General features: G+C 40.4%; 1 protein-coding gene across 1 annotated transcript; it reads right to left on the reverse strand.

The window, feature by feature from the left end:
* Positions 1–11,028: 11,028 nt before the first annotated feature.
* On the reverse strand, positions 11,029–59,621 carry gfra3 (GDNF family receptor alpha 3). The gene is made up of 8 exons (XM_036575575.1): positions 59,045–59,621; positions 42,210–42,494; positions 36,761–36,853; positions 34,868–35,216; positions 32,230–32,339; positions 30,674–30,808; positions 27,881–28,011; positions 11,029–14,029 (listed from the first exon to the last, which is right to left on the reverse strand). Exons 1-8 carry the CDS (start codon positions 59,085–59,087, stop codon positions 13,805–13,807), a joined length of 1,371 nt encoding a protein of 456 aa, XP_036431468.1. The 5' UTR covers positions 59,088–59,621; the 3' UTR covers positions 11,029–13,804.
* Between the last annotated feature and the right edge of the window lie 12,468 nt (positions 59,622–72,089).

Genomic DNA, 72,089 nt, shown 5'->3' on the forward strand with positions numbered 1-72,089 from the left:
AAGACAATGAAAAGCGAAGGTTGGGTTGGACTACCTTGCTTATTTTTGACTGGCCACAATACTGAGGAAAACACAGAAAGCAAATCAAATGTCTATATCTTTAAATAATCAGTGTCTGCAGTTAAAATATTTTCACTTAAATGACCAACAAATTATGTTTAATTTGAGCAATTTATTATTTTCTGACATTGCTGACATCAGGCCTAAGCAAAAGGGGCCTGGAGTCATCTCAGGGCAGGCTAAGCTCGTCCATGCTGCCCTTTGACAGTACGTTGCATCTCCAGGTGTGAACACTTGGGAACTTGTACTACAAGTGGCCGGTGTACTATGGAAACACCCGATTTGAGACACAGCTTGTGGGAGACATCGCATGTACGGGACAGGGCGTGATGGAGAGAGACTGTGAGAGAGATGGAGAGAGAGTGCGACAGATGGATGAAACCTTGACGGAGAGGTGACCTCCCCACGGAGAAAGAAGGGAAGGAGAGCGTGAGAAAGACAGAGCGATAGATCTGATGTCATACCGAATTAATGCCAAAGGAAGCGGGAGCTGATAGAGGGAGGCAGCGCACAAACAAAGTGATGGATGGAAAGAAAGACAGATAAAAAAGGCTGATATGCACACGCTTCGGCAGATAGAGAGAGTGATAGAGGGCCAAGGAGGTGTGAGGAGCAGGAGAGAACAAGATGGTGAAGAGGGAGATGAAGAGAAACAAAGAGAAAAGAAATTAAATAGGGTGAAAAGAAGAACGAAACAGCAAGAAATGAATTTAGTGCCCCAGGCATTAGCGTGAGTAAGCGTCAGAGAGCGAGGGAGAGAGAGAAAGAAAGAAAGAGAGAGAGAGAGAGAGAGAGAGGGAGATGGAGGCTCTAAGGGAGGGGGAGAGCAGTGACCAGGCTAGCGTGACAGTACGGCAGGTGTATTAAACATGCTGATGCCTTTAAAACAGACAACAGACCATAAATTACTGCAGCTTCTGTTATTAGTGCGGCACAGGAGCACTGGAGTATAGAGACACTTCAGTTACCAGCCCACCCCCATACTAATGCAAGGAGAGAGAGAGAGAGAGAGGGGGAGGGAGGATGAGAAAGAAAGAGAGGGAGGGAGAGAGGAGAGTAAGTGAAAGGAGTGGTAAAACAAGAGTAATTAAAGTACAAAATGGAACATTTGGATGAGAGTAGCTTGTGAAAATGATACCCGAGAAGAAAGGATGTAATGGAAGAGACGTGATGAGAGGGAGGGAAGAAAAGTGAAAGAGAGGGATTAGGAGGAGTGATAAAGAGGTAATGAGGGGGACCGAATATGAGGGTGCGCAAACAGGAAGAGCTCACTGCTCATTAAAAACATAGGCCCCATTAGACAGGAAACTACCCGTTTGTGAGAGGGTACAGTCTGAATTATCTCTCTCTCACTCACACATACACATTTACTATCTCTATCTGTCTCTAACACACTTTATACATAGCCAGAATATGGTCAGAGCTACACACACTGGCCTCTTTATTAGGTCCACCTACCTTGTATCTGCTCTCATTGTGCACTCATTAGGTCAACTTTGTGCACTTAGCACTTTTATAACTACTGATTGCAGTACATCTGTTTCTCTGCATAATTTGTTAGCCTTGCTCCTCAGGACCAAGTCGGTTGTGCTTTGGACCACTTCCTTGAGCAGATGAATTTGATCGAGTGTGTTGAAAGAGTATTCAAAGAGAATTCAGTCAAAACGTGGTGAAGGGTGTATCTTCCACGATGTGAGTGAATTATCTACTATCTTCATCATAACAATGTTGATTTTGCATTTTAGACCTAAACACTGAGTTGGAGTGTATTTTTTAAGACTGCATGTGTAAAAACATGTGACATAGTCCAAAAAACTCACTGCAAAAATATTATGTCAGGCTTTACAGGGTGACCCACAGGGGTTCATGGACACCATATTTGAACGTGACTCAATAATGTTATTTTTTCAATTTTAACAAGAAAATTGAACATAATACAGCTTTAAGTTCTTTTTTCAGATGTACACAGATCAGGTGTAACATTTTGACCATCTCCTTGTTTCTACGCTCTTTGTCCATTTTATCAGCTCCACTTACTATATAGGAGCACTTTGTAGTTCTACAGTTACAGACTGTAGTTTGTCTATTTCTCTGCATACTTTGTTAGCCCCCTTTTACCCTGTTCTTCAGTGCTCAGGACCCCCATGGACCCTCACAGAGCAGGCACTATTTGGGTGGTGGATCATTCTCAGCACTGCAGTAACACTGACGTGGTGGTGGTGTGTTAGTGTGTGTTGCGCTGGTCTGAGTGGATCAGACACAGCAGTGCTGCTGGAGTTTTTAAACACTGTCCACTCACTGTCCACTCTATTAGACACTCCTACCTTGTCAGTCCACCTTGTAGATGTAAAGACAGAGATGATAGCTCATCTGCTGCTGCACAGTTAGTGTTGGTCATCCTCTAGTCCTTCATCAGTGGTCACAGGACGCTGTTGGCTGGATATTTTTGGTTGGTGGACGATTCTCAGTCCAGTAGTGACACTGAGGTGTTTAAAAACTCCAGAAGACCAGCACAACACACACTAACACACCACCACCACATCAGTGTTACTGCAGTGCTGAGAATGATCCACCACCCAAATAGTACCTGCTCTGTGAGGGTCCATGGGGGTCCTGACCACTGAAGAACAGGGTAAAAGGGGGCTAACAAAGTATGCAGAGAAACAGATGGACTACAGTCTGTAATTGTAGAACTACAAAGTGCTCCTATATAGTAAGTGGAGATGATAAAATGGACAATGAATGTAGAAACAAGGAGGTGGTCATAATGTTATGCCTGATCGGTGTATGTATTAATAAAGTATTTCAATTTTTTGCTTTTAGCTCACTACCTTTCTCAGTAACTATCCTACTTTTTACATCACTACTTTCTGCAAGATTCTGTGAAGTAAATACTAACTTTTGCATAATATATGAATATATTCACTAAATCCCTTCCCTAAATACCAAATATCCAATCATGGCTTAGAAACTGTAACTAGGCTTAGACAAATGTTGTGCAGAGGATTTTTAATTCACATAACCAATATTCAAGGAGTTTGGTTGGGAGATGAAATTCTATCCATGTCCTAAAATGAAGACACAAGAGCATGAATGTTGTATTATTAGAACATCTAAGTATATGACCACTTTTGATACTTAAGTCCATAAAATCAATTGGTTAGGACCCCCACAGGACCACCACTGAGCAGGTATTATTTGGGTGGTGGATCATCATGCACTGCAGTGACTGACACGTTGGTGGTATGTTAGTGACACTGAGACATTGTGTGTGACTCACTCTGTCCAGTACATACACACACTAACATGCCATGACTGTCAGTGTCACTGCAGGGCTGAGAATGATCCACCACCCAAATAATACCTGCTCTGTGTTGTGGTCTTGTGGGGGTCCTGACCATTGAAGAACAGGGTAAAAGGGCGTCTAACAAATAATGCAGAAAAACAGATGGACTACAGTCTGTAATTGTAGAACTACAACGTGCACCTATATGTCTAAAAGTGGACCTGGCAACCTAGACAGTGAGTGTAGATACAAGGTAGGTGTACCTGATACGGTAGCCAGTGACACTGGAAGTCTGCATGTGCATGAAATTGAAATCCGTATCCACGACTTTGAGACGCCATTGTGACTGGTACTGCTAAATTTGAAAGTCAAACCGAACCCAAATCCACCCGCAAGCACTAACAGAGATGGATTATTGTAGACACAGTTTTAGGGAGTGAAAGCAGCTATAGATTATACTGAAGAGAGAGGGCGAGCGCATAAGAGAGAAAGTTAAAAAATAAAAATAAAAATCAATCTACTGCTTGAAAAGTCACTCGTTAGAAAACAAACCAACCGAGTTCGATGTTGTACATGAAAAATCAGCCCAAAACCTCATAATTTTTTAAGTCTGTGTATGGTTGGGTTGGGTAGCAGACCTAAAACACCAGCACACACAGTCAGACAGAGAGGCTAAGAGAATGCCACTGGACTAAAAGTGCACACAGCTCACATTCACAGGCTCAGCGAGAGAAAGAGAAAAGAATAAAGTCTCCTGCACTGGGTCAGAGGCACACACACAGAAGAGTGAGAGAAAATAAAGCTGTTCCACTACACACACACACATACACACACAAATAAAGAGGATAAGAGAGATTGAGACAGACGACTGGACGGAAAGACAGATACAGAGAGAGAGAGAGAGAGAGAGAGAGAAAGAGAGAGAGAGAGAGAGAGAGAGAGAGAGAGGAAGACAGGCAGCCATGTCGTTCGCCCGGTAATTAGATGGTGGGAGAGCAGCAGAGACGGATGCAGGGACAGACGGAGAGATGCAAGGGTCTGATGTGGTCTGGCTGCCCAAAGCCCTAATGAAGTAATGATGTGCTGGAATGATGGCTGCTGCTCAGGTCACTGCATCCAGTAGGGTGGATGTTCAGCTAAGGTCAGTCCAACAAGACCGCATACCTGTTCAGATCCTGCAGAATCTTGTCAGTCCAACCACATCGCTGTCCAGATCCTGAGAATCTTTCCAATCCAGCCACATCCCTGTCCAGAACCTGAAAGTCTTTCCTATCCAGCCACATCCATGTCCAGATCCTGGGGATTGTTTCATTACAACCTCATACTTGTGCAGATCCTGGCAAAACTTGCAGTCCAACCACAGACCTGTCCAGATCCTGAGAGTCTAACTGTCCAAATTCTCAGGATCTTTCTGTACCAGGTGTGTTCCTGACATATGTTCCAAATTCAGGGAATCATTTAATTTAACCACTTCCCTGTGCAGATCCTGGGGATCTTTCTAATCCTACAACACTCTAGTCTAGATCCTGGGGATCTTTCTAATCCTACAACACTTGGTCTAGATCATGGGGATCTTCCCATGCTAACTTCAGTCTAGTCCAGATCCTCAGGATCTTTCTTACCCACTACATCCCAGTTAAGACTCTGGGGATGTTTTTCAATCAAGCTGCATCCTTGTCCTGCTCTTTCTGATCTTTCAAATTCAGTGACAACTGATACTGGCAGATCTTTCCAATCTAACCTCATCACTTCCTAGATCCTCATGTTCTTTCCAGTGCAGCTGCATCCATGGGTTTGGTCAAGTTCAGACATTTTCAAATATTTGTTGGGCTTGGGTTGGATTTAGATTTCACCTTTAGATTTCTCATAGTCTACTTTATACCTTTAACCAATTTTATCCTGAATTTACCTCTGCTTTAGTTTCCCCTCCTACTTTATTCTTCTCTCTAGTTTTATTACCTTTAACGATTCTTAATCTGGTATGTTGACTCCTGTTGTTGCCACCAAGGTCCGTGAGGAAAATGTGAAGATGAATGTGAGTGAAGTAAAACAGTCAGTCTGGATCAGGTTTGGACAGAATGTTCTCTGGCTACAGATGGGCTGGAATTCAAACCATGTTGCTATGGATCAGGTTGCGTTGGACTCAGAATGTTTTTGGGGTATATTCAGGTTCAGATCAATATTTCAGACCTGCTTAAAACTCCTTCTCAAATTCAACAGCAACAGATTCTTGGTCAACACTACATGCAATTGATAAAACACACGGTGGGAGTTAGGAGTTGTGGAATTGTAGTCTTGGAGTACAGCACAGTTTGGCAATTTTCCTGCTCTAACACATCTGCTAAACCAGGCAACTAACGGCTGAGTTGAATCAAATGTATCTGAGTAGGCAAATCATAACAGTGTGCTGGACACCAGCCTTCTAGTACTGGAATTAGACACCTCTGATCTACCAGAACGTTTGTGCTTTTCACAGGTGTCCTCCTTACTATTGAAAATCAAGACACACTTCTGCTGTTACAAAATCGAAGGTTGCAATCAACACAAACACACCTGCTCTCTTTCATTTGTCAGGACTCAACATTTCTTTAGTGGCCAATTGGAGTAAGTGCCTCTCAGCAAAGCTCTGGCCCTCTGCTGCCGCAAAACTCATTGCTTCTTGTCAAGTGACAGCAGAACTCTGATGAACACAACAACAGCGCACATCATGACCCAGCTCTTTTCCACTATATTGATAGGGTATTATAAAGAGATGTAATTACAAAGCGTCTCTCTCTCTTTCCCCTCCACTTCCTCTCTCTCCTTTGCGCTCTCTCTCTCTCTGCAGTGCAGCACTCAGTGACAGCCTTGCCTATCAGTGCACTCAGATCTATGAGGCATGGAAAGTGCTAGCGTGATGCTAGCTCTGCCATACTCACTTAAAACATTATGAGTGGCCCACACCCGTAGCTTCTTTCCAACCCCATCCCATCTTCTTCCTGCAGAGTAGCCACTTACTTAGCCCCCTGCCACCACACCACACCTCAATCTGACAAATAACCTGCTCATGGAAAACCAAAGGGTACACCGTACTGCTAAAAAAAACATATGGCGCTGCCAATTGCACTGTTCAGGCCAAATGGAATGGAAAGTTCTTATGACAAGCAATCAGCCATAAGTAAGCTTGCTCAAGGCTTACCTGAGCTCCCTGGAGGCTTCGTGGGTCCGTCTCCGACCCCCTGACCCCGACAGATTCGGCAGGATGCGGAACTAATTGAAGTCATTTTCTCATATCAGCCTTGTTCAGTCGGTCCATGACTCAGTCTATTTACGGCCTGACCGTTCTGGATTCAGCACATTCTAAATATAATGCTGCAATTCGCGGGGAGGGCCGTGAAGGTTGCGTCGCAGGGAAAACGGCACAAAATTGCATATTCAAGGCAAATAATGAGATCTTGGGCTATATTTGTTATAAGTGCCAGTGGGCATTTTTCAGAATAGGACAAGTTAATTATGACATGCATAGGTGATGAGTATCAGGCTTTGAGAAAATTGTTGATGCAGTCACACTCTGGGATGGATTAAATCCTTTAGCCTGGAAAAAAAGGAATAATACAAAAAGCATTGGCGAGTTGAGTAAGACAAGCAGCTATTGGTAGATTTGCCTGTTGTGCACCTACAATTGGGTATGTGATTGGTTATCCTTGTGAATATAATATTCTCTGAGAAAATACTGTATGGCTCTCAATTGATTAGTTACCGACAAACAAATTCAAGTTAGATTGATAAAGTAATTTGATTAGTCTGCAATATTGTCTTCTTTGACATCAGCAGCATAAATGTTTAATATGGATATGAACATTGCCTGTTCTTGAATGCTTAAACGAGCCTTACTATCCACCCCCATTAACAGATTAAAAGCTTTACAACGTCGCTCCTACTCTCCCTCTCCAGCCCCATCGCTCTCTCCCTCTCTTTCTCTCTCCCTCTCTCTCTCTCTCTCGTTAAGTGAGCAAGAACAGAGAGTAGTTCCTTCGGGGAACAGGCAGGAAGGAGCATCTTAAAACTAAACCTCTCCAGAGAGACGATGGAGATGGGGAGAGAGAGCGGGAGAGAGCGAGAGAGAAGGAAAGAGAAAGAGACAGATAGGATGAGGATGGGGGATGTACTTCTGTTTTATATGGCCTCTTTATTAAACGATAAAGCCAGCAGGCCTGCCTCCTGGTAAAAGGGAGACAGCTCACAATTATGGAGAGATTGAAGAACACAGAAGAGGGCGTAAGAAATGGAATTAAGAAACCAAAACTAGAGGGGAGAAGGAGACAGAGAGGGAGAGATAAATAGGGAGGGAGAGCGGAGGGCAGACAGTGAGTGGTGGATTTTTCAGGCTGTCACACAGTAGTGAATGCACATTAACACAAAACCCAAAATGTTTGGCCGGTGTGTAAAAGTCTCTCCCGAATGTAGTACCCATCCTAAGTGGCTGGTGGCTTCTCTGGGAGAGAAGCGCAGAAGGCAGGGGCGCCATCAGTTCGACTCCACTGACTCTGCATGGTCCTGCGGTGGAGGAGGTGGAGGGGAACTTGCTCAGTGAGAGAGGATAGGACCTGTAATCTCATCAGCAGTGTTGTGATTGAACACGGTGGGACAGAGAGCAATCTGATTAATAAATAAATGGGCTCTGTGTGGCTCCCATATGTCAGAGAGAGAGACTCCACTGGCATGACTGCTGCCCTTATCAGAGCTGATGCTTTGATTGGGTGCGATGCAATTAGAACGCTGACACACCCTGGGGAACGCACAAAGAGTGCACTCATGCCACACAAGCATGCACACACACACACACACACTATGTGTAACAGATACTCTACGGGCACAGCCTTGACATTAAGCTTGTTCAGGGTGTATATGCTTACGCATCAGAAAGCGGAGTGTATGTTTAGAATATAAAAGCCACATGCACACTCACGCGTTCACTTTCTCACAAAAAACACCGAGAAAGTCACGTCAGACTCATTGTTTCTTCTTTTATTTCAGATGGAACATTATTATGGTACACAGCAACAGTGATTTCACCCTTTTATTTATTTATTTATTTTTTTAATACACCTGATAGGAAACAGAACACGGACCAGAACCTGAATACCAAGAGGAATGTGAGGAGAGTGGAGGCTGAGAGGAGCGAAGGAGCTCCAGAGTCCATAAAGGTTCCCCAGGCCAGGTGGGCAGACAGTGTCCCGAGCAGATGTTACTCTTTCACACTGATTTAAGACCAGCACTTTCTACCCATATTCAACAATAAGGGAACATTCTGTCCAAACAGCGATAATGACTAATTGTGCTTTAGTGTCTATTTCTAGCCAACAATATTGCCTGGATTAAGAGTCATGTCTGTGGGATCAGCTCTCCCATTTGCAGCACTCACGACAACTGAGACTTGCCCAAAGTAATAGTGAATGAAAGCCAGTGTTGCCAGTTAACACTGGCAATGTGAGCTTACGTTTCTTTTAGAGGTTGGACTTTGAACTTTATGGAAGCAAAGTGGTCTCACCTGATCTCAGAGCAACATGAAAGAGTAACTTCGGCGGGGAACAGGTACACCTGGGGGTGTAGGATAGCGAGTATGTACAGAGAGTGTAGAGAGTGGTTACAGTAGTGGTGTGGTGTGGTATAGCAGGGGTACGGTATTGGTTTAGAGTGGATACAGTGGAGGTGCATGGAGGGTAGCACAGACAGTGGGTGCAGTGTTGAAGTGGCTTTTAAATTGGTACAGTACGGGTGTGGGTTTAGAGTTGGTACAGTACACTCTTAAAAAAGACGGTTCTTCAGGGGCTTTTTAGTAAAGAAAATGGTTCTACGTAGAACCATAAACCCTCAAAGAACCCTTTGCATAATTAAAGGGTTTTTGCATCATGAAAGGGTCCTTCAGATTGTGCTAGAGATGGTTCTACATCGAACCTTTTTGAAAAGGGTTCTATATGGCACCCAAAAGGGATTTGCTGTTGTTACAAGCTTAATATCGTATGAATAGAAGAACACTTTTGGGTGCAATATTGAACCATTTTCAAAAAGGTTCTATATAGAATCATCTATAACACATTCTCCATCAATCTGAAGAATGATGCAAAGAACCCTTTAATCATGCAAAGGGTTCTCTGAGTGTTCATGGTTCTATATGGAACCATGTTCTTTAATAAAGAACCCTTTAAGAACCATCTTATTCAGTGTTGGGATGATTTAGAGTACAGTAGGGATGTGGGTTTAGATAGGTACAGTAGAAATGATAATCTAGAGTGGGTACAGTTGGGATGTAAGTCTAGAGTGGGTACAATAGGGATGTGAGTATCGAGAGGAAACAGGGATATGGGTACAGTAAGAGCTTGGGTTAAGCAGAGAGCAGGTACAGTAGAAGATCGGACTTGACTGATAGTGGGTACAGTTGGAATGTCAAGTTGATTGAGAGAGGGTACAGTGGGATCGTGGGGCTGACTGAGGGGATACAGTAGGTGAGGTTGACAGAGCAGGAGTTTGAACTTGACTGATGGTATAGGGTACAGAGGGGTGTGAGAATGACTGAGAGTAGGGTATGGAATAAAACTGTGTAAGGTAGGGTTAAGAATAGAGAGTGGGTTACAAACGGGGTGTTGAGTGGGTGTAGAGTGGGTACAGTAAGGATTTGAAGTTGATGAAAGCAAGTACCATAGGAGTGTGGGATGAGATATAGGTATAATATGGGCAAGGATGTAGAGTGTAGAGGTGTGGGTAGAGAACATTTATAGTTGGGATATGGGTAGACAGTGGGTACAGTTGGATATCAGATAGAGAATTGGTTCAGTTGGGGTATGAGGATGGTCAATGGAGGGGAGTTTAGAGGCACATCCAACACAGTGTGGAGAGACATGCATGGGTCAAGGCAGCCTGACCTTTCCCACTTCCTCACTCACAGACATGGGAACCATCTCTAGGAAAATGAGCATCTTTTGTGTGCTATTGTTTTTTCTGCATTTTAATTCCGTACTTTTGGTCCATCCTGTAAATAGGAACATCCTCTGCGTCACATCACAAAATGACCACGGCAACTGACGATGCACTGGGAAATGGCCGTGCGCTGCACTTTACAGCTGTCCTTCGTCTGCAGATGTGTGCACAGTCAACAGTGGAGCATGAGTGGTAAGGTCCAGTGTCAACACACACACACAAACACACGCACACAGAAAGACAAACAAGAAAAGAGACATAAAAGAAACAAAGAGAAACAAAGGAACTAGATATACACTGTTCAAAGTTACGCAAAAGTTCACGTAGACTCCAGCGAACAAAGAAAATAAGACAGTCCAATGCCGCGAGGCCTCATGTAGTAAAAAATAAAGCTTTTGTCATTAATAAATAAAGAACGTAATCTAAGTGCACTCAACTAAAGGGAGCTTAAATATGGCCTCTGAGTTTTGGCTTCTTTTGGAGAGTTCTTCATTAGGAAAACATTAGCGGGTGCTAATTATGATAATGTAATTTGAGGGGGGGGGCGGTGTGGAGTGTGGGGTGGAACGGGGAGCCGCACAGTCCACTGAGCACACGGCACAGGACTAACTACCGCTGGAGGACAGAGAAGAGAGAGAGAGAGAGAGAAAAGAAAGGGAGAGGGAGCCTCAGTGTAAGGGTGATATGGAAGAGTTTATCTAAGCGAGACAAAACAAAAGAGATGAGAGTGAGCCAAACATCTAAAAGCTGTAGACAGTGCCTGAAAGAGGTACAGTGTATATGAGGGAGTGAGTGAGTGAGCATGTCGGAGAGAAGGGCAAACCTCGGGGCTCATAGTAGCATTAGTGATGTAGTCAGCCAGTCCTGATTTATTTTGCAGGCTGTAGGCTCCACTACTGAAGCTCATTTCAGTGCTGCTGATGCACAGTCTATCTCTCTCTCCCTCACTGACTTTTTTCCCCCCGAATCTTTCACATGCAATCTCTTCCTCTCTCTTAGAACTCCTAATCCTCTCCCAAGCTTTCTGCCTCTCTCTCTCTCCCTCTCTCTCTCTCTCTGATGCAAACTCATGCTCCTCACTCTCTCTTCTCCAAGTCCCTCCCTTTGCCTCGTTGTTTTTTTTATCTCTCCTCTGTTCTCTTGCTCCAGTCTGCATCTGTTTCCCTCTCTTCGTTGGCGCTGAACCCTCAGAGGCCCCATGCACGCACGTACCCATAGATGGATGCCCGATCTCAGGGACGAGGGGCTAATATTAAATAAAGCTCGGGATGGGTCCAGACACTGTTGTAATGCCATCCACGCAAATAAACATGCACTGGGAGACGGCAGAGAAGGCATTTAGTCTCTCTCTCTCTCTCTCTCTCTCTCTCTCTCTCTCTCTCTCATTCACCACACCTCTTTCTCCATCTCTATCCCTCTCTCGTTGGAGACGCCTTGCAATGTGTCTTTATTTAATGCATGGCTTATTTGTTTATTTATCCGAAACGTATTCATGTAAGCCACAGACCCTCTTGTCCTCCGACATCGGCCTTCTTTCACCGCCCCACGCTCGTTCCGATGACAAAGCGGGGCCGAGAAACAATTAAAAAATAACAACAGTCATCATAGAGGCTGACCAGCGTTTTCAGACGGACGTGTCAATCTCCGCTGCCCCAAACGCGCCTTTTCTTAATTAAGGGCCGTCGACGGGACAGGGCAACAAGCAGAACGGCCACTTCAATCAAAGCCCTGCCTGCGCTGTTCCCCCGGCCGCATAATAGATCCATTTGGGCGGCTCATTGTTGAGACGTGTATGCGGTGTAATGCCAGGCGCTTCTTCTCAATAGAAGATGGGCAGGAGCACAGAGAGAATAGTGTATGACCTCTTTACCTTGCATTAGATTCCTCTGAGCTTCTAGAATAGTGGCTGGTAGAGGATGGGGGGTGGGGTGGGGGGGTGAGTGGAGGGGGGCTTTAATAACCCTCCTACGTTAAACCCCCTCTGGAAGGAAGCAAAGATGCTTTCGCTTCCTCAGACATACAAGAAGAGAAGGAATGAAGAAGAGGAGGAGGGTGGTGGAGAGGGGAGTTTAGAGAGAGAAGGCAAAAAACATTAGTGTCAGCAATAGATTTATAAGACATAGGAAAACTGAAAGAGCATGAGATGTTCAACTGTATGTTTGTGCTGGAGGGGCTCTCCTCGCTTTTTTTCTCTCTTCTCGCTCTCTCTCTTCCTACACCTCCCTTGTTCCATTTCTCCTCCCCATCAGAAGCAATTCGCCCCCCCCCCTCCCCTTCACCAGAACGTGCAACAAGATAAACAGTTTGCGTTGTAAGCCATTATCTCGGCGAAAACGGAAAGCGAAGGCATGAAGCACGGAGCGACAGGCGGCTGGCAAATAACTTCCCTCTCGCTCTCCCACCCGCAGGTTCCAAAAAACCCAGACTGGACCCCCCCCTCCAAACACCTGCTGTGCACTCACTTCTTCGTTGACTTATTTATTTATTTATTTACTACGCACGTGTTTATTTATTTATTTCGACTTTATTACTCATATTGTTCGGGTGGTGGTGTGGTGTTTTTTTGTTGTTTTTTTTTTTCGTTATTTATGCCCCTGGTTAGAGTCCACAGCCTGTGCTGACTCTAAAAATTAAAGCACATCGCAGATAGAGCAATAAAGGAAAAGCGCTTGCATCTGCACCGAGGGAGGGTCATGGTGTTTGTGTGCGCGTGTGTGTGTGTGTGTGTGTGTGTGTGTGTGTGTGTATGCGTGTGGAAACCTGACTTGAGACAAAGAGGTACGAGAGATGAAAGACGCACAAATCTATACTCTACGAGTTTTCCTCTGATGTTGACAAAGCGCAAACATCCTGCACACGCACACGCGCACACATATACACACTCATATAAGCTTCAGCAACAAGGAAATGCAAAATAAGTCCGAAAAGGGGAAGAAAAAAGAGAAAGCTGTGCACTCATAGATATGTCATTTGAGGAAAGCAATGTAGCAAATCCTGCCGAATTGACTGACGCTTAGCCAACATCAGCAGTGCGTTTGAAGCAGAGATGAATGACACAATAGATACATTATACTACTGATTCACTGATTCACTCAATTACAGTCCAATTCTATTCAGTCCAATGAGTCATGAGTCGAGAGTCGCGAATCGCGACCCGCGGTTCAAACGAATCAGATTCACAGAGCGATTCCAGAGCAGCAACTATACACGGCTCTCTTCGCGAGGAGGAGCAACTAAGAGTGAAAGAAAGGACGGCGGATGGAGAGGGCTTTCTTGTCCTCCTCTTCTCTTCTCTTTCTTTTCTTCTCATCTCATCCCACTCTTTCTTCTTTCTTTCGTTCTCTCCATCCCTCGGTATAAAGTCTTATGTATATATATATATTTATAAGAGTCTGGGTGTGAGTGGTTATTTGAGGACAGTATATGTAAGAAGTGTATGTGTGTTTATGTATACGTATGAGTGTGTGCATGTGTGTGTGTATGTGTGTGTGTGTGTGGTTTCTACCCCCAGCTGAGGGTAGTTAGTAGCAGCAGTAGCAGCATTAGCATTAGCATTGGGCCAGGGGTGCTACAGGCCCGGCTTTGAACTCTGCCCGTCTCTGTGCCTCCCAGGTTAGTGACCGTTGCCTTGTCCAGAAACGGGGGGATGACATTGAACTCCTCCGCTGCTTCCATTTCTTCCTCTTCCTCCTCCTCTTCCTGCTTTTCCTCCTCACTCTCCTCCACCTGGCACAGAGAAAAAGGGTGTAAATCAGATGCATAGCTACAGTAGGGGGCCAGGGGGGTCTCAGCCTACCACTTGGCAGTTTTAAACCAACTCTACAATAAATCACAGAATTAATTTTTTCTCAATACCAACATGTAAACGAAGCCTGTTTGACTGTTTCTGCAGAGAACAGAATGGAATATTTTTATTGTCATTGCACAAGTGCAAGAAGATTGAGTTAGCAACTTCCCAACTAGATGCTACAAGAAGTAATAAATAAGAAATACAAAAGCAATTAAGTAAAATGGGGATTTAGCTGAGCTGTGCTACTTCCAAGCATAAGCTACAGTGTAGCATAAGGAGTAAAGTTAAGCAGTAAGCAGTAATCAAGTTGACAGTTGACAATATGGCCAAAAGTATGTGGACACCTGATCATCACACCTATATGAGCTTGTTGGACATCCTACTCCAAAATCATGTTCATTAATAAGGAGTTGCTCCCCCTTTGGGGTAGAACAGCCACAATATTTTGGAGTGTATCTCTGGGCATTTGTTCCCATTAGTCAAAAGAGCATTTTTGAAGTCAGGCGTTGATGTTGGGCAGGAAGACCTGGCTCACAACTGACCATTCCAGTTCATCAAAGATGTTCAGTAGGGCTGGGCTCAGTATAGGCCACTGCAGTTCCTCCACACCAAACTCATCAAACCATATCTTTATGGACCTTGCTTTGTGCACAGGGGCACAGTCATGCTGTGTCTTCCCTAAACTGCAGCCACAAACTTGAAAGCATACAATTGTCTTACATGTCTTTGTATGCTATCCCATTATCATTACCCTTCACCCCAACTTTACTATAGCACTACAGTTAACCAGGGGAGATCTAGCGGGGCAGAAATTGAACAACCTGACTAGTGGCAAAGGTGACATCTTATGACATCTAGTGCCATGTTTAAAGTTCCTGAGCGCTTCAGTATGATCCATTCTACTGCCAGTGTTTGTCTATGGCGATTGCATGGCTATGTGCTTGATTTTATACACCTGTTAGCAATGGGTGTTTCTGAAACAACTGAACTCAATAATTAGGAGGGATGTCATTTGGCCATATTTAATACTGTGAAGAGAAAATAATGAGATGAAGAGAAAATCAACCACACGCCCCAGACCTCTTTTCTAGCACCGGAAAAAGGACTCAGTGCTGTAAGTTGTTATAGCATCTGTAGCAGTTGAACTTGAGGCGAGCAATTGTGTGTTGTGTTTATTTTTTTTTCTCTGGTTATGGTGCATACAATGAAGTAGGTTAGTGGGCTAGTTGGTGGTTGTCAGCTTCACTACAACGAGGTCTCTGGTACATGTGGGTACATGTGGTAGTTTCCCGGTAGTTTCGTAGCCAGCTCCCTCAAACTGTAACCAGCCCCCACCTGAAATTAATTTATGGCTGTGCCTCCAGTGTGAATAAATAAATTAAATGACTAAATATCTACAGTAGAAAAGTTGAGAGAATGATAGACAGAGGTGAGAAAACAGTAAGCGGGGTGGCAAGGATGACATGAAGTGAGCAAAACCTGCGCAAAAAGAAAGAAAGATGGAGCGCAAAGTGAGGGAGGCTGAGAGACATTGAGAAGGAGAGAGAGAGAGAGAGAGAGAGAGAGAGTTCGCATTCGCGGAAGAGCGAGAAAGAGGCAGACAGAGCAAGCAAGACAGTGAGTGTGTGACAGAGACAAGGATTAGGAAATAGCGATAACAGGAGAGAGAGAGAGAGAGAGAGAGAGAGAGAGAGAGAGAAAGAGAGAGAGAGACAGATGGGCATGAATAAATTAATACTAATGAAGTCTGATTGATGCACTGCCTCCTGCAAACACCTTTGGCTAATCCTTTCACAGAGATAGAGAGAGAGAGGGAGAGTGAGAGAGAGTGAGAAAGAGAGAGACAGAGAGAGAGAGAGAGCACTAGAAAGAGGGAGAGGCCATAAAGAATGAGAAAGAAAGATAGATTGAGCGCAAGAGATCAAGAAAGACAGAGGGGCGTTTGGTGAAGAGAGAGATTTGGCTGAAAAAGAGCGAGAGTGTGAGGTAGAAGTGACAGCAGAAACAGAATTGAATCCTTTTTGTCTGGAGGCCCAGATTATCTCTAAGCTTCTGCGCTCTGTGTACACACACACACACACACACACACACTTGGACCCACACACGGTCCAGAGTGCACACGCACTCTCGCACGCCTGTACACACTCTCACACACTGATCAAAGCCGCATAAACCGCACACTGATAAACAGTGTCAGGATGCCTATGGATATATATGGATCATTTGATGTCCTTCTGTACTCACAGTGCAGGGACGTTAAACTTCCAAAGCTGACCATACTGAAAACATCATGAGCCACACAAGTATTCTCTAATAGCAATGAATATCTTAGCTGGATCGGATTTGGCCCTGTATATTCCAGCGTGTGTTCCTATGAAAATACGTTTGTTTTGATATGCTATTCAAATATATTTACATAATAGCATGTATAATCACATAGCATATTATGGAATTAATTACATTTATATTTATGTGGAATTATAATTTCTCAATGTAATTAAATGGTAGAGATGTAAACAGAGTCATTCAGTTAGTGGTTTGATTGTGAAATGGTTCATTGTAGAGACACTTATGGACTCAGATTGCTTTACAGTGGTGGTGATAGGAACCAGGAGTCACAATGTCTACAACACAAATGCATCTAATTTCTATACCATTTAAAACTACCAGTGGACTTCTGAGATTTATATGCAATGTTAATAGTGGTAAAAAAAGGGACTATTTTGTCTTAAAACAGCCTGCATGTACCTCTCAAACATAGCTTTTAGGCCAAAAATTTATTCCCAAAACTATCGTAACCCAATGTCTCAGGTATTATGCAGCGTATTCATAAGCATTTCATGTAATAACTTTCTGTGAGGGAGCTTTTGAGAGCATTAATTATTCCAGAAATCTGGTTCCTGTGAACTATTCTAAGTTTCTCTAGAATGGAGCATTTCACATCAAACCACTCTGAATGAATTTGTTTATATCTTAACAATTTCATTATACAGAAATTTTGAATAATTGGTGGAATTCCCGTTTACACTCTCTAATCTCAGGTTTGAGTGTGTTTTTATTTTTTCCATGTCAAGAAATGAGGAAAAATGTGGCATAAACGTGAAGTATTATTTCCGTTTGGAAAGTATAGAATCTGTGCTTTTGACAGAAACAAGTGAGCTACAAGTGAGAAACAATTCATAAAAAATTTCCAAACTAATGTAAAGTGGTGGTTGGAAGGTGTGAACATGAGTGTGACGTTCATTATAAAAAGAATGGAAAAACCTACCAAGTAAACAGACTTTCAATTCAATGTGCACTCACACTGGCCACTTTATCAGAAACTCCTACATTGTAGCTGTAAGACTGTGCTGTAAGATTGTGAGACTGTAGCATCTGTCAGCAGCCAGGTGTGTTGGATCTCTTCAGAGTGCTTGATCACCAGACACAGGACTGGGCAATACATAATTTTATATACTTGTATTTCATTTATAAAACGTAAAAAATGAACATGAAACAATTTGGTATTTTTTCCTCTGTATAATGGACATAAAGGTCGGTGGAGCTCATAAAGTGGTCAATGAGTGGAAGTACAAGGTGGGTGTTTCTAATAAAGTGTCCAATGACAAAGTACATAGTAAGTGTTTCTAATAAAGTGGCCAGAGAGAGGAAGTACAACGTAGGTGTTTCTAATAAAGTGGCCAGTTAGAAGAAGTACATAATAGCTGTTTCCAATAAAGTGGCCAATGAGAAGAAGTACATAGTATGTGCTTCTAATAAAGTGGCCAGAGAGTGGAAGTATAAGGTAGGTGTTTCTAATAAAGTGGCCAGTTGAAAGAAGTACATAGTTGCTGTTTCTAATAAAGCGGCCAGTGACAAGAAGTACATAGTGTTTCTAATAAAGTGGCCAGTGAGAGAAGGTGCAAGAGAGGTGTTTGTTATAAAGTGGCCAGTGAGTGGAAGTACACAGTAATTGTTTCTAATAAAGCGGGCGGTGAGTAGAAGAACAAGATAGGTGTTTCTAACCAAGTGGACAGGGGGAGTACATTTAATTCACGTCTCTAATCTTAACTCCCTGAAGCTGAGATACACCTTTGGCTCCCCATACATCTTAGCAGTGAAGACTGAAAGATTTAGAAGTACATTCATTCTGTTCTAGTCTGCCTCAAATATGACTGCAAACGTGTTATGGTGTGTATAACATGGAAAACATGAATAAATTCAGCGAAAAACAGCCCACTTTCATCCACCCATAAGGATCTAGCTGTAGATACTATTAAAATGCAAGTTCATGAGTTGTGACAAGCTCATGACTAGATGTTCTAGCCACTGTGTGCTGGCACATGAGTCAGGCTGTGGATTAATGTAGGAAGACAGCCACAAGTTAAACATAAGAAAAGAATGTAGTGAAATGGACACAGATTGGGAGTTTAATCTAATAACACCGCTGCCGAGCTTTCGTCACGTCGATGAAACTTTGGCACTTGGCCATTATTTTAAAAACAAACTAATCCCTTATTCTGAGCCACAGTATAATCTGGGAACACAGCAAAGAGCACACCGGATCAATACTGATTTAATTTCTTACAAGAGTCATTAGCTTGAGGGATGGAGCGTTTAGTAATTGTTTTTAACTGAGCTTGAGGTGGCAGAACAGGCCATTTGAATGCGGATGCGTCCTTGCAGTGAGCAAAGTTCAGACCACAAATTCAGGCAGTTCTGACTTCTATTGTAGGATTTTTTTACCATTTGCTACAAATTATAAACAATAAAGGGCTCCATACTACATTTTTTCCATTTTATTTTTTTCTCCCTGAGGTCCATTTTAACAATTTGAATTGTTTTCATGTATCAAAAACATTATCATAATTTTGACATGACCATTTTCCAACCTTTCTGCGCCTTTAAGGCTGATTGGGAAGAACTGGGTACATTGAGCCAGTGGGTAAAATGAGCCACCCTTTGTATTTGGGCAGCCATACCCAGAAATAACCATGTGATCACAGATTCAGGAAGAATAGTTCATTTCACATGAATTCTGATTGAGATGTGCATGTGAAGAGAGTGGTGAGCTAACCAGAGCCAAAAATGTGATTTTTCTCATGCCTAGAGAAATTATAAAGGTTATGATGTTACTACTCTTGTATGTTAAAAGAAACACATAGACTTGGGCTATTTTTACATATCAGTTCACAGCAGTATGAGCTTCAACATGAAGTCACACATTTAAAATAACTGTGAGTATTAGTTCATGTGTAGAGCAGCCTTCTCAAAATGGGGGCCACTAGTCACGATGGGGAAACTTAATTACCGTAATTAATATAAAATGTATATTCACTTAAATGTAATTAGGTAAGATGCATTCATGCATGTTGTATTGCAGTGTTATTGCAGCATTTCCATCATGCCAAGAAGCTACAAACATAACACAAATAGGGGCTCAGCTCCATTGGAAGGTCTGAGAAGAGCAGCCAATCGAGTGTCAGAAGGGAAGTCTACTCGGGCTGCTGCAAAGGAGCGAAAGATGGACAGATTGACTCTAATAAGATACATTGAGAAACTTGATCAAGGAGAAATTCCCAGTACAGGTTATTACTGACTCAGAAAGGCTCATCAGATTTTTGATGATTAGGTGAAGTGTGAATTTTCCAACCACATCGAGAGACTTCCCGCCGAAGAAAAATCACAGAAGCTATTAAAAGTTTCTGCTGGGTCCTAGTGGTGTCCAGTAGTCACTAATGGTATTCTGTGTTTTTTAATCATACGTATTAATTATATAACACAGCAATCCTTCCTTGAGTAATACTACTTTGATTAGTATGATCTAGAGTGGAGAATCACTGAAGTGAGTTTATTTTGTTCTCTATATAGGTAGGTTGCTTAAGTGTGGTACATTTTACCCCCACCAGGCTCAACTTTCCCCCTGCCTGTACGCAGTTTAAAGGATCAACGTTTTTGTTGAGTCATACTTACGTAATAAACTGAACGTAATGTTTTAATTTCTGTGGATGCACAACAGCCCTAAATATATAGAGTATCGCAACTAATGAGTGTGTTTACATGTGCGAAAACAGACAACAGTACCAGCAATAAGCCAGCAGCGTTGCCGACAGCAAAACACTTCTGGACGCTGAAACCAACTACATGCTCGTTTCAGGTAAAGTGGCGCGATGTTTTTTAAAAAAAACACAGCATAAAGTTTGAGTTTTACGTCATGTTTACGTCACGTCTTATTCTTTGAGTTTATTGTCTGGTTGTAAAGCGGAAATTACTGCCCGACTCATGTAGACCCAGAGTTTCCCCATTATCTCCTCACTCAAGTGCATGTGTGTTGATTGGGTTACTGACAAAATCTGATTTTCTTTAGTTATCTAATTAATAAGTGCATGTAAACGCAGTCACTGTCCGGAATAAATACACATTTGTTTTCATGTGAAATCATGAATTATTTAAAAAGTGGCTCATTATACCCTGTTCTTCCCTACATGTAAATGATGCTCTCTTATGATTGGCTTCCCTGCTTTGTGCTTCAGTCAAAAAGCATTCTGGGCTGAAACACTCCTTATAACTTCAGTGTGAATGGGTGAATTCCAGACTTAGTTTCCATATGAAGAACATGTGAACTGAGGAGTGAACTGATACTACGTCAAACTCTCATTCCAAAAAGTGAGGAAAATTGATCTAAAAGTGATCTATTGAATAAAGATGAGAGATCATCAAAGCTTAAGAATGCCCTCTGTGACCTTCAGTTTGTAAGCTCAAGAACTTAGAGCCTGCTGATTGGATGAAATGAATTTCATATTAGTCCATCTCATAAAAACACATCATACTACTCAATATGATGCAAACATTCACCAAGAAAGAGGCTAACATTTCTGAATTTCATGAAATTTGAGCTATAAGGGATTGATGACGATAATGCAGTTAAATAAGGGCAAGCTAATGCACCTGAGATAACGTTCACTAGTCCTCATTTGCCTTCATTATCAGCCATGTTAGCATTTAGTGAAGTATTCATTTAAATCAATCCAGTAAACTAATGAAGCTACTCTTGGGGCATCCTCCACTACACGGTACACTCAGTTAAACCCAGTTCAGTGTGCACATATCGCTCATCATCCTGCAGGGTTGGAGGGCAATGAGCTGTGACTTCATCTCAGCCGTGCTCCTGATCAGCAGTGTTTTCAGCACAGCGCTGTGTTCTAAAGTTAAATTGCTATGGTCAGAACAGCTGGCTTGCAGTGTGGTCTGTTAGGTAAGCCTATAGTGCAGCCAGTATGCTGAAGTGGTTGACAATGTGTGAAATTTCCTTTAGCTCTGCACTCTGAAACAGGTGAATGCTGGTGTCTTAGATAGTATCCTCAGTAATTTAGACGTATAGTGTGTTAATTAATGTGTTTGCTTGTTCAATTTTACAGCCAAGTTTGTAAAATGCCAATAAAACAGAGAGCAGTGATTAGCTGTTTGGACTGCATTAAACTAAAAACAGTACAAAAACATGATTTAATGTTTTACCTTTTGACCTGTATTGTTTTTTGTTTTGTAGATATACAGTGTTACATCACTTTTCCTTTTAATTGCACTTAAAAAACGATTTGATGTTTGATGACTGAAAGCACAAATGACAGGCAGGCCAGTCTAGCACTCTCTTATTGCACAGCCATGCTGTTGTAACACGTACTGAATGTTTTTTTTCCACTGTCATGTTGTAATGAAGTTCCCGAAAAAGACGGCGTCTAAAATGTATATATCTTTCAGCAATTGTACTTTCATAGATGTGGAAGTTACCAACTAATATGCCCCACACCATCACAGATCTGGGTTTTTAAACTTTACACTGGTAACAATCTACACTGGTAACAATCTACACTGGTAACAATCGGGATGGTCTTTTTCTTCTTTGGCCCAGAGAACATAACATCCATTATTTCCATAAGCAGTTTGAACGGTTGACTTGTCAGACCATAATGCACATCTCTGCTGTGCAACAGTCCATTTCATATGAGCTTGAGCCCAGAGAAGTCGGCAGTGTTTCTGAACACTGTTGTCACATGGCTTCCACTGTGAATAGTACAGTCTTAACTTGCATTTGTTGATGCAGCGATGAACAGTGTTTATTGACACTTGTTTGTCAAAGTATTCCTGAATCCATGTGGTTATAGGCATCATATCCAGTTTTTACTGCAGAGTCGTATCCTAAGGGTTGAAGGACATGGGGATTCATTTGTGGTTTTTCGCCTTGTCCTTCATGCACAGAAACTGTAGAGGGTGGAATATCTAAAATCTTTGAAAATGCTCACTGAGAAACATTACTTCTAAATTGTTGGATTATTTGCTGATGCATGTTTTTTTTTGGGGCAAAGTGCCAAGCCTCGACCCATCTGTACGTATTAGGGATCTGGCCTTTCCTGGGTGCTTAGTTTGTATTCAATTTTAGAATCAGTCCTCACTGTCCTGACCTTTTTGTATTGGATTTGTAATAATAATAAAAAAATCAACTAGTTTGCTCCAAGCAGAGCCAATAATGATTTTGTTCTAGTGTTCCAACCACTACATAACCTTCCTAAACATAAATTCACTGGATATTAAACTTTCTCTGTTCATATCTCTTACATTTTCTCACTCCTCAAAGACTTTAACCAGTGGAGGAAATGGAGAACCCTCATTCGTTATGTTGCCCCTTTTTTCCTGAGAGCAAATCCTAAAATACTTCTGCTGCATTTTCATATTGAAATACACCTCAAAAATGACATTTCCATTCAAAGATTTTAATAATCAACCAATAAATGCTTTAAGCTAGAGCATTTCCTGCATTAAAAATAACAGAATATTTCAAAAGTTGAAAGCTCCAAGAGCTGAAAGCTTGACTCTTTTTTCTTTTTCTTTCTCAGGGGAGCAGTTGATTTTTGTACGTTGCCAATAAAAATATTTTTGACTGATTGTTGCAAATTAATCTAGGCTAATCATTTTTTTATTAGCAACCTTATAATCATCAATGTTTTAACTGCATCATTAATAATCATTAATGCTTTGATTAAACACCAGGAATTCACTCATGCAAAACAGTTTAACTGCAACTTAAACCTCAGGCCTTAAACCTATTTCTCATAAACACAGATGATACAACTGCTATAAAGAACAGGACATTTTATTAAGAACAGTCAGGAAAAGGGAACAAAACCTGGATTTTTGAGTGTTTAAAAGCATCAATGGACTGGTCCGTAAACTAAGAGGTATAGACATGTTCTAAAAATTCAACTAACAGCATTATATTAAAACATAACGAACATAATGGTACAGAATTGGCAGTTTTGTAGCCAATCTCTTTACCCACAAGTGATTTAATGTGATGTTACCTTTTTTAGCTACATACATGGGAAATAAAACTTAGAAAGACAACCATGTTAGGCCCCTTAATGACTAAAGCATTGGGGACGTGTTTTTTCAAGCTATTACGTTCAGCAAAATTTAACAAAGAATAGAAAAATACTTGGTTGTAGTTTGTTTTCTGTCTTTAAAGAATGAAAAAATGTGGGTTTGATCATTTTTCGATGTTTATATTTCATGAGAAATCAATGAGAGAAAGCTGAATATTTAATAAGTGTTCAATACAAAACCAACTTTACTGCCTTGTCATGGATACAGCCATAAAACTGTTGTCATCTCAAGTCAGCTTTTTCAATACTTCAGTACTTGCAAGATTACCCTGACTGTTCCAGTCAGTCTGTAATGCATTTCACAGCCCATCTTGTTTACTGACTGGTATTCTGTTATTTTCTAGCTAATTCCAGTTTAGTCACTTATAGCTGATGACCACAAAACCTGTTTAGGAACAGGTTCAAAATTTGATGTAGACCTGCTTTATCCTTCTAAAAGAAGCCACTGCCATTGGGGAATATAACTGCCATGAAAGGGTGAACCTGTTCCACAACTACATTTAGATATCCACATTAATTCCCCTGACTCAGGATTTCCCAGCAGAACACAGAACACAGTCCCTCCACTGGCTTGTCTTCTTCCCACAGTACATCCTGGTGGCATCACTTCCCCAGGTGAATGCCACACATGTACCAAGCCGCCCATGTGGTGTAAAAGAAAACAGGACTCATCGGACCAGGCGGCCCTCTTCTATTGCTCCCATAACCATCATTAAAAATTTCTTGTGTCACAGTAGCTCTTCTGTTGGCTCTGACCAGACAGGATAGCCTTGGATGAGTCGATGAATCTTGGGCGCCCAGCCTATTGCCAGCTCGTGGGCAGTTCCTCCTCGGATCACTGTTGGTAAGTAGTCACCACTGCTGACCAGGAGAGCCCCACAAACCTTGCTGTTTTAGAGATGCCCCAAACCAGTCATCTGGCCATAATAATTCTTGTGAAAGGCGCTCAGGTCTTCAGGCTTGCCCATTTCTCACACATCCAACACCAACTACAAGGCCTGATTGATCGCTTACTGCCTAATATAACCCAGACTTTGACATGCACTGCTGTTATGAGATATCATAATGATTTGGCTCATCAGTGTAATTAAATAACAAGTTTGGAGAGCTATTAGACTCAGCAGTTTGTATTGATTAGGACATGTTCACGGGCTATGGAATTTTACTTTCAGGAACTTATTCCAACATACAGCTATAAAACAGCCCCTACTAAAGCACCTGAGGTCATTATGATCTAAGTCCAAATGCACAACAGACTTCCCAGTTTAAAAATGCATGTGAGAGTATGAAAAAGCACAGAGCACATTCAGAGCTATTGTTTGCTTATTGGTTCTGATTACCGTAATGATGAAAAATAACGTTATTAACCAGTAACAGAGACTCCAAATGACCGTTTCTGTTCCAGACCCTTCAAGGATAACTACTTTTCAATTGCTTTTTTCTTTCAGGTAAAACACTATTTGTTTCCACTTTCCATTTTTGTTCCTTGAACGATTTTAAAGGTGTGATATTAACCTGATCAAACTGATCCTCTTGCTGGTGATCCAGTCTGAGAATTTGGCGATTTCCACTTGTGTAAATCTGCTGCCAGATGAGTTAAGGCGTGCACATACATGCTGACCACAGTGAAACGTATCTGTGTGTAGAATCTGAGTTTTCGTGTTTCTATCACTGCCTTCATTGTTGAATGTAGTGTGATTTTTTCTGCATGACTGTGCACACATTTAGAGAGTAATTCAGATCTGTGAGCACTTGTTATTGACTGGACTTATCAGAGTAACATCACAACATGACTGATGCATGACTTGTATTCCTATTCATGTGCTTGCTTACTGAAAAATGCAGCTTGTGAGCAAAGCTAAACAAAAATCTATGATGTTCCAGCTTGATTAGACTTACATATCAAATAAATGCAAACAGCACTGAGAAATCGTGTTATTAACAGAGAAGAGTAGATTAAATGACAGAAATGCACTACAAAAGTACTATGCTCTGCCGTCCTGTGTGGCAGACTGTGGATGGAACTAGACTCCACAGGAAGGTAGATCTCCATGACCAGGGATGGTGACCACTGCTTCATTATATACTTTGGTGGTACAGTTATATGTAAAAGTTTGGGCACCCCTGATCAAATTACATGCTTTGTTATTTTTTAAGTGGAAATAAGTGAACATATCTTTTACAGAAAACAACTTTAAATACAAACATACATACATACATACATCATCTAAACCGCTTATCCTTCTGGGTCGCGGTGACTTTAAATAACGCTTTTTAAATTTTTGAGCAAATTATGGCACAATTTCTATTTAAAAATGAATTTTTTTGCCCAATATGTTAAATTCATAACACTAACTGTGTATTACAATGTGCAAAAGTGTGTTCACTGTAGTGGATGTGTTCACTTATTTTAACTTTAACTTTTGCATCCAACTGTATGTTAAAGGAATAGTCAGCCAAGTCTCTATCTGCTGCATCTGAAACCTATCACTGATTTCCACAGGCAATCATTTTGACAAGTGTTTCTGCACTTAATAAAAGAGCAGAAAGCCTGTTGGCTCTTATAATAGAAGCCAGTGGGCAGATGCTGAAACACACCTCCTTTGGCTTCTATTATAAGTGTGTCTGGAGCAAGGGTGGCTAGTATATATGGGCTAGTAGGGCTAAGCCCTCCCTCACTTTCAAAGAAAAAAGGCCTCAAAATAAGGTCTAATTTTTGGCATTCATATTGTTTTGACTTCTCTTAACAAAATTATGATTATTTTGGACTTCTGTGGGCCAAAGAACTATAGCACCACCAAAAGAAAAATACGAAGTTGCTAAGATGGGGCTGATTTACTTTTAGCCAAAACTGCAGAATAACAGCCTATCTGTGATTCTGTGTCAAATGTGTTGTAACATTAGATTTGTTATCCATTTGGGCAAAATTTTGAGCCCACAACATCCAACCTCGCCTTCCTTGCAGTCTGATTGGCTGTGACACAGTTAAAGCTATTGTAAACAATTTTGTTCACATGGATAGTCAGACACAGTCAAATTGTGAGCATGTCATTAGTTGGAAATGTTTAACGCGGAAATATTTAAATGTGCTTCATAAGGAGCTGACTTACACTTGTATTACTTACTGACTTACAGCTGACTGCATTTGTATTTGTGCCCTGATGGGATTCACAGTGTTATGTTAGTGCTTATCTAACATTGGTGCTGTAGCAGCTGTAAACAGATATTTAGAGCTTTTAACACAGACATTTGTAGCTTATAACTGCTTGTAACAGACATTCAGGTAAGATTTTTTTTCATATTGCTGTTTTACAGAGTCAGTAAAGATTTGAACTTAAACCTTTGAAGTTCTGTTTAAGTTGCAGCACAATCCTGCTGTGAAAATAGTGTGATTGTTCGATTAGCTTGTTATAGCCGTTAGGTAAAGGTAAACATCAGCATTTAAACATTTAAGGCAGCCCATTTCATTGTTTCATTGCTGCAGCTGGGAAGAAACTCTCAAATGTGATGTTACAGTGTGTGAGCTAATAGGTGATATTTTTTAGCCTTCTCATCCAATTATTGGCTATTGTTACGGCCAATTATTGTTATGGCCAGCTGTCAGTGGTCTGAAGTCAATGAGTTTTCTGTTCTTTTCAAAGTACTCAAACTTTTTGTCTGAGGCAGTCAATTGCATGCAGATGCAGCAGATAGAGATTAAGCTGAAAAATGCTGGTGTTTAGTAGCATCTTCAGTGGTACAGTGTTGTAGAATATGCAGTGCTGTTCTCAGCAGTTCACGTTTTACCTTTTTCAGAAGGTTTTAGTAGTTTTAGGCTGTTTTTACACCCAGTTTGTTTTTGAAAGTTCGAACCAGTGTTTGACTTTGTGATACTGCATCTTTTTCATTTGTTTCAGTTGGTTTCACACCACAAAGACTAAAGTGCACCAAATTATACACATGGGAGTTCGTTAACTGGTCAGAAATTTGGCTGGGATACAATCACTATGTTACTTTCACATTAGAGAAAAAAAACAGCGTTTTTAACTCTGACTGGCCTCTCTCTGTATAAAATCCAGATCATTCACATTTATTCTTGATACTAATGTATTATCCTAGCCCTGATTTGTATTAACCCCTTAACAAGCCATGGACCTGCCAGCAGGCCCAAAGATTTATTACACACTCCTTTAATCTGAGAATAGCTCAAGTAGTTTGCATCGAAGTCCCTGTAGGTACTGAATAATAAGCCTTTGTATGAAATAAACCTGGATTGTTAAGCACAGACACTTAACATCGTGAATCACAATCAAAGTAATAAAAATAATACTTAAAAGAAAAAGTTCAATTTCTCAGCACCAAACAAGGTATGAAAGTACTCTTAGCGCTCACCGAGTTGAGGTCCGACAGCAGGCTTACGTGGAGCTCGTCGTGTTGGAAGCGAGGGGAGGGGCGAGGAGGGGGGAGGGGTGTGCCCTCCACAGGCCGAGGGTTAGAGCTACCCATGTTATCAATAGCATTACCTGTGACAGAGAGGAGCACACAGAGTGAGAGTGAAATAGCTGTGGTGCTTCTTAATACTAGCTTTATTTAACAAGCTGAAATTCTAATCTTTAAGCCACGGATACAAATCACATTTAAATGCGCAAGTATTCTGGTGGCAGCAATGCTTATGAGTTATGTGAACACCTGACTCTGAAAACGATGTTCTGCATAAGCCCTCTTTCCAATCATGAGTAAGTGCGATAGGGCGCATTTGCCGATAACAGTCTGCAGGCGCGTAAACATCTTATTCAACATAAATGTTGAATGCATTGGGTATTAGCATGATTCTTCTTATTGCTAGCTTTCTCTCCAGTCAGCCTCAGTAATTCATCCATCACCACCACCTTTCCCACTAATCCTGCCCGTGTACTGTCTGCTGATGTTCAAGTACGGTAATAAGCAAGCCTATCTGATGCAATAACATGTTTTGTATTACCATTCTCAAAGTTGAGGTCTTGCCAAATATGCAAGAAAATCTTGAATGTTACCTGAAATCAGAGTCACGAAATAGAATATTTCTATGTATGCCCGTATACCATATACGGTACTGTGCAAAAGTCAAGACCACCCTTTCATATGTTTAATTTCTTAGTGTCAGAATTTAAATCAGTCTACAGTGTCCAATTTCTGCTTTTATTACAGCTTCCAGTTTCCCAAAGAAACCTGCAGGGATACGTATTTTTCCATGTCTACAAAGTTCAGTTTTAGAAGTTGGTCCTATTTTCTGCTTCTCACAATCCAAATAAACTCCAATCAGATTTGGTGTTCTAGTGTAAATGTGCAAATGTCCCTTTGTTTCCTTTTCTCAGTAAGGGCTTCTTGACAGCTACATATCCTTTCAGACCCATAGCATTGAATTGTCTTCTCACAGTGGAAGGATGGACAGATCTGAAGCAAGAGTGGAGGTTGATTTTCTCCTCTCTCTCAAAGATGAAAGCTTTAAGTGCTGTTTATCTGATGGTGACAGTTGTGGTGGTCTACCAGGTCCTGCACAGTTATTAGGGGTCCCATTTTCTCTGTAGATTTAAATCATTTTTGAGCTCCACTTTTAGAATCTCTATTTTTCATTTATTTTTCCACTGACATCTTCTGTATGCAAGTGAATTATCTTATATTTAATCTCTTTTAGTTACTTTAGATGCTTATAAGAAATACATCTGAAGGCTGTTAGGGTGAGTTTGAGTAGCTGCTTGTATGACTGTTAGTGTGGAACAGCTTTCGGAACAGCTTTTGTTGGGAGGGCTCAGCTGTAACTGGTTGGTTTTAATACTGAATGGATGGAATGGATGGATGGAATACTGAATGGACAGTAAAGAGTAGACACAGTAAAAAGTGAATATAGATAGATTTGATATTAACCTTAGTGTTGAAGGCTTTGTGTAAGGTTTGGTTAAATATATCTTTTCTGCCTCTTTCTGACACTGAAAAATGAATAACTTGCACCTAATGGCCATTTTGACTGGAAATTAATTTAAAAAAGGGTGGTCTCTGACTTTCGCACAGTACTGTATGTTAGGATGTGAATGGCTTAAACTGCATATTAGTAAAATGACCACACAAGAGTTAATATCAGATTTGCATGGTCACTGTCAGGCACTACAGCAACCAAAACAAGGTCCCAGTTTAAATTATATTTCCATTTACAGTGTCATTATTGCCCCTTTGTTCTAAATTATACTTACTTGCTAAAATATTCAATAAGATGTAGAAGGTAGAAGTTTTTCATTAACAACATTACACTAAATGACACTCAAACTAATAACACTAAAACTATGATATCAAAAATGGTAGCAATTTCATAATGTAATAAAAAATATATTAGGATTTTAATGAAACTGTAAAAACTGCAAAACTGTCACATTTTTAAATTTTTAATAGGTTTAAATCTTTTTATTTAAATTTTGCCCCAAATATACAGTGGCATTCAAAGTGTGAGACCACATTTAAAATCTGGGACATTTTCATTTGTAAATAAACAATAAAAAATGTTAAACTTTGACAATTTTTAAGCAAAGAAAATTTATGACAAGTAAAATGAAGAAGAAATATTCACAAATCTGTGATACCTCTAGATTACTGTTCAAATTAAACAAATTTGTGACATATAAAGATTTCTGTTGAAGCTTGTGGATTTGATTTACTCACCAGAGGCTTATGCACATATCAAATACTAACTGACTACAATACTAGAAAGCTAACTAACAAAAATAATAACTATCTAATACTAGCTAAATTCTGGGATTCACATTAATAGTTCAACATTCTACTTCAAATTGCTATGCTGAAAGTACAATGTGCAATGAAAACCATGTATTAAATAAAAAGAAATGACATTTTCACTGTTGATCTCAGACTTTTAAACCCCACTGTATGTTTGATGTGACTTTCACCCAGATATATCTGGGCATTTGTATATATTTGTATGTGAAATACATTTCTAATACATTGTGTTTCTGTGCTGCAGCATTTCTTAGCCTGCTACATCTGTATTATAGTGTTCATTAAGGTAGTGGACAGAAGTTGCAGATAGAGATTAAGGTGGAAAAATAAACAAAAGCATCATTTGATAATTTATTGATAAATTGACTATGCGCAATCTTTTTTGTCCAGTATGTGTGAGCAGTGTGTGGGTGCACTCACGCAGGCAGGCGTTGCTGGTGAACATGTGGAGGATACGCAGGCACTCCTGCCACTTGTTACCGCTGCCTTCACAGTTACACCACTGAGACACCTCCGTACTGCTGTTGCTCACGTAGTTCGGCGTCATGATCGTACCTACAGAGAGAGAGAGAAAGGGAGAGAGGGGGAGAGAGAGAGAGATAAAAGAATAAATGAAGGGAGATAAAGACAAAATAAAATTAAAAAGAGAAATAAGCAAAAAGCAAAAAAAAAGAAGAAAAAAAAAGGCTAGAAATTTCATGCTAATCAGCCTGGCCACCATCTGGGAGAGTCTCCAAGCTAGATCTATGCACTCCGCCCTCAGCTCTAATTATGTTAACACATGCAATCGCATCATCTCTCGTTTACATGACACATCTCTGGCTCCGTTTTGTCTGGCTAATTTCATAAGTGCCTGCTTGCCCCGCTAGCCGAGGTCGATGTCGCACCGGGGACTTAACCTACAGCCTTTTGGGACATTTTCCAAATTACTACAGTCGAACGGTCCCATGTATCCCCAGTGGAAAAGCACTGAGTAATCAGATATGACTCAACGTGTCAGAGAAAAACAAAACATGTCCATTTTGACGCAACAGAACACATGACATACAACGACTTACAACGACACGTGTGTCCAGTTAGTGACAAACTCTGCATCTATTTCATGTTCTAAGTCATATTGCACTGTGCTTTTGTTTTATACAGCTGCAAAAAATAATAAACAATGCAAAACACAGCTAGTGCAGAAGCATCTCATACACTGTTTTCTTTGAATACATGTATACATGTACTGCATGTACCTGACCTTAAAACTAGTATAAAACAATGTCTCAGATATCAGGCAGTGTATTCGTAACCATTTCATGTAATAACTTTCTGTGAGGGAGTTTTTAGAGACATTAACCTCAGACGCCTGGTTCCTATCACCACCACTGTGAACAATTCTGACTCAGTGAGCTTCTCTAGAACAGAGCATTTCACACCAAACCACTCTAAATGACTTTGTTCACATCTTAATCATTTAATTAAGCAGAAATTTTGAAAAGTCGATGAAATTCCACTGTAACCCAAAACATGTTGTTAATTGATGTGCTGCCATTTTTGAGAGTGCTCCATTTAAAACGCCAGCTGCTGCTTACAGTAAGGGAATATTTCATGATGAATGGACCAACAGAAATGGACCAAAATTACTGGGAGACAAAATCAATGTACATTCAATTTAAGAACATTTCGTTCCTCCTCATATAAAGTTACCACTTCGGAGAGACCAAGTTTTGTTAAAGCAGCAACAAAATGCAAACATTATCCAGTTATTCCCATCATTTCAAAGGTGACACGGTTATCATCAGGTGGAATACATTTACGTCACATGCTTTGAAGTATGTTAAAATAAAACTGCTGTATTTGAAGCGCAGCGGAGCCTGTGATCACTGTGAATTGGCAAGGACCCCAGGCTGCAGTCGTCAGGTGGTCTATCATGCAGGTTTTTTCTTTCTCATCACATCAGCCCTGCCGTGCATGTGTGTGTGTTCTCTCACCGATCAGCCCGGCGTACGCCTTCAGGCACACAGCGCCGCTCTCGCGCAGACAGCCTGAGGGTGAGTGAGGGGAGGGCTGGCAGTTCTGCTGGAAATCAGCCAGTCTCGACCTAGAGAGAGAGAGAGAGAGAGAGAGAGAGAGAGAGAGAGAGAGAGAGAGATACCAGAAACAGAGATAGCAGAGACAGAGGAAGAGAAAGAGAAAGAAGAGACAGACATGAGAGACAGACAATAAGAAAGAGAAAGAAGAGAGAGAGAGAAAGAAAAGAGAGATAAAATAAGAGGGGAGAGAATGAGGGATAAAAAGAGAGAGAAAGAGATCGGGAGAGAGAAAGAAGAGAGAGTGAGAGAGAAAGACAGAGGAGAGACAAACAGCGAAAGAGAGAGCAGAGACAGACAGAAATAGAAAGAGAAAGAAGGGAGAGATAAAAACAGGGGGGAGACAGAGTGAGAGAGAGAGTGAGAGAAAAGACAGAGTGAAAAAGAGAAAGAGCGAGAGCCAGAGACGGCCAGAGGGAGATAAAAGAAAGAGGGAGAGAGAGAGAGAGAGAGAGAGAGAGAGAGAAGAGAGCAAGTGAGAGATACAGAGAATGAGAGAGAGAGAGAGAGAGAGGAGAGAAAAAGAGAGATAGAAAGAGAGCAGAGACAGAGAGGAAGAGGAAGAGAAAGAAAAGAGAGACATGAGAGACACACAACGAGGGAAAGAGAAAAGAGGGATAAAAGAGGAGGAAAGCAGAGGGAGAGAGAGAGTGAGAGAAAGAAAAGAAAAAATAGAAAGAAAGAATACAAGAGAGAGCCACAGACAGCCAGAGAGAGGAACAGAAAAGAAAGCAAGAGAGAGCGAGAGACAATGAAAGAGTGAAATAGAGAGAGACAGAAAGACAGAGAGAGATAAAGAGAGTAAAAGGAGAGAGAGCAAGGGGGGGTAGAAGAAAGGAGAGAGATATATGTGTTATGCCATAGAAATACATCTATGGGAGACTTGTGTGCCGTATATTATCACCTACTCAGATGCCGTGTCTGTCTAACAGGTGTGTGTGTTCAGAACTGGGCCTGACCCATTTTTTACTTCAACACTTTTTATGTATTGTGACCAAAACTGAGCACTACACTTTCTCATTCTGTTAAATGGGATCTTCGCCAACTTTCTGTGAAGCTTGTCCAACATCACTTACAAAAACACACATTTGTGTGCGGAGCATGTAGAGATATAAAGGGTTCAATAAAGATGTTGTGAATGTAAGCCTGTGCTTGTGTGTGCGTCTCAGGCTGTTTACATCTTGCGGATCACGTTCAGATTTCATTTGACAGCATGAAAAGCCAGTGATCTTGACCACATTCAACACAAGTGTAAATAGACTGTGTTTTCTGTATTCACAAACAATTTTAAGAGCAGAAATGTGTCTGTTAAGTGCAGAACTAGCAGTTGAGAGGATAAACAAGGAAAGATGGAGGATTTGAGGCTGGATTAACCCAATCCTGCTTTCTTTCACTCTAGGCTGATGAAAGCGTTCAGGCCAAGCTCGTCAAGTCTTATTATAACAGGGAACAGGTAAATACCATGTCAGAGTCACTGATGTCACTGATGACCATTGATGAATAGAGTAAAGGATAGCAAATAGATTATGCAGAGAAACAGATGGACTACCGTCTGTAATGCTCCTATATGGTAAATAGAGCTAATCAAATGGACAATGACTGTAGATAAAAGGTATGTGTACCTGTTGTTTATTTCATTTATATCTTTAGTTTTATATATTTCCTTTCTATTATAATAAAGTGGCCAGTGAGTGTATATCCAGTACCGTGCAAAAGTCAGAGATTTCTTGCATTTCTTTCATTTCCAGTCAAACGGGAAGGTTATTATTTTTTTTAGCATCGGGGAAAAGAAGAAAAATATATTTAACATAAAATGACACAAAAGCCCCAACAGCTAAAAGTATTCTCAAATTTTTCTGGATTTAGTGTGTCCACTCTTTGCCCCTATTACAGCCTCCATTCTTTTCAGGAGACTCACTTTCAGTTTTGCAAAGAAATCTGCAGCCACAATCTGAAAGTTCAGTCTTAGAAGTTGGTTGTATTTTTTCTAACAATCCAAGTAAAGCCAGTTACTAATTTAGTCTCATCAGTTCATAAAATCTTACGCCACATCTCAAATGTCCAGTTTTGCTGTTCTTGTTTCTTCTTTATTGTCTGTTTTCTTTTCTCAGTAACAGCTTCTTTACAGCTACACATTCCTTCAGACTCATAGCGCTGAGTTGTCTTCTCCCAGTGGAAGGATGGACAGAAACACTGTGAATTTTCCTCAGATCTGTAGCAAGAGTGGAGCTTGATTTTCTCCTCTCTCTCAAACATGGAAGCTTTAAGTGCTGTTTATCTGATGGAGACTGTTTATCTGATGGCGCATGGTTGTTAGAAGCTCCATTTTCTCAGTATATTACAAAATATTTATCGAACTCCAGTTTTTCCAGTTTTTGACTTTCCCCTTCCTTCTGCAAGTGAATTATCTTATATCTAATTTCCTCAGAAATGTCTCCTGAAACTGAATAACTGGCTGTTTTGGCTGGAAATCGGTCTCTGACTTTTGCACAGCACTGTTTCTTTTCAGTATTTTATGTGTGTATTTATCCCTGCACACCTGCAGAGGTCATCTCGTAGGCAGAAGGTCTCCAGGTGAAGGCAGTTGGGCTGTGTGTCTCTCTCCTCATAAGAGCAGGACGGTACAATGGTCTTTCTCCGTCTTTCTCCACACAGCGGGTCATTACAGGAGCAGAACAGCAGGCTGAAGCTGTATTCCTCTGGCACGCGCTCCAGAAACCTGCGCAGGGCCCGGTGACACTTCTGACGGTTACACCGCTCCGAGCCCGCCACGCGCTTAGTGCACGCCAGAACGTACTCAGAGCGCAGAGCCCCGCACTTCTCAAACAGACCGCAGTCCTGAGCCGCCTTCAGACAACGGTTCTGTCCATCCAGAGGTAAAGATGAGACTGAGGGAGGGAAGGAGGGAGGGGAAGATAAAGGTGTGAGGAGAGGTGTGAAAAAGAGAGCGAAAGAGTCAGCAGGGCGACAGACACTGCGTCAGATATCTTTTCGACCCGATGACACAAAACACAGAGAGCATGAACTGTGAAATATGAGATATATCACCGGCCTTTGATTTTGAGGTGTTATATAAGAAGAATGGAAATCAGATACTCACACAGTGGAAATAGCCTTTATATTACATTACAGGGGCCAAATCATGGAAAATGGAGTTTTCCTTGTGTTGTTTAAGCTGCACTATGTAAGATTTCTTTGATAAAACTGAAAGAAGTAGCATCACTGAGTCAGGAGAAAGTATACACTCTAAAATATGGTGTGTATGCGCTGCTGTGAGCTGACCTCTAAAGCCTGAAATAAGGATTTAAAAATCCTGGTTAGATTTTGCGGGACCTTTTCAGACCACATCACACGTATTTACAAATTAAAGACTCAAATAGAAGGTCCATCTCAATGTTAAGGTCCCAAATGCAAAATCAACATTAGACTGATGATGATATGATGACAATAGTAGATCATGTGACTGAGTGTTTTTGACAAGTTTTGACTGAGTTCTGAATACTTTGAATACTCTTTCAATGCACTTGCAATCATCAGATTCACCCCGCTCTCTCTCTTTCTCTCTCTCTCTCTCTCTCTCTCTCTCTCTCTCTCTCTATCTCCCTCTGTCTTTTTGTCATCTCATCTCAGGGAGGGGGTCCAAAGAAGAAGGAGGGTTATGTTAATAAATGTTCTTCCACACATTGTGTGCACTTATACATTTCCACCCGAGAGGTCACCCAATCCCAAAACTTACACAGTGCAGCTTTAACATTGTCCCTACAATCATAAATCCATGCAGTTCATAAATAGAAACTAAGCGGCAAAACAGAGCATTTTGAATTCATCATGGTAATGATGTCACAACCAATAACTTAATTACCAGCCGTTCATCCTGTAGATGAGTAGAAAGGAATTTGTGAACAAGGGCAGCCAATCAGAACAGAGGTCATTTACATATTTACATTTGCATTTTGCTGTGAGGAGCACAAGAGCATTAATGAGGTCAGTTGCCAATGTGGGATGATTAGGTTTGGATCAGAAACATCTCTCCGACTCATCCCAAAGGAATTGGATGGAGCTCCATCACTCGAGAGAACGCAGTTTCACTGCTCCACGGCCCAATGTTGGGGGGCTTTATACCCCTAGAGCCAATGCTTGACATTAAGCAAGGTAACCTTGGGCTCATATGCAGCTGCTCCAGAGCAATCAATGCTTTTCTATTGAGACTATCCCTCTCTATATGTGTGCAATTGAACATGTTTCATCAATGGGTGCACCTTAAAGCAGTGGAATTCGCTAATTAGGAGAGCTGGACACTTATGGACACATGATGTATCACAGTAACAAACGCAGCTTGTTTAGTGTTAATTTAAGGATGGGAAAATTCAATGTAAATCTGAATCGGGACTGTTTTTGGTATGCAATAAAAGTCGTATGATAATTGAAGTACCTGCTACGATTGAGGCCAGTTTTGATGTTTCAGAATTTCTTACGAGCTCCAGTTCAATGTCTTCATAAGGGGACGTCTCAATGTCATCATACCCTGCAACACATACACACACACACACACAACACACACACGCAAATACACATCGTCTTATCAATCCAGATACACACTCAGAGCTTTCTATCTGAGCCAAACAAGCGGAATATTCCAGACTAATTAAGCCTGCAGAACTGCACCATTACCTTATCATTACAGCTAATTAAGAGAGCCGCTCTGTTTAATCAAATTACAGGGATTATATGATGGCTCTATGATTGTGCTTCATACATAATAAGTAATATGGCACAGTTTGCACTTAGATTTTAATAAGGAGGAAGAGTATGTGTGTATCGAGTGAGGGAGTTTATTTGGTTGGTTGTACAAACCCAGTTCCAAAAAAGTCAGGACAGTATGCGAAATGCCAATAAAAAGAGAAAGCAGTGATTAGTAAATTCTGCTTGACCTGTATTAAACCGAAACCAGTACAAAACCCGATATTTCATGTTTTACCTTTTGAACTTCATAGTTTTTTGCAAATACATGCTCACTCCATGTATGATGCCTACAAGACTTTCCTAAAAAGTTGGGATGGGTGCATGTTTAATATGGTGTTACATCACCTTTTACTTTGAATAGCACTTAATAAATGTTTGGGGACTGAAGATGCAAACTGAGCCAGTTTTGAAGGTGGAATTTTTTTTTACCATTTTTCAGTTAAGTCCTTAGATGGTTAACTGTATAGGGCCTTCCTTGTCATATTTTGCACTTCATAATGAGCCATACATTTTCAATAGGAGACAGACAGGCCAGTGTAGCACCCACACTCTCTGATTGCGCAACCACGCTGTTGTAACATATGTAGAATGTGCCTTGGTGTTATGTTGAAATAAGCATGGACATCACAGAAAAAGACGGCATCTAGAAGGCAGCATGTGTTGCTCAAAATGTGTTCAGCATAAATGGTGCGTCACGGATGTACAAGTTAACCACACCATGAACGAACGCTCACTTTTGAACTGTACACTGGTAACAATCTTGATGGTCCTTTCCTTCTTTGGACCAGAGAACATAACATCTGTTACTTCTACACATAAACTAAAATGTTGACTTTTTGCACGTTACACACGTTTCCGCTGTGCGTCAGTCCATTTCAGAAGAGCTTGAACTCAAAGAAGTGGGCAGTGTTTCTGGACAGTGTTGACATATGGCTTTTGCTGTGTGTAGTACAGTCTTAACTTGCGTTCGTGGTTGCAGCGACAAACAGTGTTTATTGCCAAAGGTTTGCAAAAGCATTCGTGACCCCATGCGGGAGGGACTGCAGGTCACAGGCATTTAGTTGAGGTTTTTGGCTTTACTTTCTAAGGATTTCCTGAATCTTTTGATGATATTATGCACTGTACAGGGTGAAATACCTAAAATCCTTGCAAAACACTCACTGGACTATTTGCTGAGCTTCAACCCATCCTTGCTCATAAAGGACTAGGCCTTTCCTAGATGCTCCTTTTAATCACCCAGGCATGATTAATCACTTCTTTTAAAATGTTTTCTGGACATTTAACAATGTTCCTAGTCTTAAATTGTCCAAACCCGAACTTTTTTGAAACGTGTTGCAGGTATCAATTTCAGAATGAGCATGTATTTTTAAAAAAAAGAAGTTAAAATATTAAATATTTTGTCTTTATACTGCTTTTGTTTAAAATCTGGTCAAACTGGATTCAGAAATCACTGCTTTCTGGTTCATTTGCATTTCACATACCGTCCCAACTTTTTTGGAAGTGGGTTTGTAGGTTGCAGGATACGGTTTAGTGCTTTTGTAGATTACAAACTGATACACAATTGCTCCAAATTCATGACTCTGAGAATTTACATTAGGGGTGGGCAATATGATGATATTTATAGTATATGCGTAAATATAAATAAATATAGAACTTATACTGTATAGTGTATACTTTTTTTACACTGTAAAAATGTAAATCAATATTTTATTGATTTTCTTTGTGAAAATACGTACCTCCACAGAGAACACACTTCTGCACATTTTATTGCACACTTTCTATTTATTTGCTAAATTTAACATGTTGTGGGAATAAAATGAAACATAAAATGTGTCTGTGCAAAAGTTATGGCACATTTTATATTTTATCTTTTATTTTTTTCTCTCAATGTGTTAAACAAATGAATAGATATTGTACCCTAACATGCCCAGAAAATGCGTTATTTAAGTTTGTTCACTGTAGATGATGTGTTATTCTCTTATTTTCACTAAGAATATCAGCAAAACATGTCATCTAGACCACAGGATTATGGCAGTGTATTCAATATTCAGTCATCACTACTTTTTCTAATAAAAATACACCACCACCACATACAGAGCCCTTTCCTTCATTTGGGGAACACAAGCAACATATGTCGCTTAGTATGCAAGAATGAAACTGTATTCAAATTTAATTTTGATCAGGAAAAAAAAATCTAAGGCAAGTAATTTAACAATATGTAACTATATTTATTTATTATTTTTCCCTGCATAATCAATGAAACAATGTGTTTAAGTGGTATTTGTGCCAGTGTTCTTGGCCTGTTTTGAAGCAAAGTCATCATGTATAATTTTTTTTTTCTAAAGAAAACAAACAAAAAAAACAAAAAAGCATAATCGCAGGGCCCATGGTGGCTCGGGGGGCCATAAGTGACTGCTGATACTACTTATAGTAAAAGCCAGCCCTGCTCACACACACACAGCAAATGCCTCACATTCTCTCTTTCACATCAACCAAATGCACTGCATCATTTCTTTTTTTTTCTTTTTTTTTACTTATCTCTATCTTGCATGCAGGCAAAACACAATGTAAATAAATAGAGCAGCGTTTTGGCACAGTGAATATCACACTGCAATTACAGATACGATTTCCAATTTGAAACACAGGCCTTTGCACTTGACACTTCTATACGATGCTGGCTGAAAAGCACTCTCTCTCTCTCTCTCTCTCTCTCTCTCTCTCTCTCTTATGAAACCCTGTACGATCTCTCTGTTCACACATCTCACCATTCAGAGCCACTGAATGGACTCAACTCATCGGTTTTGTTGCACTTAAACTATAACGGACATTCATTGAGAGAACCGATGAGAACATATAGATTTCCATACGCCAACACATTTTCTGTCACGTACACATAAAGCCATGTATGCACACTGATACATTCATGTCGTACATGCATTTACAGTGGCTGTCATATCAAAACCTTGTAACTGCATTTTTTATTGTTGTTGTTTTTTATGCTTATACACCAACTGAAACCACCCACTGCCCTTTACATCATATGAACAGTTCATGATGAATGGACCAATAGAAACAGCCCAAAATTATTTGAAATAAAATCTTGGGTAACACCTCAGTATAAGGGGACTTTATAAGACCCACGTAAGCCTCTTATTAGGCCTTATCAAGCCAACAGCTGACAATTAACTGGCTGCTCATTACTATTTTATTAAAGGGCCTGTATCGGACGTTTTATATTCACATATTACATTTTTCCCTGAGGTCCACTTATAATGTTAATGAACCAAACACAGACAAATGATATTTTTACATGGCCATTTCTCCAACCTCACTTTAGCCCTTAGAAACAGGCCATTTTCATTACTGTGCCTTTAAATGCTGTTTGTTCTCAATCGCAGCTTTATGTTATGTCTCCTTTAAAAAGCAGTCCAGGCTGAAACACATCTAACATCAGAGTGTGTTAGTAGGGACTAAACTGCTATAGGCTGAACAGGTGGATATATGATTGTATGCAAATGTTTGAACACCCCCAGTCAAATAACATGTTTTGATGAGTTTCTAAATGAAAATATAAAAATAAAATATAAAATGTGCCTTAGCACATTTTCAATTTCATTTTCTCCCCAATATGTTAAATGCAGAAAATAAACAGTAATTGGGCATTAAAATGTGCAGAAGTGTGTTCACTGTAGGAGATGTGTTACTTTTTACTTTGAAAATCAACTTTTGCTTATGACTCTATATAAAATTTTGATAGATCGAACTGAATGTATACTGTTTATACTCTTTAAGACTTTTTGAGCTAAAGCATCATGTGTTAAAGCTTAAAATTGACACTTATTTATGAATTCCATTAAAATAAAACGAAATGCTCTCCTGCTTAGCAAGTTGTTTTTTTTGCAGCCAACAAGGTCTCAGAATATGTTTATCATCTTCAGTGATGTGGGGGAAGCATCCCAGGGGGCTCCTCATGAAGCTGCTTTAGAGACTGATCAAGAGTGTGTAAAGCTGCTTCGCGGCAAAGAAGAGAGTAATGATTTCTTTAACACTATTTGGTCACTTTTATCTATGTAATTTTTATTTTTGGATATGTCTGCCCAATTGAGTCATGTCCAGTTCCACCCTCTAGCTAGGGCTCTCCCTGTCACACAATACTACCAAGCTGGGAGGGGGGATGCTATCACATGGTTATGTGCCATTAAATCTTTTCCAGTTGTCAGCTCCTGTAACGTCATTGGACAGCTGTATGCACTTGGAGGAGAACATTAACCGCTAATTCAATTACGTCAAACTCATGATCTCCTGATGACTGGGTGACTGCTTAGATCACATGCGTCAGGCTCCAGTCCTCACAGGTCAAAACACTGCAGACTTCAGCACACTGCCTCATTAAACACACCTGATTCAGCTCGTCAGCTGATTAGCAAGGCCTTCATGAACTGAATTCAGAGTGTTAGATGAGGGTAAACGCTAATCTCCGCAGCACTTTAGCCTAGAAGGTCCCCAGTTGGACATGCCTGGCTTAGATAATAGCGTCACTCACGCTTTCTGTTACTTAATAGTTTTGATGTTTTCAATATTATCCTAAAATGTGGAAAATAGAGAAAATAAGAAAATCTGTTCTATACAATTGTGTTAAAATTTCCGACCTGTCGCTGCTGGAAGAAAGCCTTATGTTCCAGGAGAAGGAAGAAATTTCTAACGCTCCATTCATAATTGAAATGTTCACACTTTGCAAAGGGCAGCTGGTGCTTTCAAATGTGTAAAAATACCAAAAGTCCAAATACCCCAGGTCAAATCACATGTTCTGTTAATTTTCTGTGTGAAAATAATACATCTGTTAATACATCTGCTAATTTTAGAGCACAATTACAATGTATTTGTGAGATGAACATATTGGAAAAGAATAAACAAAACATAAAATGTGCAGTACCGGCCACATTTATGTTTTATTTTTCTTTCAGTACATTAAATTGAGTAAATAAACAGTAATTGTACATTTAAACATGCTGAAGTGTGTTCTCTGTAGAGGATGTGTAACTTATTTTCACTTTATAAATCAACAGTGTCATTTGACCAGGGGCGCCTAAACTTTTGCCCACGACTGTATGTACACATCCACTCAAGCTCCTCCTCACCCTGTGGGAATCGAACGGTCCAGTAGACTCTGAGGCAGGTGGGCTCTCTGCGTGAGCCGCGCTGGCACTTGCACTCCTGCAGGCTGTGGTAGTGCAGCAGGGCGTTCTGGGCGTCGCTGCAGGCCTGCCGGGCGTCAGGGGTCAGCGTGGCCACCGCCTCCTCGTCCACACAGTAATCTAGCTGCCGGTACAGCTTCTCACACTCCGGCTCAGACATGCACTCTTCCACAGCCTCCACGCAGTCCAGCGTCCCCGGAAACAGAGGAATCACCGAGGACAGTGAACCTGGAGGAGGGGTCAGCGGAACAAGAACAGAAGACACTTTAGAACACCACTCAACGTTTTTCCTCCTGGCAGTGCACTTTGGTAGCATGGTATGGTTTTTAATGCAACGCTGCTGTTAAAAGTAAACACAACAGTAGCAACAATGGAGAAGCTTCACATTCTGTTTAGGGTTGCCAGATTGCAGCCATGTCACAAATGGACAGTTTTAGAACAGTTTGATCATTAATTCTGGTTAATTTTGCTTGTTTTCGTCCATTTTTGTTCATGAATTATCAATTAAAATCTTTAAGTGCTGTACACTTTAAGAGCTGTTCTACCATTGTATAAGACATATCAAATGTCTGTGACTGTGCTGAGAAAGAGAGAGAGAGAGAGAGAGAGAGAGAGAGAGAGAGAGAGCAAGCAAGAGAGAGAGAGGGGTGTAATGACAGGGCAAAGAACAAATACCTGGCAAAATGTAGTTCTGATTTACCCCAGAGTCACAGATTCTGGCTAGTGTTTTTTTTTTTAAGGTGGTCGTGTGACACAAGTGATGATGTGTGACCATTGTGTTCAACCAATCAGTGGTCTGCAATATTTCTAGCTCCGTTCAAGCACTTCGCTTGGCACCCTGGCAAGAAGAAAAACACCTTTATCTAACAAGCTGAAAGTATGGAAGCGAGCAGCGATTTGTAAAGTTTCAAAACTACCTTACAGGTTAACACAACACACATTCATTGACATACACGTTAACCAGATTCTTTACCTTCCTAGCCTTTTTCACAGTGCAACCCTTTTTGCAACACCACTTTTTGCCAAATTGCACCCCCCCACCCCACCCAGTCATCCACCCCGACACACACACACCTGTAAACATTAAAGAGAGATAGTAAGTCTACTCACTTACTGGGCCTGCATTCCTTAGCTATCACTTCACCACAAACCACAAGTCTTTAGCCTGGTGCTAAAAAAAAAGCGTTTAATAAGTTTAGCGGCCAATCAAGATCCTGTCTCAGCCAATAGAAATTCATAACCCACATTAGCCTGTCTTCCATAGCCTGTAGATGCAGCCATTCAGCAGAGCTTGTATGCACTCATCAAAATGATTTTCTCTGTGTTTGATAAGGTATCATAGCACCACTCTTGTGCCCCCCCTCCTTGAGACCATATTGCGACCTCCAGGGGGTCCCAACTCCCAGGTTAAGAATTCCTGTTCTAGAAGACTGCAGTGCTGTACTCTTACTCTAGCGAATTGCACAGTAAAGTGCTTCATTAGCCCTATTGGAGCTGGATTAGTTTTACATGGCGGTGCTGTAATTTGAGTGACTACTAACGAGATCTGTAATCCGAATCTAGTATGAATCTGCCATGTAGTTTTTACTAGTCTGCTAAGTAATAATTCTAAAATTCATCAAACTTCATGCTCCTGTTCAAATTAACCTCACAGTAATGCAATAACACATCTTGGTGATGGACTTCGCATCTCTGCCTTTGCCTTGGCTAACAGCAAAGATTCTGGCAGGTTTTACCAACTAAAAACGAGCTATAGAAATGATCTCAAGCTATGTTAATCCTTTATGAATCACTCAGTGACTATTCTATCATATATTCTTTGGAAAATGAGTGTTTGAGCTTTTCTCAAGTATGAAGACACTCAACGAAAACATTCACGTGCACTGGCTCAAATAAAGTTGATGTCCTTTCTTAAATGTACAGCTCTGAATATTAAAGTGTTAAAATTACAAAAAAAAGTTTGATCGACCGTTGGCTGTGAGTTCCCAAGCTAATGACTTTACTAATGACACATTACATTCACTTAAGACTGCAAATGTTTAGCGAATACAATATCACAATAAATTAAATGTTTGGACATGTTTTTGTACCTGTGTTTCATGATCTATCCCTGCTTTCAGAGAGGGCCAGATCATACGGTGATAATAAAATACCAAAATACCTGAGGGCCAAAATATTATAAACAAATGATTCAAAATATCAGTGCATAGAATCAGAGCCTTCTGTGAGCTACTGTGTTTTTTATATCACTGTATAAAACATACACGGCTTATATTATTGTTGGATTGTTTAGAGCAGTTTGAATCTGTGATTTGTTTAAGGGTAACACTAAACATGTCCAACGTATTAATTATATTCATATTTGAACTATATTTACTTCCAAAGTATCATTTGTTAAACTAAACAAAAATCTATGAATTTTCAATTTTGTTACAAAATGTTCTGTATATATCAAATAAATGCAGTGCCAGCTTTCAGAAATCACTTAATTAATAATAAACACCATAAATAGCTGTTATTGTTTGATCTTAAAGGGTTGATATTTACTGAACTGCTCTGATAAGAAGTTGGTGCTGTTAGACTCGGGAAGCTGAAAGCTGTTTTAGTTTCTCTCCTGAAGATTTATTGTAAGGACCTTTCTTTGTTTCATGTTTATTAATATCAAATTCATTACAGTCTTTTGAAATATGAGGCAGGCGCATTTGCTGTGGCTCTCGATGAAAAAGTATTCAAATTTCCATCTTGCCAAAATCGCAGTCCTCAGTATTGAGTTTGAGCTTTATGGCTGCAGTCTGGACTAAATGTGGTTCAGTAAATGAAGCTGCAGGTCTACTCAGAGAAGAACGGCTCTCAAACTTTAGCTAACTTTATTACCTCAGTGCAGCGCAGTGTAGCGATTTAACAGCACTGCTGCCGCCATCAGGTGAAAGGAAGAACTGCAGCGCACCAGCTTAAGGGTCACTTATATCACACTTTAAAACAGAGGCCATGAGCCAATTAAAAACACCGTGGGCCACATTTGGCCCTGGGGCCGGACTTTGGACACCTCTGATGTAATATGATTTCTTATCTTGTGTGGATTGGTCATAAACATTATAACATCCTGTGGTAGAATAACCTTTTTCCACCTCCCTGATGTACAACTAACACTGTCTAAATAAAACTTTGGCTATTTATTTGGAACCTTCTGAATTTGATGATTGTGAGCATATTGAAAGAACATTCAAAGAGAAACCAAGGTAAAGGACGCAACTTCCAAGGATGTAAGCAAATTATCTACCACTGTCATCACATATTCATATCAGTACAATGTTAACTGCATTTGAGACCTAAACATTGAGCTGGATCTTCTTTTTGAGCTGTGTGTAACATTAAAATCTCTCAATTTTAGCAAAAATAATATAAGTACTGCAGCTTTATCCACTGACAGTGTGTTTTGTGAATCAATCCAAGTCTCAGTTATAGTAGTTTAGCTATGTGATGAATCAACAAATGATACGATATCACAGCTTTGTTCTATGCTAAGTTCTATACTAAGTCTATGCTAAGAGACTGATGGTGCTCTCACTCCCCACCTCACTTATCTTACTCTTGCCTTCTCTCTCTTTCTGTCTGTGACTTCTTTTTGGGTCTATTTCACCTATATGAGATCTGTTTCCTCAGTAATGTCTTTACATGTGAGGTATGTTTAATTATTTGAATGTGTTGACCTGTTGAGATGATCTTGTTCTATTTTTATGCATTCTTTAATATTCTGAAAAGCACTTTTTAAACTTCAGCATCATTTTTTTTTTATCCAAGTCTTCTCTTTTTACTTTTTAGGATTTATTTCATTATAGAAAAATTCATATATATACATAGCCTTTTATGTAAGATTATGAGCATGTGTGCAAATGCGTTGAGATGATCTTTCTCTATTTTTATGCATTTCTTTTAAGTTTCTGTTATTGTGAAAATTATATCTTTTTCTATTTCATTTTACCATTATTTGATTTTGATCTGTTTCATGGTCTTTTACTTTTTAGGGTTTACTACATGACGGAAATTATGGGTGTTTTTTCATACATTTCTAAATTATTCTCTAAATCTTTCTCTTAATGTGTTATTTCATTTTCATGAAATGAAATATGTTTAAACATTGTTTAAAACAAAATCACATTTATTATTGTAAAGTTAGAGCTGCTACATTCAACCATTGGGAATGAGTGATGTAAAACCACCAGCATTCTGTCAGCCATTAATCATATCAAAGCATGAACGCTGCCAAAATCAATCGTGATACAGCATGTTGAATTTAAATCTTCATTCTGGCCTAAAAAAGGCAAAACAAACACAAACAGATTTGCTGCCATTTCTGTATAAGTAGATCTTTCCTGGGCTAACAGTGGGTATTTCTAACGACATTCACAGACACCACAGCAGGAGGAGAGGGGGATGAGGAAAGGAGAGGAGCAAAGGACTGGACAAAAGGTTGGGGGATGGGGTCCACACACATTTGGGGTTATGGGTCAAAATCCACAGGGTCAAACATTATGGTAAGTTAATCAAATTAGCCAGTATACAACAAGTAACAGGGCAGTGATTAATGCTTTCGGTGACAGCTGTTTAAAACATCATGTGAGGAGTGTCCAGTCTGCCGCTGTCTGAACGACCGATGGGAAAATATTCTGATCGTGGAAAGAAAAGGCCATCAATCCTCAAAAGAAGTCCATTTCAGAAACAGTCCTTCACGCCACAGCTTTAAACCCCCAGAGGTCACAGCTGGGCTCGGTGTGCTGCTGTCATCACTTCTTTCTCTCTGTTTTTTATTAAGTTTCATAAACTTTTAAAAATAAAAAAGGGAAAATAACTTCACGACCCCAGCGTGAACCCTATCCCTGCATGGGTATAATAACTGCCTCTCTCCCTCTCTCTCTCCCTCTCTCTCTCTCTCCCTCTCTCTCTCTCTCTCTCCCTCTCCATCCCCCATCTCTCTCTCTCTCACCCTCTGGAGCAGCAGGGTGTCCTAATTGCCGCTAGGCCTCATTTTAAAGCATGTGCTGATTGAGCGCCGGCGGCTGCGGGCTGTAGACTAAACTGCCATGGAGGCACTGGGCCTGGGCTTCAGGAAAAAACACACACAGCAGCGTCCAGCTCCGGCTCTGGCAGGAGGAGAAACAGACTGCAGCAGCCAAAGCAAAATGACCAGACAAATGGAATTAGGCTATTCATTGCCATGTATTTAGCCAGCATTGCAATCACTCTTGTGGATTCTCCATGCTGGATGTTTTACAACAGTAAAAAGGCAAATTACGCATTTTCACAATGGGATTTTTAAAGGGAAAGTTTGATGAAAAATCTCATTTGCACAGTAATTCCACATATTCCATATGTAGTCAGTCAGCCAGGAGAGCTCTGGTGTCTGAAGTTTGCTTCTTCAGGTTTGGACTGGAGCTACGAGGCTAATGTAGACAAGACGTAATGAACACACTTATCCCACTAATAATGACTTATTGTTTTTTATTACAGTGGGCCACATTCAGGCCAGGAGATGGCTGCTACTATGTGACATTTTTTATCCATTGTCATAGAAAACTGTGTGTTATACACTGTCAGAAGCCACATAAGCAAGAAAACACAGATCATGGTCTTGTGAGGAATCTCTAAGAGCCCCCCTCCCACTCCAAAAATAATGTACAATAAATAAAAAAATAATAAAATAAAGACCTAAAGTGAGATTAAGCAATATTTCATGTTCACATTTATGTCTACCTTGAGCAACACTGGAAAATTTATTTGTCATGGAAATATGAATGTGTAATATCCTGTAGTGTAATATATATATGGTTGGAATTCTGGTCTGGTTTTTATTTTGTTTTTGTTTGATGATTTGAAAATGCCTGCCGTCCATTTACATTGTGTCAACATGTCAGGATGAATGGACCAACAGAAATTTCACTACATTAACTTACAAAAGAAATTAAGAAGGTATTTTTCTTCTTCCTTCTTTCCTCACCATTTCTGAGATACGATTTTTTGTTCTGACAGTGACAATATATAAATACAGTACTGTGTAAAAGTTTTAGACACCTATTTAATAGGCTGTTTATCTGGGAAGTAAGTGTTTATTAGCTTAGAAAAAACACTAATATTAGAATAAATTTGAATAACATTAATACAATAAGTAGTAATTTTACATATGTCACTGTGTTTGTTTAACCATTTCCAAACCTCTACTTGTGGCAGCCTAATGTTAATTGTAGTCATCGGTTATCATTCAACACTTCATTTAGCCAAACAATACCTCATTAATATACATAATATTTATATATTAAATCAGGTGTGCTGGTGTTGGAAGATAATACATCCGTGTGATGTCTGGAGCATTGAGGAGAAATCTGAAACCAAACTGTTCCTTAAACTGGCTCAGAATATATTAAATGCATTTTTCAAAATATGAAAGTCTTGTTACTTTTTACTGTAGTTATGTTTATTTGAGTCTATTTTAATGATATATGGTGTTTTTGCTGGCAACCTAAATGGTGTTTTAAACAACATGCTTAGGTGGCTAAGACTGCAGTAAGTAGTGCAGTGTGTGTATAGACCATACTATAATTTTTTTTTTTTTGCAATATTTGAATAAAGTTTTCTTCTCTTTTTTTTCAAACCAACCTGAGTTGTAATACAAAAACTGAAGTAGCCCTACACATATGGAAGAATAAACACTAACATCCCCTCTGAATGGCAACAATAATATCCCATGAGTCAATAATAATTGAAAACAAAAAACAGGCCTGGGGACAGATAACATTTCTTCATTTATTCCATTTGATTAGTCATTTGTACATATTCAAAGGCTATTTGTTGATCTCGTGTTAATATCCGCAGTTTTCCCCAGAAATTGGGCCACCTCAGCCCTTGTGGTCTGAGGTAACCCAAGGCCTCTGGCAGTCAGAGGCCTCTGGGCACTGGCCCCATTGGCCCAGTCAGTAATCCTTCCCTGTAAACAAGTCTATTTAAGAATACTTAACAACTGTGTGAGGTCTAAGGAAATGTGTGTTATGATCTGATCGTGCAGCTTGCACATTGCAAAATAGTGTCTATAGGCTCCCATTACATCTACATTAGCCTCATAGCTTTAATCCAAAACTAAAGAAGCCAACATGTCCTGGCTGATCGACTACATTTGTGTGAAGGGGATCATTATAGTGTAAATATGATCTGTTAAAAAGTCTAATCCCTTCTGTTTTTTCTTGGAAAAGACATAGTTAGAAAGAAATGGCCTGTAAATGAGGTTGTTTTTGCCTTTTTAAAGTGGGATGGAGCTTTAATTTCTACATGCTGTATCGCAACTGATTCTGGCAGCGTTCATGCTTTGATGTGATTACTCTGATTACTGACTAACAGTGCTTGCCAATAGCTGAACATAAGTGGTGGAAGAAAAAGGCTTTTATAAGTCACAAGTCAAACTATTCCTTCAAAGCCTTTAGAAAAGAACAATCCAGATTTCTATGCCACTGAGTCTTTTCTTGTAAAATAAACGATAAACAACACACCAACATGGAGCAATGCACAAACGACAATACAACGAGAGCAAAATGGGTTAAAGCTTCCTTTAGCCCACTGCCTTTCTGCATTTATCCACTGCCTATGGTACTGCTCTAAAGATAGTGTGGACAGAGAGCGAGAGATTAGAGCAGAGACTGAAAAAAAAAAGCGCAAAGAGAGAAAAAAGAAGAGGAGTGAGAAGAGAGTGAGGGATAGAAAGTAAAAAAAACAAGGAGAGAGAGAGCGAGAGAGAGAGAGTGCGTGAGGAGAGAGAGAGAGAGAGAAAATAAACGCAGAATGACAGACAGCAGAAGCTGCACACAAGGAAACGGTCTCAGTATGGAGGCCGATTGCAATCAGACACATGCTGGCCTAGGTATTATGGTGTGTGTGGAAGTGTGTGTGTGGGGGTCTGCCTGACGAAATCACATTCAGTACACAAGAATGATGCTGCACACGCATACAAACAGCCTGGGAAACATGCCTTAAGTCATTAATAGTGGTAAAGCCAGAATTTTATTTTAGGGGAGCCTGGTTACAGCTTTTGGGGAAAAGCTAGGAAGTAGTGCCAGCAACAGAATCCTCTTATTCGGGTAACTGCGTGGAAAAGAACCACAGTAAACGGTTAACCTCTTTCTGCAGGCCCCACCACAGTGGCCATTCTATTGCAGGCTTTGATATTTTTCGTCAAACAAAACAAAATTTCCCCATAACTGTGTTATCAGATGAACAAGGACACTGTTGGCTCTCTGTGTGTGAAAGTTGTAGCGCTGTTTTGAGCTGCTAGTGAGCAATGAGGGCTGGAAGGAGAGCGGTGAGAAAACAACTCACATCTCTCCACAAAGAAGAGATCAAACAGACAGCAGCTTTCTTGAAAAAGAATTGCATCACAATAAAAAAATAGCATTTAAACACCACAAAAACATTTTTATAAACTTGTTTGCTCACATTCAAAAACAAAAAATCCAACTCGCTTCCAGTTTTGTAAATCCATCAACGTTGATGAATAGATTTGTAGTGCATTATCATCTGAAATTTACCCATAAACTGTGATTAATTTAGCAATAAAGAACAGAATTGCAAGTTTCACACAAACTTTTCATCTGAGGCCTCTTAGTTTCAGCCTGATGCCTTTTTTTCTCTGAAGCCATTTCACCTGTGGCCGTTTGAAACGACTGTTTCGTCTGATGTACGAGAGCTGAGAGATGATTTTACTCATGTGTTCCTGAAACCTGAAGCTGTTGTATCTGACACAATATCAAGTCACCATGTTCAAAATTGTAGGAATACTATTCTCTTTTCATGCTTTGCATGAAATAAATCAACAAATGCACAACACATTTTTAAACCAGCAGCAACCAATATTTTTACCATCACTGGGGGGCTGTTACCAGGGCCAGGCCTATTGGGAAGCATTATGTCCCATAGACATCGCTATAGTGGCACTGACAGCCAACAACTAGCCAACGATCCTACTTTGTTGCAGCTTCTGTAATCCAGAGAAAAAGAAATCACATTTTACACACAACATCGACCTCACATTTAGCTGCCCCAAGGCAGGTGAAGCCCTACCTTGTACAACACTAGGAGTAGATGTGCTGTTTGAATGGCTGAAGAATGCGATGCTCTTGTCGTTTTGTTTTGTATATCACGGTCGACTTTACTGCAAGACGCGAGAACTCTGCACCTTTGGGTTCATCATGTATTATAAGAACATTTTCATTGACTTTTTCTCCTTTGAGCAGTCAGAAATTCTGGGGGGTGCCTGGCTTTCAAGTGAGAGAAACTAGGCCCCCCAGGCCACCCCTGTAGCTACGCCTCTGGTCACACAGCACACACGCACAGAAAGACCCTGCAGCGGCCATTACCAAAAATTGCACAGCAATACAATACAGAAAAGTAAAAGGAGAGTGTTTGTGCAGACTGATGTGTGTGTCTGTATTGAGTAAGTGTAAGCACGCTTGTGTGGTCGCACTTATGGTCAGCGGGAGTAAACCAGCCACAGCTGTCAATACCAACAGATCCAACATGGTTAAATGATCAATAAGTCCAGTCTAACCCACAATGGCAAGCCAGTCTGAACACTTTATCAATCAGAAGAACACAGACGCATCATCTCCGCACATGGATTCCAGACATGCAGTTTTCACAAAGAGGTTTTTTTCACAAAGAGAGCTGGTGGGGTGTAAGCTCTGATACTAAAATGCTAATATCTGATATTTTTCATGTACATATCTGCCAATGCAGATAGCAAAGCTGATACATATACATTTATAAAAAGTAGAAATGAGCTTTTTACTAAACTAGGATTTTAGTAAAATGAACTAAACACACACATAGTTGCCAAGCATCACCTAAACTGTCTGATCTACTTTAATACAATAAATACAGTCGTATGAGAATGTTTGGGCACCTTTGGTCAAATGACATGTTTTGTGAAAATAAATTAGACACACTTTACAGAGAACAAACTGCACATTTTAATGCACAATTACTGTTTATTGTTGAATTAAACATTAAAAGACACAAAATGTGGCCTGTGCAAAAGTTATGGCACATTTTATATTTCATGCTTTACATTTTTTCCAATATGTTAAAGCCATTTCTGGCTATGAACAGTGGGTTAGGGCCACCAGGGAGGTACTGAACACATACGTTTTTTTTTTAATTATTCAGTTCTTTCGAAGAAAAAGCACGAGTGGGGTCCAGACATTCTTATTTTCCTGATCAAAATGAACTATGTACACAGTAAAAAAAGACTGTTTTAACTTAAAAAGGTTAGTAACTGGGCTCTTTTGAGTTAACTGAACTTTAAAATAGCATGAACAACAATCTGTGTATTTTGCTCTGACAGCTTATTATTTCAAGTTCAATGAGCTCAAAATTTTAAGCTTAAACATCATTTTTTTTACAGTGAACTAGTTCTTTTTTTATACTTGCTTACAAAAGAATACAACTGGGGTGGGTGGGGTAGAAGGGGGTTGCTTAGAGCCCCCAAATATTCAGCAAGCATTTTTAATCAAATTTCAAAATCGCTAAAGAGTTCAGGAGTGATTAGGATGACTGATTGTCCACTTGTGGGTCAGAAAACAAACTGCACATTTTTTATATTTCATACTTTTATATTTCTTCCAATGTGTTAAAGTCAGCAAATAAATTGTGCAATAAAATCTGCAGAAAATGCCGTATTTAAGTTTGTTCTCCAGAGGATATGTTGACTTATTTCCACTTAGAAAATCAACACAACATGTCATTTCTTCGAGGGTGTTCAAACTTTCACATATGACTGCACATCATCAAATATCGGTGTGAAATGTCAGTCAAAACTTAAGCCAAATCCATCTTATGCAATACACATGAGGAAAACTGTGTGCATCTCATTTTTCACTGAACTATCCATTTCATTTCAGGACAAAACTGATGGCCACTGAGATCCCCAGATGACCCTGAATTTCAAGCACCACAAAAACAAATCATCACCTTCAGTTCTCTCCAGTACACAAAGTAGAAGATAAGAGAATAAAACGCCATTTGAGGGGTGACGTCTGTGGTTCGTTCTTTAAGGCAGAGATTCAGAGGGGTATTTTTTGCGAAATGTGGGTCAGAGCAGCGTCCTATTCACTATTGGTGACACGTCCCATCAGAGCGTGGCGGCTGTATTAAAGCGAGCGGGCAGGATAGGCCCGTATGATTGACAGGGCGGAGAAAACGGAGCACAATCCGAAAGATTCGGAGAGGAAGGTTCAGTGCCAGGCGAGAGGCCGACTCCACACACACACACACAAACACTCCATACAGCTCTGCGCTGATTTACTGCACTTAGCTAACGCCATCCGTTTAATGATAATTAGCTTGCAACATTATGCTAAAATCAGGCCTGGGCGAGAGGGGAAGCTGGTTTACTGCCTTTCTCTCACTCTCACCCTCTCCCTTGAACACACATACACACTCACTCTCAGATTCTGTCGCTTGGCTTGAGTCTTCCAGCCGAGGCGCAAGCCCAACACCATCTGCCATTCCCATGTTTGCCTTCCAAATCCTCGTTATCAACAAAACACACACACGACCCTAAAGGCCCCCGAAACGTCCCTCCACTCCCCCATATGTCAAGATCAGATGATTGGCAATAACATCTACCTTTGTTAATGCCTCTAAGGCCCCTGGACCCAACCTCTGTGGACATATACGTGTTTGTGTGCGCCTTCTTCTTCTAGTCCCCATTCTTTTAACTCTCTTTGATCCATTGAAAACGCTTGTGTCATTAGCTTGTCCACGGATGTGTCCTTGGCCACTTTCGGGCCTCGTACGCCCAAGCGCCAGCTTTGTGGAAGCAGCCAATTAGTGAATGTAGCCACAAAGCAGCAAGCTACAATCAAAGCAGCGCACCTTCGCGCAGAGTGAGGACCCAACCGGCAGCTTTGAATCTTCATTCGCACTTTTATGTAGCAGTGACCCAAACAAAACAGCTCCAATGTTCAAAGTATTTGCAGGGCTGTTTGTGGCTACGAACAGTGGGTTAGGGCCTGCAAGCCACCAGAGGAGCACTGAGTGTACTTTCTTTTAATTTTTTCTTTGTAGAAAAAGCACATGGGATCCAGACATGCTTATTTTCCTGATCAAAATAAATTATGTACACAGTAAAAAAAAACAGTTTTAACTTAAAAAAGTTAGTTACTAGGCTCGAATTGGATTAACTGAACTTTGAAATACCACAAACAACAATCTATGTATTTTGCTCTGTCACCTTATTACTTATTAAAACACCAATATTTACAGTGTACTAGTTCTTTAAAGAATATAATTGGGGGGTTGGGGTAGAAGGTGGTTGCTTTGGGCCCCCAAATGTTCAAAAAGTATTCTGAATCAAAACTGCCCACTAAACAGATCAGGAATCGATTAGGATGACTGATTCTCAACTTGTGGGTCACGACTCAAAACTACAAACTCATAAAACTTTACACTTATGAAACAGATCTAATTTCTAATGGACAGAATGAAAACACTCACAGTCCAGCCGCTTTACACTCTTCTAACACACTTTTATGATGAAGCTACGTCCTGAAAAGAGTCCTGCTAAAATGCTAAAACAGATCTAATTTGTTTGGGTGGTCCATATTTTTAGCAGAAACATCTAGTGCCTGGAGTTTCTGGTAGGCTAGAGGCTCAAACATACACCTGTCTATAATAAGAACCATGAGATTTCTTCAAAGAAAGTCTTTTTAGCATGTAATCAGGCGTTTGCTTCTAGCGGCATTCAGACCAACAGGCAGTACAGACTGTAGCCGTGACAGTCACAACAAAAAGGGGTCAATAAGAAAAAAAAGGGGTCATTGAGGTCAATAAGAATCAGAAATCAGCTCATCTTCCTTCCCTCTGTGACGTATTTCAGAGTGAAAGATGATGGAGGGTCTCTAAGCTAACTGAGCGTTTCTCTTGCTGATAGGTGGGGGTGGTGGGAGGGGGAGGTGAAACACAACATTATTGGTTAATATTATTTTTCTCTGCCCTGATGTCATCAAAAATCAGATGACACTTCAGTAGCAGACAAGTCATTACATTTTGATGGAAGATTACGGAAAACAAGAATTTTGTCTTTTAAACGATATGATAAAAAGTAGTGTGCTTAATTTTATCAGAGACATGCATTAACAGGTGAAAAAATGTCAAATTTGATTTCAGGTTGACTTTAAATCACGTCCACCTGCAAAAATGGACCAGGAATTGTTGAGTTTGGAAGTCCTCAACTGGTGGGCAGGCTGGGAATGGATGATGGGCGTGTTCTTTTCTCCATCCCTTTTAAATGTTTAAATAACTTTCAACTGTGTGCTTTTATTTTGAAAGGCAGCTTGCATCTCCTGCTTGCAGCTTGTATGTTACACCCATCATCAGCAGACAATTACAAAAAAGGAGGATGCAGGCCTCAAATCTGAAGAGGAATTCCTCCAATATTTCAAAATTTCTGCACAATTCAATTGTTGAGACGTAAACAAAGTCCTTCAGAGTGGTTTGATTTGAAATGGTTCATTGTACAGACGCTTCTTTACAGAGGTGGTGAGAGGAACCAGGGGTTGTGATGTCTTGAACATGAATACAGCCATTTTATTTGCTGCCCAAATGCACCAGTGAAGCTCCACATCTTCTGAGTTTATATATGTAATGCTGGTAGCAGAAAATAGTGACAAATCCCAAAAAACAAAGAAAGTTTTTGTATGTACCTCTTCACTAGGAATCTATTTAAAGAATACATTTTAGGCCAAAACACTATCTCAAAGCTACTGTAAAACAACAGCTTATATATACAGCAACATATTCATAACCATTTCATGTAATAGCTTTCTGGGGAACTCTTCAGACATCTGGTTCCCATAAGCACCACTGTGAAGAATTCAGACTCTGTAAGTTTCTCTAAAGTGCAGCATTTCACATTAAACCTATCTGAATGACTCTGTTTACATCTTAAACACTTAATTATGCAGACATTTTGAAAAATCAATGGAATTCCTCTTTAATTTAGCCTAATACAAACATACACAGCAGTTGGGTAGTTTTTCTCAGCTTGGCACTGAAATGAAAACATGATTAATTCTGCTATATCAATATATATATTGCACTTTTTCTTACACTGAGGACAGGAGAGAGAAACCACTGGGTGTTTGTAGGGCAAAATATGAATGTGTTAAACTGCTAAATTGCTTTTGGGTCGTGACTTAATGAAAAAGGACAAATGTGGGTCCTGAGGCAAGTCCAGCTGAGAACCGCTGATTTAGGCGGTCTGCGTTTTTGGCAGGATTACTTCCACAGCTGTCAACATCTGGCGCCTGGAGTCAGGCCTCAGGGTGTCAGTGAGGCGGCCTGGCTGGCACACGCACACACCTGTCTACGATAAAAAACGTCAGTCTGAGGTCTCAGAGAAGCTTCACATGTAAATCAGACAGCTCGCCTCTACAGCCTTCAGACCAACACACAGCAGTTGTGTGTTGTCTGAATTAAGCAGGAGTTAGAGCCTCCCCATCCACGCTTTGATGTCCATCACAAACTCCTCAGTCCTCTGAAGTTGGTGTCCATCATCTAGTCTGGTTGGTGCGTTTAGACTCCCAGATTAACACACAGCCCTCTCCTCCTCAGATTTATGGGCTTTGATTTTCTCATACGCTGACAAACCCACAGTGAAGAAAATACAGCACTGAATTTAGCCGATTCAAACGTGTACATCATTTCTGCATCAGTGAAATATATATTACATCAGCACAATTGATTGGAGGCGATATATTTTATTAATGTGAAAACGACACACACATTTGAATCAACACTAATTTCAGTGCAGCTTTTTTTCAGTGCGACATCCAAACCCTGAGAGTCCAGAATACCAAGACTGAATAAATAAAAAAATAAATGCTAATTCTGTAACTTTGCAAGTTGACATGTTGATCCTGCCTTATAGACTATAGGGAGAGAGTGAAAGAGAGAAACTTAGAGAGAGTGGGTGAGGGAGAAAGTGAGAGAGAGCATGACAGAGAGAGACTTACAGAGAATGAGAGAGAGAAGAGAGAGAGAGAGAGAGAGAGAGGGAGGAAGGGAGGCTTAGAGAGAGAGAGAAAGCGAGAGAGAGAGAGAGACTTACAAAGAGTGAGTGAGCGAGTGGGAGAGAGAGAGAGAAATGGGAGTGAGAAGGAGGCTTAGAGAGAGAGAGAGAAAAAGAGAGAGACTGTTACAGAAAGAGTGTGTGAGAGAGAGAGAGACAGAGAGAGGAGAGAGAGAGATGGAATGAAAGAAAAAGAGAGGGAGAGAGAGACAGAGTGTAAGAGACTTATAGAGAATGAAAGAGGGATAGGGAGAGAAAGAGAGAGAGGAAAGGAGAAAGAGAGAAACAGAAAGTGAGTGAAAGAGAGAGTGTAGGAGACTTATAAACTGTAAGAGAAAGGGTCAAAGAGAAAGAGAGAGGGAGAGACTTGAAGCGTGAGAGAAAGAGAAGGCGAACGAGAAGGACTGGATGGACTGATGGATGGAAGGACTGATGGAAAGTGTGTGTGTGTGAGAGAGAGAGAGCGAGAGAGCGAGAGAGAGAGAGAGAGAGAGAGAGAGAGAGACTTATAGTCTCATAAACAGTGCGTTGGGGAGAGATGGTGAAAGAGAGAGAGAGAGAGAGAGAGAGAGACCTATTCACGATTCGGACACACGCGCTCACATACACATACACGCACGCCCACGCGCGCACACTCACATCATTAACGCGGCTCATAAATAAAGCTGCCGAAGAGGCGCGCGCTGCAGCGTGTCTGGAAGCGCCGGAGCGCGAGCGACACCGCGCACGACAACACACGCACACACACGCACGGGCGCACAATCAGTACACGGACTCTGGCGGTCCTGACCTTTTTATGTGCCCCCTTACAAAGTTGCTCAGAGTGGAGATGCGCGCGCCTGCGCGAGCGCTCCTGTGGGTTCATCCCTAAGTCTGCTTAATTACAGGAGTGTAATCACAGAGTGCAGCGTTACACAGGGAGTCTGATCGAGATGCACAGGCCAAATAAAAAAACATTACAACTGTGCAATATGGGTGTGGGAGAGAGAGAGAGAGAGAGAGAGAGAGAGAGAGAGAGAGAGAGGTGTCCAATCTCACAGACCAACTAGAACTACAGTCTATTGAGTGTGACAGGGGTCTCCTAACACACTCCAAGAGGTGAGGAGAATCATATTTCAATGCCAATGTGGACCACCTCTCTGCCATTAAAGTCACACCTATACCTGCTACAGCTTTACACGGGGGCCAACAATCAAGCCCACTTTGGAGAGGGCAGCAGCAGACCCCTGCTTATAAATATCACTCATGATGCGCGTTAGTGCGAGGGGTCCTTAAAAAAAGGGGGCTATAAAACTGCACCATCCGCCCATCATCACACTGAACTGTAACACTCGTGATCCTGCACGAGGCTGAAGTCAGCTTCTTATTCGAATTTTCCCGTTCCACCTTAAATGCCACACCATTTAAGGAGGAACGGGAAAACTGGAACAAGAATCTGGCGAATAGGAAGAGCAACTTCAGCCTCGTCGCTGGAAGCGAGTCTGACTCAGCTGAGCATATGTCTGATGCTGAAGGAGGACAGTCTGCAGACTCAGTCCTCAGGTCCTGTCTGTGTTGCTGTTTTTCTCCTCGTTCTGATGAGGCACCTGAGGCAGACCCTCGTGCACTGATTTACAGGGGGATAAAAGGAAAGAAAGAAAAGGGAAAGCCCAGGAGACACTGTCCTTACCCCTGATGAAGACCAGGTTGAGGAGTATTCCTAGAGAGATCATGGTCGAGACCCTCACCCCCCGGAGCTCGAGGCACCCGGGGCTTGGATGCTGATGGCGCGCGCGGAGTTGGAGACTTCTGGACAGCGATCGAGCCCCTCACACGCGGACGGACGCCCCTCTGTCCACTACATGCATCCACCGGGCCACAGACTGCTGGAACGGTCCGGGATCCCCCCCGCCACCCCTCACAAACACAGAGACCCCAATCCTCAGAGATTCAAACTTGCACGAGCCTCATCCGCTGCCGTGGGCTGAGTAGAACGCGAACGACCATCTAGCGCGAAGAAAAAACAAATCACAAACTCTTAAACTGAGCCGTCACGCTTCTTATATGCTTCACGAAAGACTGGCTGGTGGGATCAATAAAACGAATACAAATAAACAAATACTAATAATAAAATAAAAATGAAAAAAGGAGCGCGTGAGAGTAAAGACAGGTAAATGAACGGCTCGTCCTCTTGCTCAACTCTCGCTGTCCGGCTGAGTTGTGCGGATCTGCTCTTGCCGTTGTGCTCAACTATAACGTGGAGCGCGTTGGATTTCTTTTCCCACCCGTATTCGGGACAAACCACACCTCGCTGCGCTGCGAGCCGCCGCCTCCTGCTCTACGATTGGCTGGTGATTTAGCACTCGCGGTTCTAGGCCCACCTTCGCGTGCTACGATTGGCCGGTAGGTTAGCCAATCGCCAGCCTCTCCCCCTTCTCGAACGCTTCGCCCAGCGACAAGCCCCGCCTGTGAAGCGTTCTAGAACTGAGCACTGCGTATGACAACGAACGACCAGCCAATCGTCGCGCAGGAGAAGGCGTTCCACTGGCCAATCCCAGCGCCGGAGGCGGGGCCTCGTCGGAAAACAGGTAGAACTTCACGCACGGCTGCCGCCTCCTGATTGGCTGGGCTCCGTGTGGACTGAGCCAATGCGAAATCGAGCCCGATCGACTCGCCTCAGCGTGGAGGGTGAGCTGTAATAAAACTGAACAAAAGGGTTCTTGATTTAATTCGTTTATAACCTTAAATACACTCAGAAAGTGAACAACAACACAGGCGCAGGTTATGATGTTCTATATGAACAACATTAAGGATTATAAACTGACTTAGCAAAATAGAGGGAAGCTTATGATGACACGCAAAAAAGAGAGTCTGAATGAATTCACTCATTTGCTGTTATGCACTCCTGATTCTTGCAGGGTTGTCTGTGAAAGGCGATGGTTGTATACGGAGCTGTGAACACTCAGAGAGCAGTGTGAATGGTTCTTTGCATGGTTATGTAGATCCTCTGTGTGATGGTTCCTTAAAGAAGGTTCCTTTTTTAAACGTGGTTCTGTATAGAGCCACAAAACAGTAAGAGTTCCAGAGTTTTTGGGACTATATACTCTCACTGAGCGCCTCATTAGAACACTTGTAACTACACATGTCCATTTCATCAGCTCCACTTACCATACAGCTGCACTTTCTAGTCCATCTGATTCTCTGCATACTTTGTTTGCCCACTTTCACCCAGTTCCAAAATGGTCAGGACCCCCGTGGACCCTCACAGAGCAGGTACTATTTGGGTGGTGGATCATTCTCAGCACTGCAGTAACACTGACATGGTGGTGGTGTGTTAGTGTGTGTTGTGCTGGTCTGAGTGGATCAGACACAGCAGTGCTGCTGGAGTTTTTAAACACCTCACTGTCACTGCTGGACTGTGAATCGTCCACCAACCAAATATATCCAGACAACAGCGTCCTGTGACCACTGATGAAGTACTAGAGGACAACCAACACAAACTGTCGCTGACTTTACATCTACAAGGTGGACTGACATGGTAGGAGTGTCTAATAGAGTGGACAGTGAGTGGACACAGTGATAAAAACTTCAGCAGCACTGCTGTGTCTGATCCACTCGTACCAGCACAACACACACTAACACACCACCACCACATCAGTGTTACTGCAGTGCTGAGAGTGATCCACTGCCCAAATAATACCCACTCTGTGGTGGTCCTGACCATTGAAGAACAGGGTGAAAGGGGGCTAACAAATTATGCAGAGACACAGATGGACTACAGTCTGTAATTGTAGAACTACAAAGTGGACCTGTATAATAAGTAAAGCTGATAAAATGGACACTGAGTGTAGACACAAGGTAGCTGGACCTAATAAAGTGCACAGTGAGTGTAGAGCCATTTTTTGTTAGCATGGTGGCTAATTTGTTTTCATTTCCAACCTGCCTGCTTTGGATTAGCAACAACACAGTCCAGCTGGGCAGGATATGACCCTTACGAAATAGCCATAGAACCATATTTTGATACTAAGGAAAGGGTTCTGCTGAAAGTGTAGGAAACACTTTTACATTTATCTTCACAGCTTTGATCCTGAAAATGATTTTGGCCTCCCAAACCAGCAAATCAGGTTTGACTCATGGTAGTAATAAGTAGCGGTTTCTATTAAAATATGATTAAATCTTATGAGAGAGGAACACAAAAAGGTCCAAATCATTTTTTATCCACTCATCGACTCCTACAAGAACTCCGATTATGATGTATTCTGAGCAACACTGGGGGACCAAAGTTGACTTGACAGAAGAGGAGAAAGAAGCTAACTCAAAAGGAAAGCATTTCTCCAATCAGCAAAGCACAACAAAGCTGTCAAATCTGTGTGGAGTCAAAATACATTTTTCTAACAGCTTCGATCTAAAAATGCTTTTAGCATCCCAAAAACAGCAAATCAGCTTTGACCCAGAGGAGCAATAAGCAGAAGCCTCCATTAAAACGTGATTGAATGTTATGAGGAGGGAATATTGCTCTGTGCTGGTGCAGTAAATGATGACAATTGAAAGCTCAGTGGATTTGGGGGACTCCAGAGACCACCCTCTTTTCTGTTGAGGTGCCGAAGATTTCTTGGCTTGATACTGCGTCATGCTACACGGCCAGCCATGTGAGCAGTAAACTATGCGGTCAACGAGACAAGACAAGCAGGAAAATGTCTCTTATTGCTACTTCAAAAAAAAAAGAAGAACAAAACAAAACAAAAAACAGCAAAAACTCTGAACTCAGAAACATATGGACCTTTTCAGCGCAGGAGAGCAGCTCTAATGAGGGTTCACAGTGTATCTGGTTTCTGTTTGTTTACATGGAGCTCTGTCTTAGGAAGTTCCACTTCAGAGAAAACTGTAAAGGGATGGACTGTGGACATGTGTCCAAAGTTTAGTTGACAGAGTGAGACTAGGATGATCTGGACTACTAAAGGTCTGAAGACTTCCACCAGTTTTTCAAATTGTCTGCACACTTAAATTAATAAGATGTGAACAAAGTCATTCAGAGTGGTTTGATGTCAAATGCTCCATTTTAGAGACGCTAACAGATTCTGAAGTGTTCACAGTGGTGGTGATGGGAACCAGACGTCTGAAGAGTTAATGCCTCTTAAAGCTCCATCATAGAAAGTTATTACACAAAATGTTGTGGCTGCCTGAGACATTGTTTTGCAATAGTTTTGGGACTTTTTTAATAGTATCACTATTTTACAATCATCAACATCACAAATAAAAATCAGAAGACACACATAGGTTCACTGGTGGTTTTGGATAGTAAATGAAATGGCCGTATTTGTGTTGCGGTCATCACAACCCCTGGTTTCTTTCACCACCACTGTAGGAGAAGGCAAGTTAATTAAGTATTTCACATCAAACCACTCTGAATACCTTTGTTTACATCTTGAGCATTGAATTATGCAGAAATGTTGAAATATTGGTGGAATTCCCCTTTATTTTTGACCAAAGGCCTAAATGTCCCCTTTACTGATGATGGGTGTCAGACGCAATCTGCAAGCAGGAGATGCTAGATGCCCTTCAAAATAAAAGCACATTGTTAAAAGGTTTGTAAACTTACAAAAATACAAATAAATTGACATTTTGATGGAGAGGAAAAACACACCCTTGGCAGATTCCCAGTCTACTCACTTGTTAAGAACCTCTGAGCATTTCAGTCAACCTGATTTCAGAATGGATCTTTTTTACCTTGTTAGTCTCCTGTCACATCAAGCATGACTCATCATATATCACAACAGACATCATATATCACAACAGACAGAAGTCTTCTTTTTCTGAAATCTTACATCAGAATGTAATCACTTCTTTCCCACCTGTAAAACAGTTTCTCTACAAAGCACTTTTTCATATCAAGCTGCAATTATGAATTATGCAGAAATCGTGAAAGGTTAATAGAATCTCCCTTTAGCAAACAGCTAAACCATTCATCCATGTGGTTGTTGTTATTTAGACCACCACTGTACCCATTACATTTACACACTAACACATATATACATTACACTGATTGCCAGAAGGCAGCAGTCTGGTCATCTGTGTGTGTGAGAGTAAGTGTGTGTGCACTGTGTTGGGGGGGGGGTACTCTGGTGGGATATTGCAGCCTCCATTCATTCACTAGTGCTATTCAACTAATCAAGGCAAGTGCCATTGTAAGCCTCTCTCCTCTGAGGCTTCTGCTCTGGAGCTATTTCTCTGAGTGCCTCCATCTGGCTGGGCATTCTGGGCACTGGAAACCCAAACACCTCCCCAACACTTAACCGATTATGCCATCATCCATCTAGATTAAGCCCTTGGCCATCTATTCTTTTCATTTGAACGTGCTAGCAATTGACCCATGCGTGCGCTGCCCACAAATGTGGTCTTCAATAGCAACTGTTTCAAGATTCAACAAGCTTTACAGGACATTGGCAAAATATCATTTAACCTAACAAGAGTCTCCAGTTTAAGAAAGATGCACTTCTATATAGCTTCTATATAACAAAAAAGGGTTCATTGAATTATAACACAAGGTGCTATATAGAACCATTTAAACTTAAAAAGAACCAGAAGTTTTTTCATCACTGAGAAGAACTATTTGTACATTCAATTGGTTCTTTGAGTGTCCACAGTTCTATAAAGAACCATTGTCTTTACTAAAGAACTCTTGAAGAACCATTTTTTTGCCTAGCTGGACTATATTGGTGTAACTACCCAGATAACAAGTATATATCAGTCTGCCGGTTTGATAAGGTCAGCACCCCACTGACTGGATGCCACTGCTGGTCCACCTTCAGACCACTCAGATTACTGCCCTGCGGATAAAGTGTGACTAGTTTTTAATCTCCTCAAACAGATCTTGAATGTACGTAGGCTTTTATTTTGGAAAATAAACAAAGACAAACAAATTACTAAGAGAAAAATAACTAGTGACTAGGCCTAATATAAAAAGATTTTGTTGAAAATGTTGTTGCTGATATTGTGCTAGATTGTTTACAGCTGTATAACCAGCTTTATTTATGATATTGCTGTTAAATTTATCCCCCAAACTAATTTATAAAGGATAATGAAAGAAAGAAATGATGGAAATTGAAAAAAAGTAACTGTGAGTGGAAAATGAGTGACGAAAAGTGACATTTGGTCTAAAACTCCATGCTAACGACACTGAATTGGCCACCATGCGAACGACTAGCTCAATTAGACAATCAGAACAAACTACTCTCTTAGCAAAAAGGTTCTATATAGTACCAAAAAGGCTCTCTAACTCGTAACAATAGCAGACCCTTTTTGGTGCTAAATACCAAATGATTCTTTAAAGCAGGGGTGTCAAAATTAACCAGTAACAGGGCCATATTAAAAAATCTCAACAAATCTCTGGGCCAGCTGCCTTTTTATTTTATTTTAACAAAAATAAATAATATAATATTAATAAAAACAGTTTTATATAAAATAATAGACCATATTAGCTGCAGATAAATGTTAAACCTCTTAAAATGTTCCCAATGTACAGTAGGTTTTTAAAACTGCCCGTTTGCTTAAAGTACACACCTGGCCCTTTTTTTTTTGAGCCATAGATTGGTGTTGGGGAGGTTGTGGGAGCACACATTGTGTTGCAGTGCATAATGGGAATTGTAGTGCAGCTCATGGTGAAATGGACTATGAGATAATAGAAAATTAAAATAATTTTGTGGGCTGAATCATTGTGGGCTGATTGTGCCACAGGCCTGACTTAGGCCAGAGAGCCTTGTGTTTGACACATGGGCTTTAAAGAATCTTATACAGCAGGCCTTCTGTCGTAGAGAAGAATCCTTTAACCATTCAAACAATCATTTATGCATTCAAATGGTTCTTTAAGTTGCCATGGTTCTGTATATAACCACTGCCTTTACTGAAGAACCCTTGAAAAAAAACGTTAGCGTTAGCCCATATGGAAAAAAATATGGACACATATTTATATATTTGAAATACATGTCAAATACATTGCAGTCCATCTCAAAATACATTTCAAACAGTAAAATGTATTTCAGAATATATTGCCATATTAACTAAATATATTTTAAATACTTTTAATTGCACAAAGAAATGTATAACACAAAAATAAACGTATGTAAATGCATTTATCAAATATATTTGAAAATGTATGAAAATGGAAAAATACGTGTCTAATGCACTTGCTTGTTAACTGAAATGAATTTGTATTTTACTTTTTTATAATTTTAAATATTAGCAAATTAACCTAATATGTCAAAAATAACTGTTGTAGGCATTGATACTCTGTGAAAATGCAGTTTAATGATTTGATATCCTGTTTATTTGAAATACATTTAGTCTGAGCACTGTCTGACCACACACATACACTATGTACTTTATTTACAATGCAAAACACAGACGTCAGTACCATTCATTTAGTTTGTGTATATTTAGTCATATCTGTAACCTTTGTTTAAACTACATACAATTGAGAAATATAATAACAAATACAAATAAATGCATCTTTCGGCCATTTTCATGCATTACAAAAATATACATGATATATTCCAAATGAATTTATTTGTTTTCCATATGGGAGGGGTGATCCAGTGTATCCTAAGAGGAGGACCTAACACAGTAAAGATCCTTTAAAAATGAACTGGAATTAACACATTCTAAATGTACATATTTGTAAAATTGAGTTGTACTTAATGGGATTTTTACTGAAATTCCGAAAAGCTTGTTTGACTTGGCAACAGTTGCTATGAAAGAACACCTTTGTGGAGCATAGATAGGTCAGTTAAGAAGCAAAATAGTTGATACTTACAGTGGCTGAAAAGATCCAATGAACTACAAATAAAAAAATAAGCTGCAAAAGCAGAAACACTTTCATCAAAATGACAACATAGACGCTGCATTTTACAAATGCTCTGCAGAATAATAAAACATGCTGCAAATTTGTAGATTTGTAAACACTTTCATCAAAATGACTACACCAGCGCTACATTTCACAAATGTGCTGCAGATACAGAAAACAGATGCTTCAGAAACACTGCAGAGTCAGTCACAGCACAACGGAAAGCTTTCTGGAGGACACTCAAGGAGAATGGAGCCATTCACACTCAGCATAAACATTCACCGGTAAAAGAAAGTAGAACTTGGGCTGATAACATCACTGTATCCTAATGGGAATTATCTGTAGAGTGTAGCTGTAAAATTTCAAATAGCAGTACCAGGATTGAAAACTGCTGTAGTACAGCTATGACAGGTCAGATAACTAACATACCAGCCAAATTAACCACAAACGTGAGTATCTTTGGCCTTATCAACGTCTGTCAGTGATTTTCCATACAGATCTTGCAACTCCTTTAGGAATCTACCAGAAACATCCATTGTGTTGTGACTCACTTACATTGTGTTGTGTCTGGCTTTGCAGTGTTTCTGAAGTTGCATAACTTTTCTGTATTTCTACCGTGTTTGATGAGTGTTTTCTGAATATGCAGCACATTTATGAGTTTGCAACATGTTTTTAATTGTTCTGTGTATCGGATCTTGTTGGCCACTGTAGATACTGCACTTAATAAACACACTGGAAGGCCTACTGAATACTGAATACACTTGGAACTCCTCTATATTCACCAAATTAACTCTCACACCAAACTGTCAGGCATCAGTGTCATTAAAATACAAAAAAACAGCTAAAGGTGCAATATATGTCCAAAGGTTCCCAGACAGCCCATCTAATTCAGCTACTTTAAGGTGCACCTATTGCTAACACGTTCAATTTCTGTACATGGGTGGTATAATCTATGATGGTACACTCTGGAGCAGCTGTTTGTGAGCCTAAGGTCACCACGCCCAAAGTCAAGCGTCAGCTAGAAGGGTATAAATCCCACCAGCATCAGGCTGTGGAGCATGGAATTACATTTCTGGAGTGATGGCCCTCCATCCAATATCTTTGGGATGATATGTAGTGCCGTTTGTAATCCTAATTGTCCGACATCAGTTCCTGAAGTCAATAGATGCAATCAAATCCTCATAGCAATGTTCCAACACCTAGTGTAAAGCCTTCCCAGAAGAGTAGAGACTGTTACTGCAGCAAAGGGGGGGACAAACTCCTCAAATACAAAGATGATTCACATTAAAGTTTAAAAAGATGTAGGAGAAATGAAATTAAACACATGATTAAAACAATATATTCAAAAGAGAAGAAATTAAATATTAAATTAAAATCAAATTAAAAATTAAATTAGGATAGTAAAGTGCCATTACAGGAGAGAAGTGCAGTAGAGCCAACAGTGTATTAAACTGAGCTGAAAGCTGCTCAAATAAGAACATTTTCAGTCCAGATTTAAAAGTGTCGGGGCTCTTCTAACGCGCTCTGTCAACATTTAGGAGCAGCGTAGTAGCTAAACGCTGCTTCTCCATGTTTAGTCTAGGACGAACTAACTAAGGCAGGACTAGCTGACTAGTTCCTAATGAGTTCTGCTCAGCTAATATCACTGCAGCTAAATGCTCCTACACCATTAAGCAATTTATAGACCAGTAATAGTACCTTAATCTCTAAGTCTATTCCGTAACAGACTGGTAGCCAGTGTAAGGATTTAAGAATGGGGGTGATGTGTTCCCTTCTTTTACCCCAAAAAAGACAAACAAACCGCTTCAGTTGATAAGGAAAACATTACAGTAACATTTCAGTTAGTACACCAAGTTTACATGCATCTTTTCATTGCTATTCCTGATTAAAATAATCTTTATAATCTCTAAAATAATTTATCTTCATTCAGCTGCAGAAAGTTTTGTCCCATCCAGCTTATGATGTGCTCTTACAAAGTGAGTTAAGAGAACCGTAATTGTTTGGAGAGAGTGTCAAGTACGTCTGTGTATCATCCACGTAGCTGTGGTAAAATATCCCATAGTCTTGTAGGATTTGCCAAGATGAAGAATGCAAGAGAAATAAGAGTGGCCCAAGAATTGAACCCTGGGGGACACCACTGGTCAATGGCACGCTCTCAGAAACATTATTTTCTAGTTTGACAAAGTAGTTGCTGCCTTGCTGGTATGAACTGAATCATTTTAGGATAGTTCCTGACAGTCAGGAGAAACGCTGGATGAGCACGTGTCTACAAACTTTTGGACATGCAGTATATTTACTGATAACATTTAGTTTCTTAGATAAAATCTACATGCTCACACAAAGAAGTTGTGTATACACTAGAGCACTGCTTTATTTCTGGAACATCAGAACATCTTTAATTCTCTCAGGCTGGATGCTTGACTCCAGATCATGAAGTAGTTCACGAAGCGAGCAAGGCCAATGCTCAGCTAGGCCTCTCTCATCTACTGCAATATTCCAGTTACAACTTTTGGAGAAAATCCAAAATCGAGCCACTCGGAGACAACATCTCTGCAAATGTTTTACTTCTAGCTCGCAGGAGAACAGCACAATGTCTCTGTGAGTTTTATAAGCACTTCTACAGACAGGCCTTCCATTGCACTGTCATCAATTATTCTCTGAAAAGCGAAGGGCTAATACAGGCATCCACCACTCATCCACAGAGCAGGCTGAAAAAAAACTGCTTCATAAGCAACATTTGGCGTATTTGGTGCAACTTTATTTTTGGACCCTTTTGACCAACTTTTCATTACTTTTCAACTGACTATGTCACAGAACACTTTAAGGCTATGGTGAATAAAAAGCTCCAGACAGAAGATTTTAAATCAAAGATCAGAAGAACCGTCTCGACTGGGAAGAGAGAATAACTGCAGTGCCGCTTTCCCTAATGGACCGTGTGAATGTCTCACAGTCTACAGTCAGTTTATTGATGCTGTCATTGTCGACGCAAACACTGAATAATAATTAAAAGCCACTAAAAGAGAATTTTTAAAGTTAATTATTTTTTTTTTAATTCAGATTAATTTCCAGCTGTCCCATCTCCTCTCTCACTTTCTTTACTTTATTCTGCTTCAGCTCTCTTCTCCCACTTTCTTTGACCCAGCCAATAATTCGGCTTTTATTTTAACCCTCTCCCCCTCCCTCTCGCTCTCTTTCCATCTTTGTTTCAGCAGCTTCCTTTCTTTTTCCCATCTCTCTCTCTCTCTCTCTCTTTCTATCACTCTCTCAGTCCATCATTGTTTTACGATGGCTCTGACCTTTTTCAGAAGCACTCTACTATCAGCCTCTTATCTTGCTTTCGTAGCTCAGCGAAGCGGTCATTCATGAGGTCACTTCATAGAAGTGGACATTAGAGATAATGTACTTCCAGTGACTCAAGTGTCTACACACACACACACACACTCACACACACACACACACACACGCACACACACACACACACACACACACACACACAGAGGTTTGTTTTTATGCAGTGTCAGGACTCAAGGACATACATATGTCCCACATGTATTATATAAATGTTGGCGCTGTTTGAACAAAATCTTGAATCTCCATTTTTGCTGGGTTTTTTTTTTTTTTTAATTTTTTATTTCACATGATTTGGAAATAGCGGCTCAGAACTGTCCAAATGATTTAAATTCAACGTATGTTAAACATGAAATGTGAAAATATGAAATTTGCACATGCCACATTTTATGTTTTGTTTTTTTCCAATATATTAAAGTAACAATAACAGCAATTGTGTATAGAAGAAGTGCGCAGAAGTGTGTTCTCTGTAGAGGATGTGTTCACTTACTTTCACCTAAAAAATCAACAAAACATGCCCAGGGATGCCCAAATACGCCCAAAACACAAATATTGTTTATGACTGTATATATGTCCCAGTTCCTACAAGTAAAAATAATAAATCATATTTGTATCTTATATGTAAAACATGTAAACTCATTGACTTAATTACTAGTCAAAAGGGCCGGTAAGTACAAGTTATTCATTTTTCAGCATCAGGAAAAATTAATAAATATATGTTTAACAGGAAATTACACAAAAGCCTCAACACTACCTATCAAATCAATTAGTATTTAATTAGTCCACTCTTTACTTTTGTGCACTTACTGCCATTTAAAGATCTTTAAATCCACCAGTTACGGCTGTGTTTGCCAGCAACAAAAGGCAGTATGTACACCACCAAAGCAATGCTGAGAGGTACAAACACATTTCAAATCAATCATGCAGTACCCTCTGGAAAACACATTAGTGGCTAGAAATCCATTCGACAGCAAGATAATGATCCCAAGCACAGCGCTGAGAAGATCAAGACATACTTATCAAACAAAAACGCTGCTGGTGTTCTCAGAACAATGGACTGACCACCCCAGACTCCAGACCTCAACATCACTGAATGTGTTGGGATTACTTGGATCATGAGGAGCAGAAAATGCAACCAACTTATAAGACTGAACTTTGGAGGTGTGGAAAAATACCCCTGCAGAATTCTTTGAAGTGTCCCAAAAATAAAGGAAGCTATAATAAAGGTAAAGTGTGGACCTGCAAAATACTGAAAAATGTGATGTTATATTTAGTTGTTAAAGCTTTTTAAAAAATTTCCAAAAAAGAGTGACTTATAAATAATGATCTTTCATGACTGGAAATCAAGTAAGGGAAGGGCAGCCTCTGACTTTCACACAGTACTGTATGTCCTAAAAATGTACAAAAACAAATAAACACACACACAGACGGATCTGCGTCAGCACAATCATCCAGCTTTCAGTGTGTGCCATAGAGACGTGGACGTCCGTAGCAGATGAAAACGTCTGTAGGTGGAAAGATTGTTTTTTGCTATGACAAGAGCGAGAGGCAGAGAGAGAGAGAGAGGGGAAAAAAGTGGAGGTTTTTTTCCTCCTGCTATCACGAATGCACACACACACACACACACACACACAATTTCTCAATCCCACTTGTGCTGTATGCTTGTTAGTTCCACTCGAAATGGCAAATGACAAACAATCAGAGGCAGTGGAGCAGTGGCTTACCAGCCCACAGAACCAGCACAAACAAAACAAACAAGGCAATTACTGCAATTCACACTACAGCACACACACACATACACACACACACACGTGTTCAACACACACACATTTACATCCATGTTTAAAAAAACACACACACACTCTTCCATGTTAAAAGGGGAATTCCACAGATTTTTGAAAAATTCTGCATAATAAAATACTTCAGATATAAAGTCATTCAGAGTGGGCTGATGTGAAACGCTCTGTTCTAGAAAAACTTCAAGAGTCAGAATTATTCACAGTGGTTGTGATAGGAACCAGGCATTTGGAGGGGTTTAAAGCCTCTAAAAGCTCCCTCACAGCAAGATATTACATGAAGTGGTTAGGAATATGCTGTCTGAAGCCTGACACTTTGTTTTAAGATTGTTTTTGAGATAGTATTTTGGCCTAAATGCTCTCTCAAACTCAAATGGCGAATGCTGCCTCCTCTTGTGAATACTGGATAGCAAAACAATTACACAACAAAAGCAAAACTAATATAGAATAATATTTGATAATGAATAAACAATAGTGAATGTAAAAAAAAAGTAAAACAAATCAGCCCGTCATCAGACAGAAGTATTTATATTGACCAGTGATAACTAATGATTACTGTTAGAAGCCTATCATGACAATACGTTAATCTATACACTCACTGAGCACTTTATTAGGAACACTTGTACACCTAGCTATTCGTGCAATTATCTAATCAGCCAATCATGTGGCAGTAATGCAGTGCGTAAAATCAAGCCAGCAGCTTCAGGTAATGTTCACATCAACCAACAGAATCTCTGTTGATCTTCTGGGAT

Source organism: Colossoma macropomum, unplaced genomic scaffold (genome assembly GCF_904425465.1).
Source record: "Colossoma macropomum unplaced genomic scaffold, Colossoma_macropomum, whole genome shotgun sequence".
In the NCBI taxonomy this organism is placed as follows: Eukaryota; Metazoa; Chordata; class Actinopteri; order Characiformes; family Serrasalmidae; genus Colossoma; species Colossoma macropomum.

Bases quoted from the DNA above. Each gene is read 5' to 3' on its own strand.
- gfra3 (XM_036575575.1), bottom strand. From the start codon at position 59,087: ATGATCTCTCTAGGAATACTCCTCAACCTGGTCTTCATCAGGG. The intron at 36,854-42,209 runs GTGAGGAGGAGC...TATGTGTTGCAG, and splicing joins GACCGTTCGATTCCCACAGG to GGTATGATGACATTGAGACG. The intron at 30,809-32,229 runs GTGAGAGAACAC...CTCTCTCTGTAG, and splicing joins GGCGTACGCCGGGCTGATCG to GTACGATCATGACGCCGAAC.